Consider the following 71,076-nt stretch of genomic DNA (forward strand, 5'->3'; position numbering starts at 1 on the left):
GAACATTTCATATGAGATGTTATTTGAAACTTTGTGTTTATGCATAGTGTATGCGTGGGTAGGGCAGCCCACTCATCAATGTTAATGCTTCATTATATCTACTTCATATTGATTTCTATTATTTCATTGCCCATTTGATTAAATTCGCAAGACATTTATATATTTGTCATCAGTAATCGTATTCGACTTTATTGTTTTGTTTACATTTCAATACATTACAATGCTATATAGTTTATCATGCTTGAGTATCGAAGTAAAGTAGTTGGCCTAGATCAAACGATTATATGTTGGGGGATCGGGTTCGGTACTGTGATTAAATAGGCTTAAAGTGAAAATATTCTACAATGAACCGGAAATACATGTGGTATAATTGTGACCAGGTGTTGGGTCTATAAGTGTTTGGTGCATGGTTACAAGAAATTAGATATCATAAAGTGATTGTAATCGTCTATTTACAGGGAAGTATAGATAGCATAAATGTAGTCATATTTTTCACGGAAGAGAAAATTCCCCTACACGCTTTGCAGTAGCCTTTATACCCTCTTCATTTTATTACTGTGTGACGTTAAGTTTGTAGACCAAACCGATTGTTTCTTGAACGGAATCGAATATTTTTGAATTTATGACTAACCTTATCTTTTGCCTTGATACATATACATCAATCTAATAGGGTTTTTTATTTGTCAAATTGCATACGCAATTTGCCGACTGTTTATTTGAGGTTTTTCATGGAACCAAATCAAACTTGAAAAGAGAAAGACATTCCAAAATGATATTGCCCTATACGTCAGTGTACATAAACTTGAGTTGAGCTTCCGCTATGACATTGCAAATATGTACAGCGAGATATAACTCTGGATATATCAATGAATACATCCACCATGTTCACTCTGTAGCTGTAAAGAAATCAACGACAGTGATTATGATTGTATGTAATACAATTATCAGAATATATGCGAATTAAGGGAATCATCGCGTATTAAAGACAGGCATGTTCTTGACGTGCTTGAGCAAAATGGTTTACCGAGCTGTATTTTTACGTATACACACCCTACTTTTTATGAAAAATTCTGAGCATCCCAGGAAAAGATCGTTATCTAATTTCTAGATTTCTTTTCCCTCTTCCCTTTTTTACTACTTTTGAAAAGTTATAAGGAACGATAATTTGATTGTTTTCATTAGGCGTTAGAATATATAGTACCAACGTACATGCATTTCAACATGAGTTGAATTCTACCTCGGAATACGTAGAGTCTACCAAAACATTCTCTAAGAAGACTCCAATGCAGGTCATCCTACAAGAAAGGGGAAAAATCTTTTCCTGTCCATGATTGAGCCCAGACAATGAAAACCTATTCATCTTCGAATTTCATTATGGGATTATTGCATAATTCATACTCACTGATGTGAGAACTTTCCCCCTTTCAATCCGTTGGACTCCTTCAGAGCTCACCAGTGCATCACCACGGAGAAAATAGAGCATGCCTTTTACTTATTGTTCATTGATGGGTATCATGTGTACAATAACGCGCTCCATTATATGGTTTTATTCTGGATTTTCACTTTCGTATAAGATAAATGCCATCTTAATACATAGCACACAGCATCAAGTGTGTTTTAATGTTTTAGAATGTATTATATTGAACGGCAAACCCTTTTTTCTCTCTCATTTTTGCACAGATAAGATAACAATTGTTGAAATTTTATATTTGAATCCTATTTCCTTGATGAGAACATGGATTTGATTCTTAATGTTATGCCAATTTCTTTTGAAATTATTACACGCAAGAGGAAGGAGATTTAAAAGCGGTTTACAAACACGGAATTTTACCATTTACATCATTTTCGGCGATTGATGCATTTATTGCTACGTCTCTCTATTTTGAATATGTTATCCTTTGGTCCACTCTTACTCTTGTTAATTTATAATGGATGCATAATAGTTTACGTCATTAAGTAGCTCAATTATTTTTCATTACTATAGAAATACATACTTTGCTACCAAATTTGCTGATGGCATTTCAATAATTACTCAGTGTATGCTATAGAGTGCAAGTGCTGTGTATTTGTGCAAGAATTAACCTTGCATGGACTATAAATGTTTCTCGGAAGGCTCCTTAGATCAGTCGACCACCGCTCCACACACACCCACATTCCCACGCACACATATCCTCTTTCACACACACGCACACACCTCCTCCTTCATGCAAATCCCCAAAACACCATGACGGAAATACATATTCACGAAAGCATAGGCACACACCCTCCCACACACACACCGCCACCACCACGCCCTTCCCCTTTTCGCACATCTCCCATACACACCCACCCTTTCTTACTACACATGCACCTACACACAAACTCCCTCACCCTCATTCGAAAACACTTCCACTCTTGCATAGGCCTAAGCCCATATACCCACACACCCTATCACCCCACACACATCTCCAAAACACACAAACACGCTGTAAAAATTGCGGTGTTAAAACTGACAACAATTGGTGTTAATAGAGGACCACATCCTGAGGTTTTAAAATTACACCCTAGAGATTAAACGTAACACCAAAGAGTGTAAATGTAACAACAAAAGGTGTTGTAATAACACCTATAGGTGTAAAAATAACACCACCAATTTAACACCGGTGTAAAATAACTGGTGTGGTCCTCTATGTACACCGGTTAACACCACAGTTTTGCTGTGCACACTCGCACAATCGCCCACCCCCTTACACGCGCTCGCTCTCTCTCTTAACATGCTCGTACACTCTCCATCACACCCACACGCACACTCTCACAAACATGCCCACTCTCACCCTTCCACTTACACACATCTACACACACACACTCATAATCATATCAAAACAAGGTACAAGTATGTGAACGGATACTTTTAAAATGACTCTCCGTCGTAATCATGAATTACACTAAAGGGAGTTCATTTTACATGAAACAGGAAACATGATGGTATAAACCCAGATATAGACTAGATCTAAAGGACTTAAGCCTTTAGTATTCTCAGCAGGTTAATAGACTTAAATACTCTATGATGTTATTGAAATGATTGGGTGTTAATTCGTGTAAAAAAATGGGGGGGGGTATTTCATTTTTTCTACTATGATATGTGTTACAAAACTTTATCTTACCCAAACCCTATCAATATGTATATGTGTCTGATACTTTGTCATAAACATCAGGGGCCCGTTGCAGAAAGAGTTTCGATCAAACGCACTCCCCTCAAAATATCTTACGCAATTTGATTTTCAGCCAATGAAGCTCCCCCATTCGGGACTTGCGATTGATATTTTGACTTGCGTTTAAACGCAACTCTTTCTGCAACAGGCCCCAGGTGAAATAGCGTATAAAAAGCCTTGGACCTCGCGTTACAAATAATACGGTTGTTATGTACATTGAGAATAAATTAAGGAATGATATTAAAATGATGGCAATGAAGATATCAAGGATGAGTGATATAACTAATGATAAATCAACTAACTTAAGTGTTTTGGGTTTCGATAGACGATAAACTACTTTTGCATGACCATGTTGACTATGTTTGTAAAGAAAAGTATGTGCTGCTCTCGCCATGATGAAAAGAACAATAACATTCATGAACATAACCACGGCTAAATTAATTTATGACTGTATCTTCCAAAGTTAAATGGACTCTTGCTTGGTTTTAAAGTACGGGGTGTACGATTAATTACCTAAACGAATCAAATATTAACAGTTCAGAAACGGGCTGCAAGAATAATACTTAAAGCTCAGGTCCTTACCCCATCTGAACAATATTGTTCAAAGATCTACAATGGTTATCCTATACCCTAAGAGTAATGTATTTTAGATGTACGTTTGTATTCAAAAGTCTAATGTATAATTTATGTTCTGATTGTTTTAAATGTTAATGTAAATTCGTACACTGTAAACACTGTGGTGTTAAAACTGACACCAATTGCTGTTAATAGAGGACCACACCCTGAGGTGTTAAAATACCACCCTAGAGATTGAACATAGCACCAAAGAGTGTAAATGTAAAAACCATAGGTGTTGTAATAACACCTATAGGTGTAAAACTAACACCACCAATTTAACACCGGTGTAAAATAACTGGTGTGGTCCTCTATGTACACCGGTTAACACCACAGTTTTGCTGTGCACACTCGCACAATCGCCCACCCCCTTACACGCGCTCGCTCTCTCTCTTAACATGCTCGTACACTCTCCATCACACCCACACGCACACTCTCACAAACATGCCCACTCTCACCCTTCCACTTACACATATCTACACACACACACTCATAATCATATCAAAACAAGGTACAAGTATGTGAACGGATACTTTTAAAATGACTCTCCGTCGTAATCATGAATTACACTAAAGGGAGTTCATTTTACATGAAACAGGAAACATGATGGTATAAACCCAGATATAGACTAGATCTCTAAAGGACTTGAGCCTTTAGTATTCTCAGCAGGTTAATAAACTGAAATACTCTTTGATGTTATTGAAATGATTGGGTGTTACAAAACAAGGTACAAGTATGCGAATGGATACTTTTAAATTGACTCTCCGTCGTAATCATGAATTACACTAAAGGGAATTCACATGAAACAGGGAACATGATGGTATAAACCCAGATATAGACTAGATCTAAAGGACTTAAGCCTTAAGTATTCTCAGCAGGTTAATAAACTTAAATACTCTTTGATGTTATTGAAATGATTGGGTGTTAATTCGTGTAAAAAAAAATTGTGGGGGGGGTATTTAATTTTCTCTACTGTGATATGTGTTAAAAAAAAATTATTTTACCCAAACCCTATCAATATGTATGTGTCTGATACTCTGTCATAAACATCGGGGGCCCGTTGCAGAAAGAGTTGCGATCAAACGCACTCCCCTCAAAAAAATCTTACGCAATTTGATTTTCAGCCAATGAAGCACCCCATTCGGGACTTGCGATTGATATTTTGACTTGCGTTTAAACGCAACTCTTTCTGCAACAGGCCCCAGGTGAAATAACGTATAAAAAGCCTTGGACCTCGCGTTACAAATAATACGGTTGTTATGTACATTGAGAATAAATTAAGGAATGATATTAAAATGATGGCAATGAAGATATCAAGGATGAGTGATAATAACTAATGATAAATCAACTAACTGAAGTGTTTTGGGTTTCGATAGACGATAAACTACTTTTGCATGACCATGTTGACTATGTTTGTAAAGAAAAGTATGTGCTGCTCTCGCCATGATGAAAAGAACAATAACATTCATGAACATAACCAAGGCTAAATTAATTTATGACTGTATCTTCCAAAGTTAATTGACTCTTGTTTGGTTTTAAAGTACGGGGTGTACGATTAATTACCCAAACGAATCAAATATTAACAGTTCAGAAACGGGCTGCAAGAATAATACTTAAAGCTCAGGTCCTTACCCCATCTGAACAATATTGTTCAAAGATCTACAATGGTTATCCTATACCCTAAGAGTAATGTATTTTAGATGTACGTTTGTATTCAAAAGTATAATGTATAATTTATGTTCTGATTGTTTTAAATGTTAATGTAAATTCGTACACTGTAAACACTGTGGTGTTAAAACTGACACCAATTGCTGTTAATAGAGGACCACACCCTGAGGTGTTAAAATACCACCCTAGAGATTGAACATAACACAAAAGAGTGTAAATGTAAAAACCATAGGTGTTGTAATAACACCTATAGGTGTAAAACGTAACACCACCAATTTAACACCGGTGTAAAATAACTGGTGTGGACCTCTATGTACACCGGTTAACACCACAGTTTTTGCTGTGTATCCCGAAAACATAACGTAAATACCAGATCTGCCACCAATCTACCATGAATATTAGAAATGGTCATTCATTATTTGTGCGGGTGTGGGCGCGTCGTGGTCTAACAGTTCTGACTCTCGCCTCTGATACAGAGGGTCTTTGATTCGAATCCTAGCCATGTCGTGTTTTCCTTCAGCAAGAAATTTATCCACACTGCTGCACTCGACCCAGGTGAGATGAATGTGTACCCGGCAAGTGTAATTCCTTGCATGCACTTAGCGCCGGTGATGGTAGCTCGAGCTACCCGGAGTAATAATAACAGCTCTTTGAATCCTCTGGCAAAAAGCGCTTTATAAATCCAGCTATAATTATTATTATTATTATTATTTCCTCAAAATCAATGTTTAATTACTTACCACTTCATTTAAAAATCCCAACCACCCTCTCAGGTTTCACAAAGCATCTAAGGGTTTCTTGTGTTTCATTTTATTCAATGATTCCGAGTTGGTATTTTTTTCTATTTACATGTATGTATACACGATAATGTTTTATTTTGTATATGTTATCTTTTGTAAATACTCGTTTTGTTTTAATGCTCTTAGGACCTCTTTTAATAACAGCTTTTACTGAAAGGGTACCATATTGCAATATTGTATGAATGAATATGTAAATTAAAACAGTCTTGATGATGACGGCTGCGATTGATTAACTGTTGGTGCTAAAAAGAAACGTAAATATTTTTATACTAAATGAGATTAGGTTTGTGAGGATTCATCTCGTAATCATTACACATTAATCGCCAGTGTTGCAACCATTTATATTTTCATTAAAATTTGTATAATCACAGTCATCTCTGTCATTATCGTTATATCATAGGCATACCATCGTCATCATTATCATCATCATCATCATCGTAATCGTCGTCGTCACCACCCTCATATTTATCATCATCGTCATCAACATGTCCATCATCATTATCACCATCACCATAATCATCACAACCACCACTATCATCACTACCATCATCGTCATCATTATCATCATCATCACCACCATCATCATCATCATTATCACCTTCATCATCATCATCGGTCACTCTCACATGCCCTCTGTCGTCATAATCATTTACCTTTGTTATTCTTTTTATTTTAGAATCTGAAATACTGCGATTGAACATGTTGAAGGAAGAAATGTCTCTCCCAAAAAACGTCATCCCGGATATTCACTCGTTTCTTCACGTCGACGCCTCGTACAAAGCACTAACCTTAAGTATGTAACACTTTTTTTAAACCACTATCAAGATCTCTCACAAAATTTTGTATCGAAAAGGTTAAGAAAAATTTTGGTTTTGCCTTAAACATGTTAAAGGCCATGCATGTCTGGCCCGATATTATTTTTTTATTTATTACGCCTCTGCGATCGATTCCAGAGATTTTTTTAGGACATTTTTAATGTGATTATAAATAAAGGATTTGTTTCATTGGAATAATTTTTCATCAAACGGGTGTAAATATTAATTTCACATGAAGCGGGTGTAAATATTAATTTCCCATCAAACGGGTGTAAAAACTGGAACTCGCATGAAGAATTTACTCCCTTTCACGGTGTTTGCAGTCAGAATGAAATTTATCCCTCTAAAAATGTATCTGTGGCCCTTGTAGATGCAAAATCCGAATTGATATTGGTCGCCCTTGTAATCGTGGATAAATTATGTTTACTCTTACAATGATACTAAGGAATGCTCATACAAGAGGTTGCAATTTAACGTCAAAATTTCCCCTCCAACCGAAATATGTTTCTATAGATGGCCTGTTCTAACACCGTAAACTAAAAGTTTTAAATGTAAACTTTTCATAACTCATATACTATATGGTATAACTTGAATTATAATTCAAGACAGTGTAATCTTCTAGAAAGGAAAAAATAAAATGAAAGGCCTGCTGATCTTAAACATTATGAGCATGGAACCTGATTTTAAATGGAACCTCACCTCATAGTCTTAAATGTGGTATAGAAATTGCTTACTCGAACCGTCAGTTCCGCCTCAAAATTAATATTAAAATCCAAAGAAATATATTTGGCACAAAGCCACGATTATCCACAAAGGATGTGGAGTGAACAATTAAAAAACGATAATGAATTATCAATAAATGGATAAATGAATAAGGAATACAAACATACTTTGTCATTAAAGAGAAATGCCAGTAGTTGCAGTAAACACTAATTTCATGAGAAAGTCTGTAAAACCAGGCTTAATTGTCAGAATATCATCGAGGATCTAGATCTGGTACAGTTACATAAACTGAACTTTGTGAAATCCTGAAATCTACGCTGAAAAATGTTCACACTGAAGATAACCAACATAGATAGGCACACGTAAGACAGTGTATTATTATTGCTGGAATAAAGACCTGACGGAAGTGACCGAATCCGCGCTTATTTTGCTGATTTCTCAGCAATTACACAATATCTCCCAGAATCCTTTGGCACATATTTTTTATTCATACAAACAGACACTTAGGTGGTCATTATATTAGATTCTGTAAAAAGTCATTTTGAGATCGGTACCAAAACTGGAATTTATCTTTAATGATACTTAAGAAGAAAAAACAAATCTCTAGATGGATTACTTAACGAGCGGAAAACACCATTGATGCAACCGAATGACCGATATGATCGAAAATAAAATTATCACTATAATTAGATTGGTAATAGCTGTAGACAATTAGACATGCACTTCAATGTAAAGTGTTATTTTCTTTTCTCTCCATTTTGATTTGATCAGGTAATAAAAAATGTACTTTCCCAGCCAACATAAATTCAGGCGGTAAGAAAATACGATTATTCTATATGCACTTTAATGATTCTTCTCCTTCATAATTATGTCGTTCCCTCAACCCCTCTTCTCCCCTCTCTGGGTGATTTCAAGTTCAGTGTTGACCTTTTGGTGTTGGTGTTAGGTCAATTTTTACACGATTGCAATTCATAACACCAAACATAAAATGAAGATGGTCCCGAAAAGTCACTCACTATACATGTATAGCTAATAAGATGCCAATAGTGTGATCTGTATCACTTTTTACAAACTCTGAGTAAGTTTTGGAGATAGAGGAAGATGATCCATATTTCAACACCAACACCAAGGCCAACACCGGACGTGAAATCACCCTCTGTCTGGGTCTGCTTTTATCTGAATGTCTCCTCATGTCGAATCAGGTTTATTTTTCGTACACAGCAAAAACTGTGGTGTTAACCGTTGTATATAGAGGACCACACCAGTTATTTTACACTGGTGTTAAATTGGCGGTGTTAGTTTTACACCTATAGGTGTTATCACAACACCTATGGTTGTTACATTTACACTCTTTGCTCTTTGGTGTTATGTTCAATATCTAGGGTGATATTTTAACTCCTCAGGGTGTGGTCCTCTATTAACACCAATTGGTGTCAGTTTTAACACCACAGTTTTTATAGTGTACCACCTGCGTAATGTGTCTTCCCTTTAACATTTTCTACACAGTCATTCTCTACGTTATAGCATGATCAGTAGTCTGTAGGCACAGACTTTTTGTTTCACAATTTTCAAATTGCATAATCATGATAATACAGAGTCTGGAGTAGTGAGACTAGATTCACTATGTACACTGTGACTGGCTCTACCAAGGACACGGGCAGGGAGTTGGCGTCTAGTCTTCACTCTAGACACTGTATTGGTTAAAGTGTCAAATATTACTCTGTGCCTGCATGCAGACTAGTTAAAATGTGGGCGGATTGGTATGTGTTTGTGTGTGTGTGTGTGTATGCATACTGTGTATTTTTCCCATTCCTTTTGAAACGTTGGGAAACAACAGAAATATGGAAAACTTTTATAAATAATCTCAAAGCAAAAATCACTAAGTTTTATTGAATATATCTGAAATATGATAACTTCATTATTTTTTAATCCGATATTAATGAATGAAAATAATCATTGTATTGCTTTACTAATTTTATCATATTTACCATTTTTTTGTTTTGGTTTTGAACGATATTTTTAGTGCATTTTAATTATGACACCTGCCAAAAATAGTATACAATAACGTAAACATTATATGGAAAATAATTTATACGAATGATATGAATTTACGCAGAAGAGAACAATTATATAAATTAAGATCAAATTTAGATCATAATTTTCTCAGCATGGAATAATCTCTAAGCCTATAAGATTAATTTACACAATATGAATTTACCTATTCGAAACTCGAAACAAGTTTTATGTATGGCCTATAGAAAGGTCTATGATGTTCGAGATACTTTAACATGTTTAAGCACGTTCAGTAAACTTTGTCAAAAGCTCCTCCTTCACGCATCTCGTCTATGACAAATGAAAAGAGTTCCTATACCTTCCCTGACTTGATCTTCCCTGGAAATTTCATCTTAGTAATACCATGGACCTACTTCTCAGAGTTGTAGGGTACATGGTATTACTAAGATGTTCATAAAGCTGTTTGCTTAAATTTATGCATCAATTATGAAGAACCAATACAACGATTTTTTTTTTTAAATCTTTAATCATCAATCGCATTACTGAAATTCCCAATGCTTATATCTGGTTAATCATTTATACTTTTAAATCACAGGCTGTTTCATAAATCTGTCTGATATTATGCAGGAATTATGAAACACTGAATGTAGGCAGATATTTTGTTCAGATGATTAATAAGACTTGTGTCAAATGTGATATGAGATATGGAGACCTACTTTTTACCTCACGTAGGCACCGTGATTAAATAAATCACAATTCGAATGAATTCTAATTCTAATATTCGAAAATCACGTTATTTAGAGCATGGACCTACTACTTAGAAAGTAGTAGGTCATGGTTATACAGAAACAAAAACAATACAATTATTATAAATTTCACCCAACAAATTTAATTTTCATTATCTTAGGTTCGGACTACTCACCCAATATTACGGGATCCGAGTTCCTCCAAACAGAACGGGTGATCTTCAAAGAGCACAGATCGATAGCCCAAAGACTGACTCGCCAAGCTAATGTCCAGTTGAGACAGATTCTGGATGTGGAGAAGTCCATTGACCTTTAAAATAGAAACAGCGAGTTGGATGCGGAATCGGATCGACCAAATAGAATGGGAATGAAGATCGACTCGTACCTCTATTTCCCAGGGGGGCACTGGATCCCCCTAAACTGCACACCAAAATGGAAGGTAGGTGTCCTCCTTTGCACATGGTTGTGTTGGAATCATAAGCGTTAAATGTTGGTTTAAACGGATGAGACAATTTCTGATTTAATTAGCCAATTAACTTCGTAGGAGTCTTATTTATTGAAATGAAACTTGGCTTCATTGTAGGAAATCGAATATAAATACTCTGTCATTATAGTGCCACCGATTTTTCTTCCTGAGGTTTTTAAGACGTCATCATGCACCACTGATAATGAAAAGCACTTCCAATCACTAATGGTCGTCGATCGCAAGTATGACCTCGCGATCTATTTGCGATCACGGACTCCATAACAATGATACTTGTAACAAGTGACGATTCCGTATGATTGACATGTTACTGATCGCAAGATGCAATCTATCCTAAGTGGCAATAACCTATAAAAGGAGGTGTTATTGATCACCATGATTGGTAGTATATCCATCGCAATTAGCGATGACGTTTGTTAGCGCCTCTACAGATATCTCCACCGTTCTTAACAGTTCCTTTCAAAATGATATGTGACATGAATTCCTCCTCACCTTTATAATTTCTTACCCCCAAAAGTGATTCTGGCACATCTAATTGAATGAAATTGCTTTGAATTGTTATTATTATGAAATGTCATTTTGAATCGTGTTTTGATCGTCTTTTCTTGGAATTGTAATTATGTTTCATCAACAGGTTGCAATCATCATTCCTTATCGCAATCGAGCCTACAATCTCAATGTCTTTCTGAGGAACTTGGTACCCTTCTTGAGGAGTCAACAACTGGAGTTCGGAATATTTATTGCAGAGCAGGTAATACGAATGCCTACAATCAATTATATAATTCATTTAATGATGATACTAACGATGACGATGGTGATGGTAGTTGTGATGTCTATGACCATGATGACGACGATGGTGATGGAAATGAGTGGCATTAGCGTACCTAAGGGGGGGGGGCAGACAGCCCCCCCCCCCCCCCCGACGAGTCAAAACTGATCCCTGACGAGCCACAAGTGGCCCCCTCCTTTGAACTTGAAGACCTTTTGTTTTGCTTGTCATTTTTTTTTCTGATGCGAAATGTCCTTTACTTGTGGTAATGACGATCTTGATAATGGTGATGATGATGATAAATGACGATGATGATGATGATAATGGTACGTGGTGTTGATGATGATGATGATGATGATGGATACGATGGATGTATTGATGGTGCTGCTGATGATAGTGAGGATAATGCTTTTTAAAGCATTGTTCATTTACTTCTAAGGCATTCGTCTTGTATAGGCTTCATTAAAATCACACGGTTGGTGGAAGAAAATATGTGTTACATAATTATAACATTAATGATTACGACAATGCTTCCCATTTAATTTATTATTCATTAAAGGTCAACCGTTAGTTATGACTATTCTGCTTGATTCCAATTTAGGGACCGTCACAAGCAATGAATCGAGGTTTAATGAAGAATATCGGTTATCAAATGGCGCAGCTTAGTGGTACAAAGTGGGACTGTTACATATTCCACGACATTGACTATGTTCCTATGAATATTACCAACTACTACGGTTGCGACGACCATCCAAAACACTACGCTACCAGGCTTGAAGAATTCGCTTTTGGGTAAGATCCTATAAGGTTTCAGCGATTCTTTGTATCAATAAGTAGCTACCATTGTTAATATTTGTCCTCTTTACGATGTTGTGATATTTATATTTCATTTCAATAATAGATTTACGAACTAATATTTCAGAAGGCCATGTGATAAGGCCAATTTTCCGTGAGTCCTAAGCAATACGAGAAAAAATATGTAGAGTTTGAGGGTGTCAGCAGGGACGCTTAAAGCTAGATATTTTCACATCAAAAGGCCAGGCTATCACCCTCGTCAAACCCGAGTATCAATACATTCGTTGTAAATATTATTGGGTATTGCAGAGACTCTTGCCGAACACCTTCAAAATAATGTGAATGTTAAACCACCTTTAACAAAATACCTTTGGGATGAACAGTCATATAGTACAGTTAGAAAAGAAGGTTTTAATTCTCAATTCCAATTAATTCTCAATTAAGGGGTTCTAATAGTCAATTAAGTGAAAAACCAATGAAGAGGATTGAAATGCTACAATAAAAGTAAATTAGATGAAATGCATCATATGCAGTAAATAAAAAAAAAACGAATACATCATTCAGTGTCTACTGTAGATTTCATTTCATCTATGTTATTTACATAACTATTATTTGTCTTGTCACCATAGCAACCCCTACTTGACAGATTTTGGAGGCGTCGTGGGATTAACTGGGGAACAGTTTGATGAGATTAATGGCTACTCCAACATGTATTGGGGGTGGGGTGGCGAAGACAGTGATTTGTATAAGAGGGTCAAGTCTGTCGAGTTAAACATCACCAAATCAGAGGAGGGATACTATCGTGATTTATGGCACAAAAAGAAAACACAGAAGGAGAGATGTGTACATAGGTATGTAGCAGTTTCATTATTATAAGTAATATTATTATAAATATTATTATCATCATTATTAATTTAATTTATTTGTTTATTTGACCAAATTATGATACAACATAAATGAATTTAATACATGGTAAAAACAAAATACAGAATAGAGCAGTGCTATATGTTGATCAGGGGCCTTTGATATAAGCATAATGTTAATTATACAGTGCGTCCCAGAATAAACGAAACCGAGATTTAGCGATCATTTATCATAACTAATCATAAAAAGAATAGATAAATGACCTACCAATTTAAAGCTTAGAATCTCCTCTTTCATCTGATATTACCTAGCTTATTTCTTATTCACGCATGGGTGAGCAAAAACAATTTGAAGAAAGGATACCAAAAACTCATTTGGCGAGGGGGGTATCTGGGTTTCAAAAAGAAAACCACATTTCTGAAAAGTTCAATATCTCCTCTTTAATTTGGTACCTCAATTACAGAAAATGGTCAAGAAATAAACAAGTTCTGGTCATTTGAAATAAGGCTTGTATTTCCATAATTTCATGAGATAAACGTGTTTTCACCAGTTTCCCACAGAAGCTTTCGCATGATGAACAAAAGATTTAATGCATGGCTGATCGTCAACAAAACGGAGTGTTGAGTGAGTTTAAAAGCCAGCCTGGAGAACCTCTTCATTTTATGAAATTATTGAAATTCAAGCCTTATTTCAAATGACCAGAACTTTGTTATTTCTTGACCATTTTCTGTAATTTAGGTATCAAATTAAAGAGGAGATATTGAACTTTTCAAAAATGTGGTTTTCTTTTTGAAACCCAGATACCCCCCGCCAAATGAGTTTTTGATATCCTTTCTTCAAATTGTATTTGCTCACTCATGCGTGAATAAGAAATAATCTAAGTAATATCAGATGAAAGAAGAGATTCTAAGCTTTAAATTGGTAGGTCATTTGTCTATTTTATTTATGATTAAGTAATGATAAATGATCGCTAAATCTCGGTTTCGTTTTTTCTGGGACGCACTGTATAGCTGTTGCTAGGAGGAATGTCATCCCTAAATGTAGCACTGCGTAGGCCTACATACTAAATCTCAAATTTACAAAACATACCAATTGTAAAAAGAAATCTAAATCTGTGTTTATAATTTCTATAAAAGAATAATGAAAATGCTTAAACTGATTGGTGTTTTAAATTCGACTGGAGAATGATTGAAAAGTAATAATTACAAAGTTGGTCTAATGTTCATTTATGTGTAAATGGTATCGTGTTAGTTAATTCTTAATACGAAAATGGTCCCCATTTCAAAGCTGGCATGAAGCACGCGTTTTTTTTTCCTAATGGCCACCTTGTAGATGCTATATCTCCTTATAATTTCAGGGCCCCCATGTGGATGTCCAGAAAACTGTTAGATGTTGTTTGGCCATATTTTTCACATTTAGTAGAAAAAGAACACTTGCATGATCTTTATAAAAAAAATCACGTCGGACAAAAAATATAAGGATGGATTTGGGGGTAGAGGCACAGAGCATTATTTGAAATGTTGCATTGGGGAGCTACTTCCCCGGTCTAATGCAATGTTAGTATCTTGTGTTTAATATTGAAGCATATTGTTAGTAAAAAGAGTGTAGGTCTACAGGCCAAACTTAACTAACACAATGCGATAATAATGATAATGTGATGATTATTGTACATGGAACCCGGAGGAAGTCAAATATATTGATGTACACACGCGTAACAAAATAAAAAAAAACGCGTTTAAAGGGGTGGGTTTTCAGTTTTGAACGCGGGCCGCGGGTGCACTCGTTAAGTGTCTCAAAAACACTGATTTTTTAAGAAAAGGGGTATAGTTTTGAAAAACTAGTCAATGGTCAATAGCAAGGTCATATGTATTTAGGGTATTTTTTTCAAAAGTTTTTTTTATAAGACTAGCCAAACTTGTTTACGATACTTTTTTCCCCATAGCTTTTTCCCCGGGGTTATATTTTGGCGACAACTTGTTTAGGGGCCAAAGTGTGTAAATAAAGCACGCAAAAAAACTTGTTTAGGTGATTATTTTTAACACAGTGATAAACTCGTTTAGGGGGTGTTTGGAAATAATTTATCCACACGTATGTACAGCAATACATTTGACCGCCCCCCCCCCCCCTCCCCGGGGATTGGAAAGCATTGGGAATGATGTGTTTGGTATATATTAACACAATTGCCATTAAAAAAATTCCTGTCTAAATCCTCTCTAAGCAGTATAAGTACTTACTGAATGGTGAGAAGAGTAATATTTTAGTTCGCCTAATTCCCACTTATCTCTTTCTGGTATCATCTCTATTACAGACACTGTCTTTATGATAACGCAGTTGACAGGATGGGAATCGACGGCCTTTCGAAAATCCGTTATGAAAATTCCGCAAACATCTCTTTCGCCACACTATACACACAAATAAGCGTTGATGTGCAACAAAGCGGCTGGAACCATAACTTCACAAAATGTCGCCTATTCGTCGGGAAAAGAAGCAATCACCTGTTGGCTATCGCATTCATCGTGTGCTATTCGGCTATCATGATTGTAATTTTCGCCTGCGCCATTTTTGGTTTGGCTTTGCGAGATATGAACAGTGAAGAAGACGATAATGAACAATTGATAAACGTAGAAAAGAAAAAATGGACAGGAGCAAAGAACACCGATAAATTGCACCACTATTATTTTGATGACTTCAGGTTGAAAAATGTATGATTTGAACAAAGTTATGACAATATCAGAGATTATGCATTGTTACCATGATACCTTGAAATGAAGCCCATATAATCTGTTGTGCCTAGAATACTTTTTAACTATACTTGTTCAGTATACACTTCTTTGGAAGTTTATATATTTTTACCTTACAACCGGGGACGTCCGTGGTCCAGCGCTAACAATCAGTCCCTCATCTCATTTCAGACCGTTTCATATCAGACTCACGATTGTTAAAAAGTTCCCATTAATAAACTCATGTTGTGTGTGTGGGTGTGTGTGGCGCGATAGGAACACTGTAAAAGTACGGTGTTAAAACTGACACCAATTGGTGTTAACAGTAGACCACACCCTGAGGTGTTAAAATTACACCTTAGAGATTAAACGTAACACCAAAGAGTGTAAATGTAACAACAAAATATGTTGTAATAACACATATACGTGTAAAAATAACACCACCAATTTAGCACCGGTGTAAAATAACTTGTGTGGTCCTCTATGTGCACCGGTTAACACCACAGTTTTTGCTGTGAAGCGTCTCCGGTCCCGGTTGTCGAAATTAAGTCCGGTTAGTGGATTAAATTCACCGGTCTTTATACTCTGATCTTAAGATCAGGTGATTAAGGAGATGATGATCCAGGCTGGAGATATTTCTATCTCAATAAATAGAGTAAAATTCACAAAGCGAAATGCTGAAAATTTGATCAAAATCGGAAAACAAATAACGAAGTTATTGAATTCGAAAGCGAAATGCTGAAACTTTGATCAAAATCGGATAACAAATAACGAAATTATTGAATTTTTAAGATTTGCATTGTTCCGGTGAAACAGTTCTATGCATGTCTCATGATATTCTTAAGGTGGGCTGATGATGTCATATCCCCACGTGTTCATTTGTATTTTATTACATGAAATTAGATTTATTTAGAATTTCTCTACCAAGCACTAAACAATTGGATTGACAACTGATTAAGTGCCTTAGTTATTTATTGCCGCAACTTATTTAATCATAACGGAGACGCATCATTTAAACATGTATGAAAAATGAAACATTTCATTTGATAACATAAAAAAGGGAAGTGGGGATGTGACATCGTCAGCCCGCCAAATGAATATTCATGACAATGTGCATATAACTGTTTTGAAAATATTTATAAATTTTTAAATTAAATAACTTCGTTATTTTTATCCGATTTTGATGAAATTTTCAGCGTTTTGCTCTGGGAATTTTCCTCTATTCATATATAGATACAAATATTTTCAGTCCGGACCATCCCTTTAAAATTCAAACATTTTGAGTGCATGAGGTCGCAAACACAAGTCCCCACTTTGACGATTAATGATAAGTGAGTTCCCCCCGATTTTCAGCACTACAAGACGATGTTTGTGTGGGTGAGTGTGTGTGTGTGTGTGTGGGTTTGTATACATGGAGATGCCGTGTGGAGGGAACTGATCAATGACACTGGGGAAGTAGTGAAAGAAATGAAAGAAATACAATTAATTCTTAGAGAGTTTTACGGAAAGTTGTATTCAGGAAATTTAAATATAGAGGCTGACTTAATAGCTAATAGTGTATTTTGTAAAGACTTACCGCACCTAAGTGTTGAAAGTATGAATACTTGTGACGGAAAAATTACCAAAGAAGAATGTTATAAAGCGCTACAAAGTATGAAACTTAACAAATCTCCTGGAAACGACGGGTTTACTGTAGAATTTTATCTTACATTTTGGCCGCTTTTAGGAGGGTTACTGGTAGATGTCTTAAACGAAGCATTTGAAAAGGGTTGTTTATCAACCTCTCAAAAACAAGGTGTTATAACATTAATTGAAAAAGATGGCAAAAATCCTTTATATGCTAAAAACTATAGACCAATTACATTGTTAAACACTGACTATAAGATAATCGCAAAAATAATGGCAAAACGAATAAAGGACGTTTTGAATGACATTATTTCTCCTGATCAAGTTGGCTATATAAATGACAGACACATTGGTGAAGCTATACGTTTGATAGATGATGTAATTTTTCACTGTAACAATTACTGTGAGGAAGAGATTTTCCTTATAGCAGTCGATTTCCAAAAGGCTTTTGACTCTGTCTCATATAACTTTCTTTTTAAAGTATTAGAAATTTTTGGGTTTGGACAGTATTTTTGTTCTTGGGTTAAAACCATGTATAACGGAACTAGTAGTTGTGTTATGAATGGAGGTTTCTCCACTGGTTATTTTGATATTAAGAAAGGGTTAAGGCAGGGTGACCCACTTTCACCGTATCTGTTTTTGGTAGTTATAGAAACCATGGCTCATGCGCTTAGGAATGATAGTGTTATTAAAGGAGTGGAATTTGGTGATTCTGAAGTTCGACAAATTTTATAAGCCGATGACATGACTTTGTTTGTTAGGAATGAAACATCAATTAAAAGAATACAGGACATATTCCAAGCTTTCCATGACTTAAGCGGTTTGAAGGTTAACATAGAAAAAACTAATATAATGAGGATAGGAAAAAACAGGAATGACCTGGGAACACTACCATTTGGCAATATTGTAACGGAAATGAAAATTTTAGGCGTATATTTTTCCTTGGATGTAAAGAGGATGGAAAACCTGAATTATAAGGAGATTTTGAGTAAAATAAAAAGGATTCTGGGATGGTGGAAACAGAGAGACGTGACAATAATGGGGAAAGTACATTTGCTTAAGACATATGCCTTGTCAAAACTGAATTATGTTTCGTCATCATTAGTTGTTCCAAAGTGGGTAGTAACAGAGATCAAGAAAATTTGTTTTGAATTTGTATGGAACGGAAAAGACAGAATTAAAAGAGACATTTGTTACCAGGACTACGGAAATGGCGGCTTAAGGATGATAGATTTTGATTTATTTGTGAAAACTCAAAGAGTAATGTGGTTAAAACGGTTGCTTTATGGGGAAAGAAATATGGGCTGGAAGCGTTATTTTGACTATAGCTTTAGAAAAGTGGGAGGTAGGTTTATTTCACTCTGTAATTACGATGTTAAATTATTAAATTTAAAAGCACCAGTGTTTTATTTTGATATGTTAAGGGCTTGGCAAGATATGGAGGAAAATCGGAATTTTAGTGCAGGAAAAGCTAATCCAATTTTTTTCAATAATAAAGATTATATTTTGAGAGGTAAAATGATTTTTGATGAAGACTTGTTTAAGAAAAATATTTATCTAGTAGGTCACATTCTCGAGGAAGAGCAGGTGAGAACAATCGATTATTTTCATAATTTAGGTTTGAGTGCTGAAAATATCATGGAAATTTGGAAGTTAACTGATGTAATTTTGAAAAGCGGAAAATATAATGGGAATTTCCACCATTTATGCTCGAATGACGTACACAAGTACAATATCTCTTTGAAGATGTTTGGAAAGATAATTTTACTGAAAGATGTACCTTCTAGAAAGGTTTATGAAAATTTTGTAATAAATTTACAACATCTCTATACTTTACAAATAAGGGATGGCCACAATAATTTTGATGTCTCAAAAAAAGAAATCTCAGGAATATTTATAAGACCTAGAATCACAATAATCTTACCAAAAGTAAGAGAATTTCAATATAAATTACTTCATGGTGCAATATACACCAACGAACATTTGTTCAAATTTGGTTTTCTAGATACTAATATCTGTTCATTCTGTAAACATAACCCGGAATCTTATGAACATTTATTCTGGCTTTGTAATGATGTTAAAGCTTTATGGCAGAGGGTCATTGAAAAACTTAGTTTGATAAAGCTTCAAAATGCAGAGTGGAAAGATATACATGTGGGAATTAATGGATCCGATCTTGAAGTGAAATTTTGTAACACGGTAATCTTTTTAATGAAATATATCATTTTTAGATCAAGGTCAGAAGGTAGAGTTCCTACTCAAGAAGAGAGTATTCAGAGAGTCGTAGAATATCGAAATGAAGAAAAAGCAATAGCTATTAAAAGGAACAAGTTAGACAAGCATTTATTAAAATGGGAGAGAATGTACCGAAATGGCAGGACTGAGGGCGATATCCAGGTGTGATTTGGGAGAAAGTGACTGTGTAGGTGTGTGTGAGGGTGTATGTGTGTATGTGAGGGTGTGTGTATGTGTGTTTTGGGGGAGGGATAATGAAGTTTTCCTTTGGGATGGGTGATTCTTTGGGATGTTTTTTTTTTATTTATTTTTTTTTTTTTTACTTGTCGATTTCTTTTTTGATTTGCTTTGTCTTTGATGAGTGCAAGCCAAGTAATCTCATATAGTTTTAAATCATTGTTGAATATTTGATACGTGAAAGGAAAAGTGTTAGGCATATTATATGTATTTTTTTTAAGGGGATCCTAGTGTCAGTATATCTATTTGTTAATTGGTTTGTTTTGGATTTGGGTCTACTTTGTTTTGTTCTTTCTTTGTATTCCATGTATAAATAGCCCTCCACAAATGTGCAAGGGAAGACTTTGATTGGGGCGGGGGGGGGGAGGAGTGGTGTTTCAAACATTTTTATAACTGATTTCATTGTTTCTCCTTTAAGTTATATATGATTTATGCTGGTATTAAGTTAGTGAAAAATGTCCAAATATGAAATGTAAAATATTATGTGTTTTGAAATGTTAATTTGAAATGTTATATATTTTTGTTCATGGAATCAGAATAAAACAACATGAAAAAAAAAAGAGGTGCCGTGGCCGAGTGGTCTAAGGCGCCTGGCTATACATGGAAAGTCCGGGGTTCGATCCCCGGCCGCGGCACCTATGCCCGTGAGCAAGGCATTTAATCTACAATGCTCTTTTATCCTGCTTTCAAATAAATGGAAATGTTGTATGCATTGTTGGTACTAGGTGTGCACTTGTTAAAAAAAAAAAATACATACTATGTGTATTTATGAATCTCTCTTTTTTTACTATTTAATTTAGTCGGTGCATTACTTTAGCTTTTAGAGTTGTAATGAATTCCAAATGTGAACAAATAAAACTTTCAAAAACAGTGACACTATTTTGAGTTATGACACTATTTTAGATTTTGACATATTTAGATATATTACGATAGAATATGGTAGATTATGTTTAGAATTACGAATTCGTAATGATAGAAATGCCAATGACTGTGACTTTCTTACCTGCCCAGTAGATACGCTCGTGTTGTATTATATACTGAAAGCGAAACCATACGATGGCATAAGTTTATAGGTCACAATGATGACTGTATGTGATGGTTTGATTTATTAGTCATTTAAATAATGCAATATAGACGGTCATCTTAAGCTCTTACTTAACCTGATTAGTTTAGTTGGCCAATTAAGTCTTTTGTTAAATTATAGGTCGGAAAATTGAGTAAGGAAACTTTCAGTAGAGGCTTGATTTTCAGCATTATCTCTGGTCAGGATTTCAGTAATTCCTGACACCACGATCGATAAGCAAATGTTTGCAAACATTGATCCAACATGTGACAAGATTAGATATCAATTTTATAATGTATATTTTTTAATATGATGAAAATTGTCTTATGAACAGAAAATAACGTTGTTGCTATTCGTTTCTAACCACAGATTTAGGTAATAGAGAAGTCATACTCGAGTTGGAAATACTATATTAGAAAAGTTATTAGGCCTATACTAACACATTAGAGGCATCACTAATTTCCATTTTAATTGTATATACATTCAGGCAGTGTCACATGTCTATATGAATCTAAAAATGTGTTTTTATAGCAGTCGTTTAACATTGGTGTCTATCTTGCCTCTATGTAAATGTATGTAATGGATGTAAATTTATGTCAGGTGATGACGTCACCCGTTTTAATAAATATTTCTATGAAAGGCACGGATTCACTATTATTTGATATTATTCTACATGATGAAAGCTACATCGCATCGTCCAAAATGCCATTTCTTACATCGTGAAGCCTCTGTCTAACGAGCACATTGATATAGTGCTATCTTGGATATGGATCCCAATAAAATGATTGTCCAATATACAGTGCGTCCCAGAATAAACGAAACCGAGATTTAGCGATCATTTATCATAACTTATTCATAATAGAATAGACAAATGACCCACCAATTTAAAGCTGAGAATCTCCTCTTTCATCTGATATTACTTCTTATTCACGCATGAGTGAGAAAAAACAATTTGAAGAAGGGATACCAAAAACTCGTTTGGAGGGGGGTATCTGGGTTTCAAAAAGAAAACCACATTTTAAAAAGTTCAATATCTGCTCTTTAATTTGGTACCTCAATTACAGAAAATGGTCAAGCAATAAAAAAGTTCTGGTCATTTAAAATAAGGCTTGTATTTCCATAATTTCATGAGATAAATGTGTTTTAACCGGTTTCCAAAAGAAGCTTTCGCATGGTGAACAATAGATTTAATGCATGGCTGATCGTCAACAAAACGGAGTGTCGAGTGAGTTTGAAAGCCAGCCTGGAGAACCTCTTCATTTTATGAAATTATTGAAATTCAAGCCTTATTTTAAATGACCATAACTTTGTTATTTCTCGACCATTTTCTGTAATTTAGGTATCAAATTAAAGAAGAACATCAAATCCAAAACATCAAATATAAAACACATAATACACATAATTTTGCTTGTGCGTTAGAATAATAACAACCCACAGGTGTATATTTGCAACCGTCCAAACGCACTTGGCTTTGTTTCAGGCGTGGCCTGTTCCAAAGATACGTCGTGCATGCAATTATTGCTAATTCCCTCGATCATCATGTGTATTATCTGTTTACTGGGTTGCTGAGATCAAAAGTTTGTGTACACATTGGGCCATGAGGAATGTATAATGAACGATTACAGAGCCTAATGACGTCACAGCCCATTTGCATATATCAGGGGCGGAAATCTCTCCCAAAAGGTAGGGGGGCAAGGGTCTGGAAAATTTGACAAGCAAAAAAAAGGCTATTACCTAAAATTTAAGGTCATTTCGACGAAAATATATTTGACAAGCAAAAAAAAAAGAGGTCATCTCGTTCCAAAACGCACTTTTTATTCCCATTTTGAGTTATATATTTCTTAGCATCACCAAAGACCCAAAATAGTAGGGGGGACATTTGATATTGTGTCCCCCCTACTATTTTGAGTAGGGGGGACACGTCCCCCCTGGGATTTCCGCCCATGGCATATATTAACATGATTAATGAAAACTTGCAACATGTTTAGGAATTGAAGATTTATGCGTGTAGTTTCGTAAAATTCTACAAAGCCTTTCTACTTCTCTGATAATTTTCCCTTGAGTAAAATATAAAAAAAATATCGATTAGAAGTAAATTTCAAACGTGATATATTCAAATATGTGAATGAAATAGTTCCTGCATGATCCAGGACTTCTTGATAAAGCAGTCTAAACCCAATATCATGATGGATATGTATTTTGTCAAATGTTATAAATATTTATATTTCTTATCAATTTTGCTAAGGATAAAAAGGGCCACTAGTTGCCTTCAAATATTTATATTTCCTTGTGAAATAATATTTGTACCAAGTTTCACACTTATACATTTACCGTCTTACTCAAAAGATATAGTTATTGGGACCAGCATATACAGCATGTTTAGCCTTATTTTCTAATGAGCTTTTTAGAGGACCCCCCCCCCCCCCCCCGGTTACTGTCTTCCTCGGAGCATAGTAGGTCCATGCTCGGAGGACCTGAGAGCAGCTAAACGTCACATGATAAACTACGGTATTTTGCTCGTATCCTTTTTTTAAGAACTTCACAATATTAAATGTGGAAACATGATGTTGACGTTTAAAGAGGCTTTTCAATATTTCTGTTATTATCAACTGTAACCATAGTTTTTGTGATCATGCCTTAATACGGACTTTTTTCTCAACGACGTGAAAATGTGTTGTCAAGTAATATCCGTCAAACGACAAAGATCTTGCAACTGAGAAAATGAAGAATACGTGTTTGTCTAAAATTGGTGAACCTTAAGAGCTGTATCGTGACAAGTTTCAGAGCGGACGAAAACTTGCAATTATGTCGTTCGGGCGAATCAAAGACTAATAAACGGCACTGCAAAAACTCTGGTGCTGATTTAACACCAGCCCGGAGTCCACACCAGAGAATGTTAAACAACACTGGTTTGGTGTTGGTCTAACACCAGATTGGTGTTTATACAACACCAATTAATTAGTAATAAAACAGCATCGGTTTGATTCCAAACTGGCGTTGTTTCAATACTTCTCTGGTGTGGACATATAGATTCCGGGCTGGTGTTAAATCAACCCGGAGATTTTGCAGTGTGTTGTTTATTAGATTCACCGATTTTCCACAAAGCCTTAATTCTTCGTTGTACATTTCACAATACATTTGCTATGTTCTTGAATCCTCCATAATCGCTATACTCTAAAAACAAATCAGTCAAAAATGACTAGTTAATAGGGACAGCTGGGTGCAACTGTTATTCTCGTCATATTTGACTATTTTCTAGTCATATTGTACTAGAAAAGAGTTATTTCTGACTAGAATATATGTCAGAAATGTGAATATCAGTGATTGCCATATCAGTTGCTCCCAGCTGACTACTGGTCTAGTCAATTTTGACTGATTTCTTTAAAGGTCAAGTCCACCCCAGAAAAGGGTTGATTTGAATAAATAGAGAAAAATCAAACATGACTTAACGCTGAAAACTTCATCAAAATCGGATTTAAAATAAGAAAGTTATGACATTTTAAACTTCCGCTTATTTTTCACAAAAGAGTTCTATGCTCAACTCGGAGATATGCAAATGAGAGAGTCGATGATGTCACTCACTATTTCTTTTTTTTTTGTTGTTGTTTGAATCTTACAATATTTCAATTTTTACGAATTTGACAATTTGGACCCGCTTGCTTGAACCACAAAATGTTAAAATAATGAAAGTCCATGTGGTCAGGGAGGAATGAAACTTTGTTTCACATGACAGTGACGAGAAAATAAAAATATTTCATATAATAGAATACAAAAGAAATAGTGAGTGATGTCATCATTTGCATACCTACCAGGATGTGCACATAACTGTTTTGTGAAATTAAGCGAAACTTTAAAATGTCATAACTTTCTTATTTTACATCCGATTTTGATGAAATTTTCAGTGTTTTGCTTGTTGGATTTTTCTCCTTTTATTCAAATCAATTTTTGTTGGGGTGGACTTGTCCTTTTAAGAATTTCTCTTGAACGTTTGAATGTCGAATTGTATCGTGTAAGTGTAGTTTACGTTCATCGATGCAACTGAAAAAGGGCAGCTTTTGATATGTTTCACTGAATTTCACCTTGCTTAAATAAATGAATGCAATACGATGTGAATATACATTGTTAGTTAGCGATTACTACTTGTCTTTTTTATTATACGTAATAAAATATTCTGAAAATGTTAAAATTTTATGTGTGATTAATAGTATCATGTGTTGCCTGTTTTCTTTGCAAGTCAACACTGTTCTAGATGACTGGCGTAAATCATTGCGTCACATCTTTTGTTCAGGAGGGGGTCATAAAAACATTTTCATTTTTTGGAGAAAATGGGTAGGGCTTGAGTGACATCCCGAAAAGGTAATTTAGTACGGGAAAAAGCAGTTGGTCGCGGGGGCGGGGAGCTTAGGGCTGGCCTGGGCAACTGAGGTCAGCGTGTGGAGCTTTTCATCAACATTTTTTTTCCCGACAAGTTGTCAGATTTGAAAACTTTCCTTGAATGAGATTGGCAGAGAAGCAATGTTACTTTAATTGTTCCCTTTGGTAAATGTCGGATAAAACAGGACCTGTCGGATAAAACTTCCGACAAGTCCTTTCATGAAATAGGCTCCCTACAGGTATACAATTATATACTACCAATGCACGTAAAAATGGTTGTTTTCGCGAATGCAAAAAAGAGGGGGCATTAAAGCCTCGGCCTTCTTTTAACATCCAGCATGGAAATAAGTTTTAAGGGGAAGTTCCCCCTAACAAAAAAATATTTTGTAAAAATACCAGAAAAAATATTGAAAACTATTTGTGAAGGTTTCAAGAAAATCCATCAAAGATTTTTTTTTAAGTTCTTAGAATTCTTAATGTTTTATTTGTGATGTCATGCATATGCCAGAAAGTCCCCTATAATCGTGTTTTTAAAAAAATCAATGAAATGTTATTTTCAAAATTTCTCATCAACTATTGAAAAAAAAGTCACCATGACCCATCAAAAAAATGCATTTTATTTTACATGACATCTGCTCGTGTATGACGTCGATCGCAATTAAAAACTTTAAAATCTAATTAATTAATCTTTGATCATGTTGATGGATTTTTACGAACCTTCATCATCTTTTTTCTTCAAATACTTTTCATCAGGGTGAACTTTCCCTATGGTATGTTAAAAAGTATCAGGAAAAAAAATCAAAATTATCGATGTTTTATCATTATTCTAATAATTCTTTTTTTTTCATGAATCGGGGAGACGAACAAATTCTCTTTTTAGGATGTGGATCCGGTAGGCAGAAAAGAGATTCGAAATGAAGAAGGAAAAAAGAAAAAGAAGAAAAAAAATAAGAGGAAAAAGAGAAGGGAATGGAACGAGGGGAGGGGAATAATGAGAAAAAACTCTCAGGTCATTAAAATTATGTTTCGCTCGCGCTAGCATTTCATGTTGAATGAAATACTAATCTGCTCAAGATGATTATGAGGCTTAAATATGTCATTTTTTGTTATGTGCACAATTTATTCTGCTCGCGATTAGAGTTTTCATTATTTTTTTAGCGAGATACGTAAGCATCACATGAGGTGAAAGGAGCACTAAAACGTTTTCAAAGGGCTATTTTTTGTTTTGGGAAAAAGTAACTTTTTAGTAGCTTCGAAAATTCTGGGGACTGTGCCCCGCCTCAGGATCGCAACCCTAATGATGACTCACTCAGGCTGTTAAAGGCAATCGGGGAAAATGCAATCACAGTGGAAATACATTATTTTAAAGAAACAGCTGTTCTTTGATTGCTAATTCTCTGTGATTATGAGGAATTATTGCAACATGCAACAACATGAATCTGACAATGTGGGAATAATGTTTATTTCTATTGATCCAGGCATACAACCTGATTACGATTAAAGTGATTGGTTAACATTGGTTTGACTTTTAAAAAATCTGAGCTAGAAGGTCACACTTGTCCTCTATGTCTGTGATATGTTCCAAAAATGAAGCCCAGAAAAAATTGTGTTCGAAAATAATTATTTAGTGCTTCAAAAATTGAAATATAAAGTGACCGGAAACACCATCTTAATTTCATCCTATACACTTATGTGTACTATTTAGGTGTCTATAAGACGCCTATTTACAAAATCGGGGTTTGCCCCTTAGTTTTAGCTTTTCATTCTCAATAATGGTTGTTTTCAGGGTTTATTAGTTCTAATACATGCACTTGTACACATGTTTCATCTTGGTTTGAGAATTTTTTAAATCGGCTGCCCACAAAGTTAAATAATACCTTTAAAGTAAAGAAAACGTATGGTTAGAAGGCCCGGTTAATAGGACGGGGAACATTTTTTGAGACAACTAGGTGAAGTTCTTCTTGCCGATAATTTATTTGTGTCTTAGAGTGACCGATGAACACGTACTCTAAAAATATTGGGTAATATTGGTTTCAATTGGTTCCAGTTGAAACCAATTGGAGGCAACTGGTTTCAACTGGAACCAGTTTAAACCAATTGGTTTCCAACTGGATCCAATTGGAACTTCCAGTTGGAATGAACTTAATTATTTACAAATTAATTAGCATTTTCACTAGCTATTGCTCAAGCCAACAGATTTTCACGTGTATATTTATATGGAAGATCTTTAAATATATGTAATTTTATTTGATGTACTTTGGACTTTTGGTAACAAGCAGTTAGTGGTGTACTGATTATCTTTGAATCTGTTCTAATTATAATCTATAACATTTATGAACATGGTTTTCACTGCTAAGTAGGCCCTATTCTAAACAATTATCTGAAAAAAGTGTGGCACTTTAAATTGAAAAAAAAAAAGAATGTAAACATAGTAAATTATGATGAATATCATAAAACATTAATCTGTGCACACTGGCGGAAAATATGCAATTTTAACTGGTTTCAATTGGATATAGTTGGGTAACTGGAAAGTTTCCAACTGGAAACCGATTTCCAGTTACCCAATTGGATCCAGTTAGGATTTCCAATTGGAAACTTTCCAGTTACCCAACTGGATCCAATTGAAACCAGTTAATTTGCATATTTTATGCCAGTGTGCACAGATTAATGTTTTATGAGGTATATCATAACTTACAATGTATCTATTTATTTTTTTTTAATTTTAAGTACCATACTTTTTTCAGATAAGTGTTTAGAATACTGAGCAGTGAAAGCCATGTTCATAAATGTTATAGATTATAATTAATACAGATTCAAAGATAATTAGTACACCATTAACTGTTACCAAATTACATCAAATAAAAATACATATATTTGAAGATCTACCATATAAGTATATGAAAGTCTGTATGTTATCAATGCCCTTTACATTGGTATTAATAGACAAATAACACTGCTTCTGTGTTGGCATGAGCAATAGTTCGTGCAAATGCTAACTAATTTGTAACTAATTAAGTTCATTCCAACTGGAAGTTCAAATTTGATCCAGTTGGAAACCAATTGGTTTCAACTGGTTCACAGTTGAAACCAGTTGCCTCCAATTGCTTTCAATAGGGAAATTGGAACAACTGGAACCAATTGAAACCAATTGGCAACTGGTTTTCAATTGGAACCAGTAGTTCCAATTTCCCTATTTAAACCAGTTGCCCCCCTATTGAAACCAGTTAGCCAACTGGTTTCAATTGGTTTTGCTCTAATTGGTTTTAACTGGATTTTGGTCCTGGGCGAGAATAAGCTATGGGCATAACTACAATATCTGCTTTGAAAAGCACACAATTTTTTTGTAAAGCTCGGTCGCTGCTTCCTTGTGTGACTCCTCGAGCTGTTTTCATGTTCCGCTCTCATTTTTCGGAATTTTAAAAAAGTTGTCTTCAGGTAACAAACCAGCACCCATTGATAGTTCAGTGCCCCTGCGCTGGCCGGCCCTAGCCCGTTCAGAAAATTTGAAGAACGCCCTCTACGCTTCTTGCATCTCGCTCCAAATTCCAATATTGTCGCAAGAATCTATGCAAGAAGCAAGATCAAAAGCTCCAGTCATGCCAGTCCGAGATTAAAGTCATCCTTGTTTGTTTCTAAACACCAGCTAAATGGCTGGAAGATTGAAAGGAAGCTTAACGGAAAAGGTAAATACCGAAACAGCAGAATGAGTAGCGTAACAGGTCAAAGTGGAAGGGCCAAGGCAAGGGCTTGGCAAGGGATCACTTTTTCTAAATTGATCACGGTTCACGGTCCCACTAACTGAAAAATAAATTAGTTTATTGTCTGTAGGTGTAGCATGTAGCTAAGCTAAGCCTAAGCCTAAAGCACTCCTAGAGTACCAATGAGATCCAAACATTACATGTATGGACCTCATAGGCGACATCAGTACTATTTTTGGGTTAGAAAAGTTTGAGCACAGGATATTTCTGTATTTATATCACTAGTACAAATGAACTACAACAAGTTATATTGTTTTTTTTTCTTTAATGCTTGATTTTCGAGTGTAAAAGCTAAACTTCCTAAAGCATTGTTAGTAGGGTTACCAAAAGGTCGGCCGATCCAATGAGCAAAAAGCCTATGGGCAAATGAAAATCCAATTGCAAGTGCGTAAATCGTGCGCATTGCCACCCATCGTCTGTTCTCGATGGCAAAAATGAGCATTGAAATGCTTTTCCTCAGCAAATTAGTTCATCTTAGTAGGGTGTCTGAAGCCACACTGAAAAGTGTCAGCATAAAACAGGCTGATTTAGGGGAAAATGTGGCACATATTTTTCGGGAAGTTCAGGCTATTAGAAAAATGTGATCTGAATTGATAATTAACTTGTGTTTGGCATGTATGGAAAGAGAAAATTCAGGGGCTTCTTTTGACAGTAAGGACAAGTTTATATGATCATTCTAACTAAGGATTTAGAGATAAATTGCAAACCCTTATTTTTGTGTGTGTTGAGATTGCCATTTCCCCATGCGTTTTCTATGGGAAAATGAAATTTCTGTTTTGCACAATTTTTTCACTTTGTCGCAATTTTTCATTGTGATCTGGTTTCCAAATCTTTATAAAAATCATACCATCAGAAAGAGCATAAAAAATCCTATTTGACTCTTTATGGACAAGTTTTTGGCATAAACAATAAATTTATAACAGCCCTTGGAAGCTAAAAATTTGGATTTGTGTGTGTCCATTTCTTAACTACACAGTCTATGGCAGAGAAATGCTGAAAAATTACCTAATTTCATTCTTCTTTTTTGCAGCCAATAATTGGATTTGTTTCAAAAATGTTACATTTCTGTAAGTCTGAAGGTCATTTCTTTTCAAATTCACAAAGAAAATGTGATATTTTCTTGAAATAAGAGAAATAATTTTTTTCTCCAGACACCCTAATCTTAGTTACAAATTTTAGGCTCGTTGTTGTCTATATTAAATTTGACTAATGTGGGACGAAGTGTCTTACCTTCATGTGGTATCGAAAGTGACGTTTGGAGGTTAAATCCACGAGAAATCCACGATTATCGTCGCGTGTATTCGCTATGGAGAAAAATGCGTGCGATCGCATGCATTATTGCAAGCTCGAGATGGCGCTGTTGAACATGGTCTAGAAATTCATAAAAAATAAACGAAAATCCTTTGAGTAGGCTCACAATAAAATCATAAAAAATATGGTTTATGACTAAAACGGTAGTTCTCTTGCCCACACATATCATACTTGTTGTTGCGTAAGAAATCCTTTTTTCATTACAAAAATATAGCAATAAATGTTTTAAAAATTATGTTTTACACATGGAATAATTTGGAAACATCTATATTAGAAGAAAAATGCTTTTTTTGAATGAATTCAAATTAAAATGAAGTTTATACATGCCTGCACTTTTTCCTACTACTCAAAAAACTAAATGGGCCGTCAATCAACGTTGGTTACCTCGGCAAGTAGGCGTGGTCTATCGTGAAGTTCGTTGGTGACTTGTAGACTTGACTCAGCCGCCGAATTTAATTCATTCTCCGCGCACGTCCAACTGCAACTTGTGCACTTATCATCACTGCTAGTGTTTGCCGCACTGAGGACAGATGAAACAATTCAGATAGAGTTGCGCGTGTACAATGAGTGAAACAGCGCGATCGTTTCATGATCGAATGAATTAGTGTGCCTGTCGAGATAAAATTCATCTGCCATGTTATTTTCTTCCATGTTTTATACAACTGCAATTGATTTGTTATATTATTTTCTTTGATATTTTCCTGTATATGTATGTATGAATGTTATTTGAAGTGAATTTATTATGCTGGTGTCCTTGCCATTGAGGACATATGAAGATGAAACAATACTGATAGAGTTGTGGGTATACAAAGAGTGGAACAGCGCGATTGTTTTATGGTCGAATGAACAGTGTGCCTGTCGAGATAGAATTTAGCTGTCATGTTATTTTCTCTGATGTTTTATACAACTGCAATTCATTTTTCATATTATTTTCTGTGCTGTTTTCCTGTTTATGTTTGAATTTTATTTTAAGTGAATTAATGATATAAAGATTAATCGAAAACAAAGCAAATAATTATCGGTTTCATTGTATTGGTGATGAACAAGTTAAGGTATAAAAAATGATGCTTGTTTTTTTTTTATTTAAAGGACTTTAAGTTAATTGGAATTGAAAAGGACGTTTAGTGTTTCCTATTAAGTGCACTTTTTTTCTTTTTTTTTCATTTCACATTCTCGGGATGCGAACCTCCACTATTAATAAACAAAAATATTTAAAAAATAAAGACTCGCAAAAATTTTAGTACTATAGTGCAACGGTGATTTGTTGATTTTTTTGTTTCATTTACTCAGAGGTACGACAGACAAATACCCAGTGTAGATCAAACTTTTGCTAATGGGGGGTGGCTACAATTTTTCTCCCCGATCGGCGCCGTTAAAAAACCGATTTTTTTTCTTTAACAAAACAGCATGATATACCTTTCTTTTTATTTTTCGCACCGCCAGTAGGAGGGGGTGCCGCCGCCCATAATTGGGTCCGGCACCTGGATCTGCCTATGGAATGGATGAGGAATAAGGAAAGGGGAGAAAAATAAAGGTGCCCCCTCCCGTAATATATCAAATATTTGTTAGTGGATTTTGTCGTTCATTCTCAAGTGAGGACTTATTTTTCAACTTTTGATGATTTTTTTCCTAGCAAATTTCACCTATTAAAGGGGGGGGGGTCTAGTATACTAGGTCTTGTTTATTTTTTTGTATTGAATGCCTCAACTTTTGAAAATCCTGGATCAGCCCCTGTCAAGGTGTATATAGATGAAAATAAACTTGAATAGGGCTCCATCACATTAATGATTTTCAAACTTAGCCATTTCCTATTTTCCCCGTTTAACATGCACTGTGAGGTGAATAATTCAAATGCTTTCACAATCGCTACCAAAGAAGGGATCAGGGGGCCGGTCACCCCCCACCCCGTTGGCCAAAAAATTAAGAAAGGAAGAAGAAACAGAAGGAAAAGAGAGGGGAAAAGGAAGAGGGGAATGGGAGGGAGAAAAGTGAATAAAATTAGGGAGGGGATAGACTTTGATGATTTAAAAAAAAAACATGCAAAATTGACATTTTCGCTCGCGCTTCGCACTCGCATTGCTCATTTTCGATGAGTACATATTGCTCAATAGCTGATATATATCAGCTTGACATTTCAAGCTTTGCAGTCAAAATACAAAACATATACTCTACAGTCAGCTATAGAACATTGAACTTTCATTATTATTTTTTTTATTTATACCTCGGTCACATTTGCTTGTACGGCGGCCGTGCGGAAAGTCGAAACAGCCATTTCATTCTTTTTTATTGAAACCACCAATATTTAGCTGGCACACACAAAAAATGTTTAATACAACTGTTTTCTACTCGCCTTAGAAAAAAATGTGACCGAGGTATCACGAATCAATAAAAAAGTGCTTTGTAAAATATTTGTCTTATGATCTGAGTATCAACATTTTTAGCTCACGCTGTACCCTAGAGCATTATTTCATTTGTGGACTACCTACACTCTTCATGAAGGCCCTATTTCATAAATTTCTCAAAATCTTATATCAGTTAGCATTGAGCGTGCGTGCTTGAATAGGTAAGTCGTTAGGCATTAATAGATCAGATATTAATTTTAATGGTTAAATTGTCCATTTTGTTTCATCTCGCGCTTAGCAAGAGGAATAGAAAAATATTTATCACTTTCAGGTCCGATCCTTTGTCAAATCTATATCAGCTCTTTATTAAGTGCGATCCAAATACACCTCACAAAGTACTTGATCTGAAATCTATCCTTTTTTCAGATCGGAATATCAAATATTTTAAGGACGCGCTTCGTGCTCGCTTGGATTTTCGTATATTAAATATATATTCAGAATGCCTAGATTGTAGGCATAAATCGGAAACACGCGCGCGCATGTTTATCCAGATACTCAACTTGTTAGTATTTCAATAATTATTATCCAGTTTCAGAAAAACAAAATTATGTTAGCGCTTTGTGCTCGCATTTTTAATGTAGGAGGAACCCTATTACTCATCCTTTTCATGATGTACAACACATGAATCGAGTGTCCCATTTTTTAGGTCTAAATCTCGATTTTTTTTCTGCTCGGGCTTGGCGCTCGCATTAATTGTTTTATAGCGACGATCCTGTTCATGGTCACAATAACTGATTTAAATTTTCCATTTTTTATTTAGAAGAGTCCAAAAAAAAAATCGCCGGGCTCGCCCTTCGCGCTTGCATTATTTTATTGTTGAAGTAACGTCTCCATTAAGTGAAATAGTCCTTAACAGGTACCTTTTTGATCAGTTCGAAACGTATACAAAAATCCCCGGGCAAAAAATTCCTTTCCTTGCATGATGTAAAAAGACACGAATAGACATGTCTCGTTTTTAGGTCTAAAACTTCAAATTTTGTGATCGCGCTTCGCATCAGTTGCTGAGTTGCGTACCTATCCTGTTTAAGTTACAAAAAGTGCCTATATATGATGTCAATTCTGCTTGCGCTTTGCGTTCTTAGTAATTGTTTAGTTGCATAAACATTTTTTTTTCATGATAAACATTGCCCAGAAATTTCAAAGTTTGTGGATCAAAAAATAATTATTTCAATGAATTAGCTCGCGCTTTGCGCTGGCACTAAATAAAAAGGGTTATATATCTATGTTGATTTATAAGACAAAAGCTAAAAAGTAACATTTCTTCAAAGAAACAAATATAAATCATCTTCGCGCGGCCGCTTGGGGAAAAATACGGGTGAAAAAAGAATTCGCCCCCCCCCCTTGACGAAAGCTGAATCAACCCCTTCATCCTATTTGTTTCTCTCCTTTCATCCATCTCTCCATTCTTCAAGGAGCCGCGGAATAGTTTTGAAAAAGGGGCTAAACATGAAATTTTGAATTTTGTGTGTGTGTGTTTCTACCAATGAAATTATTAATGAAATATAATGCGGTACAAAAATCAATGTCATTCTTCTTTCTGTTTTAAACTACTTGAAAAAAAAACTGGGAGGGGGTGGCAATACCGCCACTGCTAGTAATATGATTACCAGGTATACCATCCGTCACTATTTTTTTTAGATAATCATGAGGATTGCCCGAGGAGATATCTTTTAAAGGGGTTGCTGGCTTTGAAAAAAAAGCCAAGGGAAAGAAATTATCTCTCTAAAGATAAGTTGATTTTGATCGAATATCATACTAAACTGATTTCCAGGTTCAGGGGCGGCGATCCTGGGGATAGGTGGGAGCTCAATGCCCCCACTTTAAAAAATCACTAAAAAGTGCCCCTTTTCTGTTTCCCCACTTTCAACTTTGCTCCACTCCCCCTGTCGTACGTGTACAAAAAAAACGCACCACCAGCTAAAAAAAAAAAAAAATCTTGGGGGTCACAACCCGAGCACCCCACTTCCAAGGACCATATACAAGGACTCTAATTTATTAATTTTAAAGAAAGCGTGAGTGAGACATCATTTGTTGAAAAAAAATAGAGACCTATTAATGACTGCATGTGGTCCTACCGGTACGCTAGATCTGCACACAAAACTACTTTCATGTGACACGCAAAAGGGATAGATCTTAGTGGAAAAGTAGGATAAAACAAACAGGTTTTAGAAACGCCTTCGTTGGCGTTCAATTATATGGGTGGTATGATACAAATTCTGCTAGCTTATTCGTACTAATATTTCTGGCCATTGTACTTAGATCTGTATTTTAATGTGGAAACATTTTTTTTTATGATACAAATCGAGCGAGGCAAGCACAGTGATATGGGGCAGAGTTCCAAGTCTCCATGCCCCAGACAGTGGTGTAGCTAGGATTTTTTTCCAGGGTCCTTGCTTTTTCAGGGGGTGTGTATGTGTCCACAAGAGATCCTAATTTCGCCAATAGGGGATGGGGCCCGAAATTATCTTCACCTATATCAGTCACTTGTTAGTTTTATTCTTATAAAACAACATAAACATAAAATAATCTCATAAAAGTGCGAGCGCGAAGCGCGAGCGATTTTTTTTTATACTTTAATGTATTTTTCCTGAAATTTAATTTTCTGGGCAATGTTATGTGTGATCCTCAACAAGATTCGTATGTACCCCCAAGCTTGAACATAAATTTTTATCAACTGTTCTAGCCTTATCGAAAAGAGACCTGTTAAGGACTGCTTACAGTTACCCATGAAGACGGTATATATTTCAATAATGCGAGCTCGAAGCGCGAGCAAATTTTTTGACATTCCGACCTAAAAAAACGTGATCATTCTGAGCACTTTTTGTATTAATTAATGGGATAGCCGATAGGTATTTAACTAAACAATTGATGCGAGCGCGAAGCGCGAGAGAAAGATAACTGAGATTTTAGACCTAAAAGCGGGACACTCTATTCATATTTTGTAAGTCATAAATAGGATATAGTCAATTGGGTATCATGAATAATGCGATCGTGAAGCGTGAGCAGACAATTATTGATATTCTGATGTAAAACTGAATAATTTAAGTACATTTTAAATAAAGAACGTGCACGCTATCGCGCATGTTTTATATTCAGACCTAAATTCTGGGCATTCTGAATTGTTGAATGGAATGAACATTATGAAATACCCGTAGACAATATGAACTTGGCAAATCAAACAATGTGACAATGCTGATAATGTAGACCATAAAACGGACATTTTACAGAGCAATTAAATTTGTAAATGAAAAAAAATAATGAAAGCTCGATGTCCGAGCTAAAATATGTGTTGCATATTGACTTCAAAACTTGCTCCACATCAGCCTATTGAGAAAGATATGAATCCCATCGAACAGGCAATTATGGCGCAAAGCGCCAGCAAAAATTTTATATAGTAACATGAAAAGATTTTTTAAAGATTGCAAGTCTTCCCCTCACATTATTTCATTCACTCGTCTTTATCCTTATTTTCCTCTTCTTTTTTCTTCTGTCTTTCTACTTCTTTTCCTTTTTATTTCTTCTTTCTCCCTTTTTTCTTTACTTTTTTTTCTCTTCCAATTTTTTCTGGGGGGGACCTGGGGAGGGGGCCCCAAATCTCAGGGGGGCAGATGCCCCCGGCCCACCGTTGCTACGCCAATGGCCCCAGACTGAATATATTTTTACATCAACTTACTCTAAAAACAAGTGTTTATGTTTTATTTTGTATCATTCATTTTTTAAGTATAAGGTAAAATTATAAGTCTCGGAGTGTCAGTTAATGCTGCAAAAGAAGTATAAAGCCTACTCTTTTGCAGCACTATCCAGCTACCGCGGCGAGGACGCCCTCCGAGAAGGTAGCCATATCAAAACTATAAAAAAAAAATTCCCCTTAGATTACTGGTGGATCCAAGGGGCATAATTATCGAGAGCCAAAATTGTAATTTGTTAATAGGCCCTATTTTTTGCTTGTCAATTTTTAGGGACGAAAGGACTTTCCATTTTTGGTAAAAACATTTTTTAAGGCATATCAAATTTGTATCGGGAAAATGTGCCCTCCATAGGCCTTATCCCCCTAAATTTCAAGTGGGGAACATTGGCAGCGGAAAGCAAAATTTTGGAAGGGGGGGCACCAAACTTTAGTGACAAGCCCTATCCCCCCAAAAAAAGTTTATCAGCACAAATTTTAGGGGAAACCACATGATTTTTTAGGGGGGTCCACTGGAATTTAGGGGGCACGCACGAAAAAAAAATTGACAAGCAAAAAAGAAAAGGTTATCAACAAAAAAAATTAGGGGGGCGATCGTCCCCCACCTCAAAATTAGAGGGGGGGCACGACCCCCCCCCCCCCCCGCTGCCTATGGGGGGACGTTACTTTTTTGGGGCAAATTTTTTTTTCGCCCCCCCCCCCCTTTGATAACCTTTTTTTGTCAAAAATTTTGGTGCCCCCCCTAAATTTTTTTGACTGCCGTAGATAATAATGCTCCCCCCTTTGGAAAATCCTGGACCCTCCCTTGTCTAGATATAGATGTTTAAAGAATTAATAATTTTGAAAGTCAGAGTGCCCTCGCCCCCCCCCCATGCTTTAGTTATCATAGCATAAAACTTATGCCATGTCTAATCCTTATATCAGCGAGATGTCAGAGCATACTATCCGTCACCAAACGACTGCATTTGAGCCGTTCATTTCTTCTTTTCTCTTCTTTTTATTTTTGGGTTGTTTTTTAATCATTGTTTATTTGGATAAGCTCGGATCCGAGACTAACTGGGACGATGAACGTACTTTCGTTATTTGGGTAACAATAGGCCGAGGCGAGAAAGGACACGCCCACAATCCCTCGTTCAGTGCCGAGCTTTGTGCATGCGTGTCGACGAAATTTCAACTACAAATTTGTACACAAAAACTGTCACAATTCGGACCTAATTTAGCCTCAGATTAACAGATAATTAGATCTCTTTGATATACCAAAAGTCATTCACTTGGGGTTTTTGAGTATGCTGATTCAGGTGAGGTACTTTTCAATGCTTTTTAACATAGATTTAAAAACTTAGATTTTCCTTTTGGTAACCCTATTGTTAGCAACAACAAAAAATGAAAGAAAATAAGGAAAACTTACATTTTGATGACTTTTTCCTGATTTTCTTGGCAGTTGCCCTTCACTGCTGACTTGCGATCGAAGCTGATATGCAGATCACGTGATACGCGTTCTCTTCAGTGTGTGTATTTTAGTTTTGTCAGACGTGTATCAATCAGGTATGATTATTTACGTCTGGGACCGACCTTTAACGTCACCATCCGAAAGACGTAACCAGGGCTCGAACCTCTGCATCAATTTTGTAAGTTCCCCACAGCTTGGATTACAGGCGCACGCCACAACGCCCAGTTGTGATCGGATGGTTATTCTTTTCGCCAGATGTTGATAATTATATATTTCATAACGCAGCGTTCATCGCAAATTTAGGTGAAAGAGATTAAAGTTAAACAGCGCAAGCTTTAATTTTTTTCAAAAAAAATGTTTAATTGATTGCACAAGTTTTGCCTCGGACATGTAGGATCATTTGGTCCCATATTGGCGTAACTACGGGGGGGGGGGGGGGGGGATGTCCCTACCACTACCGTCCACAAGCCAGCAATTATCTTTTTTCTCTCTTTTTTAACCAAAATGCTCCCCCCCCCCAGAAAAAAGGAACCAGGGTTAAAGAGAAAGAAAATTATGATAGAGGAACACAAAATACTTTATTTTTCAGCTTTTACTGCATCGACTTATAATCAAATATTAAATGGGGCTTAGAACATTTTTTTTAAAGTCAATTAATAAAAATATTCCTCCTCGGGATTTGAGCTTTCATGAAATATCAATCTTTTTCATGATTACCGAAAATACTTAAAATGTCAAAAAAAAAATTATCGGTGTATGAAGCTTTAGCTGATACCTTGCGCCCGCCTTAATTATTTTAATGTTGAGATACAACTATGCTTTTAATGAATTCCTAAAAACATTAATTCTCAGATCATTTGTCGCAATCGAATGATTCGATTGGTAAGCTAATGAATAATTGTTATGATTCATGAATTGTTTAAAATGTGTCTCTCTATCAGTTTTGAATATTTAAAAAAATGTCAGCTCGTGCTTTTTGCTTGCAATATTTTGATTAGTAAGAGAGGGGGGGGGTCCCTCAGCTACTTGTCCTCACTTATTCCATATTTTTTTATTATGCTCGTGTTGTGAGTATTTCAAAGTCTTCTTTTTCTCACCTTTTTATTGTATCGGAGCTTCCCTCTAATTCTTTGCTACGATTTATAGCCCTTCTTACTTGTTTCAATTCTTTTATGTTCTCATTTCATTGAAAACATAATTATTAAACTCACGTAGAAGACTTTACAACAAAATTTTGATATTGTTTTTTCTTGTTTGTTTGGCTTTCTTTTTTCTTCTCCTCAGTCCTTCTTTTTCTTCTTAGTTTCCCTTTCCTTATTTTCTCTTATTTCATTTCATGAGGCATACGCCAACTTATATACAACAACAAACATATTTAGAGGCCGATATCCAGTGAGGGGGCGTGGTGGTGTGCCCCTCTAAAAAAGGAGGAAAATAGGAAGGAAAAAAAGAAGGGAAGGGGAAAAAATAAGAAAAAAAGAAAGACGATGATGGCAATGATGATGATGATGAAAATTATCTTGGTGAAGATGATCAGATAGTGGTGGTGATGGTGGCAGTGATGATGATGATAATGATGGGTGTAGTGGTGATGAAGATGAGAATGAAGTTGGTGATGATGATGACTAGATATATAATTTTGTTATTTTGTCTTTAAAAAAATAAGTAGTGGAAAGGCGAATTCATTTAAAGTTTATTATGAAAATAGCAGAAAAAAATAATTTGAAAAATTGGTATGTGTATGGAAAATCCATCTCCCACCAAAAAAGAAAAAAAAAGCAAGATTTTGTTTTATTATTTGTGACGGCGTAGGCCTATGCGAGCAGCTATGGGATATACAGGCGCGGATTCAGGAGGGGGCCGAGCCGGCCCCGGCCCCCCTATTTTTTGACAACCTACTCTTTATCTTGATAGAAACTACAAAAACAGAAAGAAAAGTAAAAAGGAGGTATTATACCCATTATGTGTAATTTACAGCCTCTAAACGACCCCGAAAGAAAACAAGAAAAAGGTGAGGGGAAGAATTGTAAAATAGACTTTATATAAAAATTTTCCCTTGCGCTTCGCGCTTGCATTGCCTGTGTAATGAATCCCATTCAAGAGGATTAAATGACACTTCATATCCAGTTCTAAAATTTGCAAACAATATTTTAGATGGCACATCAAGCTTTTATTATTTTGTTTGATTTATACAAACTGTTATATCAAAATTTTCAGCTCGCTCTGCAGGCTCGCATTGTTTGATTTGTGAGATATCTATCTTCTTTGCAAATTCTTTCCAAAATTTGTCAAAATGCTCCTTTATGTCCTTTCATGTCAGTATATAAAAAGATAAGCTCATGCTTCGCGCTCAATTATTGTTTGAGACACACAGCTTGTTCTTTATTTTAATAAAAACGTGCTTGTACTGTCCAAATTTCAGGTCGGAATATCAATTTTTTTTAGCTCACGCTTCGCACTTTCATTATTTAATTGGTGATACTTGTATCCTCTTTATTAATCACTAAAAACAGTCCTAATTGAGTCACTTTTCATGTTCCTATAATAAATTTTCGGCTCGCGCTTCGCACTCGCATTGTTTAGTCGGATACTTTTTTTTGTTCATGATTATAAAAACTGCTCAGAATCTTCAATTCTAAGGACATAAAATATCAAAGAATGTAGCTCGCGCTTCACGCTAAAATTATATATTAAGACCACATGAGATACCTTATCGTGTTAAAACTAACATATACTAAAATCTTCAGTCTTTAGTTAGGACTACCCCGTGAAAAACCAATAAAAAAAAAGTTATAGCGGCCAAGCGAGAAAAATGTTGATGAAAGTATTTTTCGCGCCCCCCCCCCCCTGTTGGCAAAAGCTGGATCCGCCCCTGATATAATTATGGTAAAAAAGTAAATGAAATGTCAAGAAATACATGACAATGACTTTTATTGTACATCAGTATATCAATAGATAACTTCATACTCGTTCCAAAAAAGAAAAAGTGCAGTTTTAGAGCGTTAGAGCGCGATTTACATGTATACCTACAACCGCTAAATCCTGTCACTGTCGGTATGCATGAAGCAGTGATTCCATCAGCTTAATAATTTTTGCAACAGGCGCCAGTCCAACAAACAGACAGGCATTTGCCCAAACGGACAAGATCTCAACCTCTGCTCATTTCTTTTTGCACGGGCATATAAAATCTCGACCTAACCCATCACATTTCTCCCTATTTTCTCCTCCCTTTTATTTTCCATTAATTTTTCTTTCGTTCACTTTTTCTGTCCTCTTTTCCTTTAATTTTTTCCCATCACATTTCTCCCTATTTTCTCCTCCCTTTTATTTTCCATTAATTTTTCTTTCGTTCACTTTTTTTCTGTCCTCTTTTCCCTTCTATTTTTGTTCTCGTCTCACCGCTTTTCCTCATCCCCCAGCCCCCGATGCCCGTGCAGATTCACAAACAATATCAAGAGTATGTCTACTTGGCAAGGGGGGGAAATCTCTCCCCAAAGGTAGGGGGACCAGGGGCTGGGAAAATTTGACAAACAAAAAAAAAGGTTTATCACCCCCAAAAGAAGGTCATCTTGACCAAAAGAAATTTGACAAGCAAACAAGCAAAAAAAGGGGGCATCCCAAAAGTAAGATCGTCTCTTCCAAAATACATGTTTTATTTCGATTTTTAATGAAAAGACCAAAAATAGTAGGGGGACATTTCATAATGTGCCCCCTACTAATTTGGGTGAGGGGGACATGTCTCCCTGCCCTGAGATTTGTGCCAATGTGGGTGGGGGTGTTGCGCCTCCCTATCGGAATCATTATGAAAGAGTGTACACTCACTGTGATTTCGATCTCATACCTATAAAAAAAATAGAACAGCTACGCCTTGAACACAGGCCAAAATGCCTAACGATTTCTCCGCGGCATTAACAACTCTCGTAAGGGGCGCTCCATTTAGAAATAAAGTTGCATGTATAGCTGTCTACGGCGACAAAATTTAACGCAGAATTGTAGCCAGAAGCATGGGAAATTGGCAGAAAATTCAAGAAAAGAACCGGTGAGTACCGATTTAACAGTAATTATGTATTTAGTAACATTTATTGAATTATAAGAATATATATTTTTTACGGAAAGAAAGCTTAGTTCTAAGCTAGGGCGGCACAAATGCGTGTGAGTGGAGTCCCAGTTTCTTAACACGGGTAAGTATTGCGATGTCGCCTAGAGTGGTCTATCGTGAGAATCCTGACATCGAGGCACAAACTGGACCCTCAAAAAAAGGGAAAGTTGGTACTCTGTTGCGTTCGTTCGCAGTATCGATCAGCAATTTCGTTTTCAATTTTAAAGAAGGAGAACAAAAAATATTCAGATGATACGTGTATCATAGGACTGATCAGAGTTAATAATGAAACGGTATACTCTGTATCGAAGACAGAAGAGTTTTTGTCAGACATCATTGGAACTTAATACCCAAAAAACAAAAGAAATGATTTTTTACTTTCATAAGACTAGGGGAGTATATCCACATCCACATGTGTTCATGATGATGGTATTGAACAGGTGTCCGGATATAATTATCTTGGAACGGTAGTAGACAACAAACTCAAGTGGGATGAAAACACAAGACAAATTTATGCTAAGGGCCACCAACGCCTATATTTCCTTCAGAAGCTTAATAGATCTTTTCATATGAGAAGTCAGACCCTAGACTAGTTCTCTTCTATCAGTGTGATCCAATCTGTGCTATGTTTTTGCTCGATTGTCTGGTTTAGTGGCCTAACAGAGAAAAACGAGACCAAATTGGCAAGGATAGTTTCACAATCGAGCAAGATCACTGGATTTCTTTAACAAAGCTGGAAGAAATTGTGCAATCAGCAATATGTTCCAAATTCACTGCCATGGTGAGCTAGTCTTTAACAGATCTGGTTGCATTAGACTTTCAAGGGTGAGAACAGAAAGGTTCAGAACGTCCTTTTTACCTAGTCTTGAGGACTCCATGATGATGTCTTAAAAAAAAATTGACATATACTTCTTCATTATTGGAGTCTTGAACCCTGTCCATATATGCATAAGAGACTGACCAAAACAAAGATGGATTTCCCTAGGAAATCCATCTTTTTTATTAAAAATCATGTAATTGGTTGTGATTTTAATTATCTCTACACCTTCCTAAGGGTCATTCCATGCCAATTCACCCAATGAATGTGCAATTTTGCACCTGACCGTCTCAGAATTCGTTGTAATTTGGTATACATAAAATTCACCATGGCCCAAGCACAAAACAAAAAAAATTAGTCCAATCGGTCCGTTGGTTCTCGCGCTACGGCCCGCCCTTTTCTCCTTGTTTTGACAAAAATGGGCGTGACCTTCAACTTTCAATGGCCACTGCGTTGCTACTTCAGAGAGGAATCCAAAACATGCATCGAATAATGTATTGGAGCAATTTATAAGGTCATGACCTTTGACCTTAACTTTGACCTTGAGTTTGACCCCCGGACAAATAATTTTTTAACTTGATTTTCGTGTATGTTAATTATTGGTATGATATTGACAAAATATGTTAAAATCAATGATGATATTTTATTTCTTCACCTTTAAAAACTCTTCCAAAGATACCATGAAATTTCACTCTAGTCCCACACACTGATATTCATGTTAGTAAAGTGTTCACCAGTTACATGATTTCTTCCAATCTTAAGTTACAGCATGCAAACACATGAAAAGAAATTAAGCTTAATCAGTTTACAAATAAAAGATTAAACCTTTATGCTCATGAATAGGTATCTGTTTAGGCATTTTATGATTCAGCAATATATATCATATTTTGATGATAAAAGTGAAGACTTTACTACCATGAATATATATGATATATATTGACGAACATCAAAATGAATTCTGAGATGGTCGGGTGCAACCACTGGGTGAATCCAGATGGAATGACCCCTAAGCCTAATGCGTAGGAAGGTTTAAAAAAATTAAAATGTAAAAAAATAACGGTTTCTCACCGGACCAATGTCATGTAGATCCCTCGATCGAAATGTACACAACGCAAGTACAATAGGGTTGACTCTTTAACCACTTGCGTATGACGTACATGTACATCCGGATAGCGATGCTGTCTTGAAGAACAATTTATAGATACCAATTATTATTTCACAAATAATAAAATTTATAATGTGATCATAAATGATTACTGTAATACTGCATAGTTGTGCTATATGCTGTGCATCGCATTGCTTTCATTGTTGTACGCATTGTATATTTTGAGCACTCGCCCTAAACTGTTGTTGATGTTCTCATATTCACTAGCAAATTTTGTACAGTAGCCTATGGGATATTCGTCAGATTTTTAGGGATACGCTCTGGTACTGCACAGGCAATTGATGCAGACCAAAATATGTGTTTTCAATGCATCGCTAAAACACTATATATAGATGATAATTAATTTTATCTCTTTATTTCATAAAACAGGTGGACGAGATTAAGAGAATGCAAGCCAATTGGCTGAGGGAACGATCTCTGAACATAGATGGTATGGACAGCATTGATGAAACACCTCAAGGGGGAGCAGGAAGGAAGAGCCGAGACAATGCCAGAAAGTCTGCACCAACAAATAATAAAACTGGTAATTATTGCAATTTCCTGGATTGGTGTACCATACAGTACTACAACATATTTCATTGTTGCCTACACAACATAAGAATCAGCAGGATATATGTTTGCATTAGGTATTGATTGTTGTACAGTTCAGGTCAAAATATTGTAATTTTCAGTTTGTTGCAGAAAATCAAAGTGGTGTTTAGTACTATATTTTAATAATTTTCTCATTTAGAAAATATGGAAATATTGTCATTATTTGGAGGCGGTTGAGAGATTTTTTTATTTTAAGATAGTAATGAAGTCTGGAGAAGGTAACAGCTCAGATAAAAAAAATATATTGCCTCAATTCCTTTTCAGGATCAGAAACTATGTCATGGAGTACAGGTAATCATAAAAAGAATTCTCATCAACCTCCAACAAATTCATCCACCAAGAAGAACACAATGAGAACAAGATCAGCTTCCCCTTCCAGGAGTTCATCAAAGCCTTCAAAGAACAGTATCTCTCTGTCGGCATCAAGTACCAAAAGACACGGATCCAGACCTTCAAGTGCGAAGAGCACTACTAGTGAAGGGTCACGTCCTCCCTCCGGGAGAAACGTTCCATCTTCGAGATCAGAGAAATCGACAAGGACGGACCATGAGAGGAGAGTCAATGATGACCGAGCGTATTCAGGTTCAAGAGACAGAAAGAAGGGTGAACCAGGGATGTATGCTAATCCCAACTGGAATGACAGAGGATCTCATGGCGATGATGGGACAATGTCCAGTCGACTGCAAGGGGATGTAGACAATTATGACGGTGCAAGGACAAATGTGATGCATGCCTCAGAGCATGCTCAACAAACAGTTGACGACAAATGCTTGGTGGGGGATGCCTACAGCAGGGTTGATGGCAGCGAGTCGGAAAGGAGAACGAGACCAAAGCCTGCGTTGGATCCTGATGCCTTTGACAGGCTGGCTGATCAGATTGCTAGTAGGGTGAAGGCAGAGATAAAGGATGAGAGACAGGAGTTGATGAACCGATCGGGATATCCTCAAGGTGTCCTGGATGAACCAGATGATGATACAGGATACATTGAAGGACATCACTGCGGTAAATGCAAGCAGCTAATGGTAGGTCATTGAACTCATTTTTTGTTGCATTATCAGGGGCTGGCACCTCTCATCTCAAAATTTGAAGAAAAAAATAAGTTTTAATATCCCACTGATGACGATTGACAGCAGTCTTGGGAGAGAGAAAAATGAAATCAGGCAGTAAATGCTATTTCCTGTTTGTTCAAGGGCTCAATTTCTTGTCATATTCTGTAATTAAAAATGCATATATTTAAGGCGGTTTGGCATTAGAAGTGGTAGGACATGGAATATGTATTCATTTCTAAAATGATAAGGGGTTGTTAGAAATGCTTTTTCAAAAATTCAAAAAGAATTCTTATCAGTTCACCTCATTTGAGGTACATATCGAAGAAAATATACTGGTTTTCATAGCTTTGTATTAAACAACCTGCATACATGTGGCACGTACCTAAACACTGGACTTAGGACTCAGCTATTGCTTGTTATTTCGATTTGAATTATATGTCTATTCTGATACTTGAAGCATGTTTGTTATCTTTTTTTAGAATAATGTTTTGCATTTGTCGTTGACATTCCAACCAGGTACCACCGGATCATTCTGCAACCCTTCTCGTTCCCTGTGGTCACACCCTGTGTGAAGCCTGTGCTGAAGATAGAATCAAATGTCCAACCTGTAGAACAAGAGGTAAAGTATGATAGGCCTATATGAGACGATTGTTGTGGAACCTGTAGCCAAATTAAACAAAAGACTTTGTTGAATGTATCTGAGGTTTAATGATAATAATAAGATCAATATAAAAATGATAATCCTTTATTGTATAGCCTACTGTACATGTATATTACATTATGTATCTCCTCTATGCACTTCCATAGGGACTTTTGTTATTTATGTTCACAAAGCATGAATTATTAGTCGTTACTCCAATATCAATAAAATCATATGGCGAATGTTCATTTGCTCGTGCAGCCCCTGTTTTATAGAACAAACTCCCAAATTCCCTGAAAAAAACAATTGATTCAGTTAACAAATTCAAAACAGCTCATAAAACATACTTAAATTGTATCTAGCCTCAACAAAATGAACTCACCAACACTTCTCTTCCTCTCCTTTGTTTTCTCAAGCCTATAGAGACTTATTTGTTATGTGTTATGTGCTATACACAAACTTACCATTATTATTATTAGTAGTAGTATTATTGACCTGGCTTTAGCCTAGCAAGAGAGTGTTTGAATTCCAAACAGTTTATCGAACAGGAAATGGGCCCGTCTTACTAAGAGTTGCGATTGATCCGATTAATCACATCTAAAATATATGTTTCTTCAAATTTTTTTTGAAATGATGCATGTCCATATATTCACTGTTTTCTTGACAATTCAGTATGGTTCTCTTTGTTTTCAAAGGACATTGAGCAAGTTTCCTAAAAAAAATTAAAATTATGGCATTGATGGATTTCCATATACTTGAGATTGATCACATCAGTCGTAACTCTTTGTAAGACGGGGCAGATGTCCTATATAAGCCTTGCATTTCTACATAAGATTTTTAGTATGTGAAAAGTCTGTGTTGATCAATGTGTGTGTTTCAGAACTGTAACACAGTTTCCCCTTTGCATTTTCTTTTCCATGAAGTGTCTTTTCCTCTACTTTGAATGGGAGATTTTTCTCAAGTTTGAATGGATTCACTCTTTTTTCTCCAAATTTAGTCACTTCGACATCCCCGAATTCAACTCTCCAAGAACTCATATCTTCCTCTAGACCAAACTCGGGGGCACGCCCTCTGAACACTCTGTCCAATCACAGAACTCCTGATGTCAATCAAAATCATGTCTCGATGCATTCAACCAATCACAACCCAGAGAGTCACAGACCTCCACAATATATGCCTTCTAGGTATGCAAATGATGGACAAGTCATGGACAAGCCATTGGGGAGAGACCACAGTGTTAGTGACGCACTTATTGGTTGTGATAGCAATTCTAGTGATTCTAGGATGAGGGAAAGTAAGAATGCAGGAAGCGAGAAGGCCGATGTTGCCCGGAGCAGGAGGAAAATGAGTCCGGAAGAAGAAGCAAGGAAAATGGAGGATGAATACCAATCACTCGGTATCAGGTGTGAAGCGTTGGAGAGCGAGGAGGCAGATGTGCTGGAGAGGGTCGAGAAACAAAACACAGATATTGCAAAACACAAGGTGAATTTCCTCTAACATGTAGGTCAGGGGTTGGGAGATGTTTCGCAAAGAGTGAAAGGGGAAGACTACACTGTCCTCAAGTTGATTTTTTTTGTAAATGTAAACGAATACCAGTTTTAAAGAACATGCTTGAAGAAGATTTGACAAAAATCTATTAATAAATAACAAAGTGAATTTCCTTGTTTTAATCATAATAATATAGGTATATTTACTTAGGGAAGCCACTTCAGTTCTGAAAACTGTTCTCCCAACGGGCCCTGCTATTATAATTACCCCGGCTTAAGCTGGGCTGCCTAGGCGCTCAAGCATTCAAGGAATTTCTTCCTACCAGGTACCCATTCACCTCACCTGGGTTGAGTGCAGCACAATGTGGAGGAATTTCTTTTCAAGATAAGATCATATTAGATCAGGGGTTGGGAAGTGTTTTGCAATGAGCTAAAGGGGAAGACTTTTGTCTAGGTGATATTTATAAATATACAAAAATATACCAGTAAAGAACATGTTTGAAGAAGATTTGACAGAAATCTGTTAATGAATAACTCAGTTTTATCTTTTAATTTAGATTTTGTGACATGACGTCATAAGAGCATGACATTGAATTTTATTTTCCAGCAACAAATGGGCAACATCGCACAGAAGCAGCAGCATTTGAGGGAGGAGATCAAGGGTCTGGAGAAGAGACTAGCTGACCTGGAAGGTCATCGTCAGGAATACAAGAGGCAGGTGGAGGATGCAGAGGACCGAAAGAAAGAGGAACTGGACCAGCTGGCGATGGTTCGCACCATGCTGAGGGATATGCAGAGGAATCGGGAGAGGGTAAGTTTTCATGAATAGAATACAGGGCCAGGAAGGGAGGGGGGGAGAATGATACAAGCATTGTAAAAGTGGAAATTTTCGCGGCAAGATCAGTGAGCGCGAAAATATGAGCATCTAAATTTAATGCAATATTTAGCAACAAGACTTCATAATTTGAGATTTAGAGGGCGACATTTAATGGAGCAAGCTTGAGCTCCAAAATCATGTCGCAGATCGCAGATCAGTCTCTAAAATATGATTTTGCTTGAAATATAAAGCTCCTTTTGCCGTTTGATTGGTGAGTGTTTAGATTCATTTAGTTTCTAAGAAGACGTCTTGTAGATCGCCCTGGTTATTTGATTGATCCCATGCACTTTGAATAGCCCTAGGCTCCCCGGTTTTAGAAATAATGGTTCTAATAATGGCCTCTTATATAGGGCTCATGTCATGAGAAGAATTGTGAGAGAGTAAGTAATCGTGAAAAAGAAAAAGGGTCAGAAGAGGGGAATGTTATCTAAAAGCTTTTTTTTTGTAATGACCATTGATAGCCAACGGCTACAGATCATTATCTGGCACGTTTCTTGAGAGGAAATTACAGTGAGTAAAATACAGGGCCAGAGAGGGATTTGTCCTAGAGGTATCAAAAATAATATCGATAATGGCTTTGATACCTCAAATATCCACAGATACATGTATGAAAATGCGGAAAGGTCCATTTATGTGCACTTTATAAAAAAAACTATTCCTTCTTGAACAGATATTTCTTAGGTTCCATAGAATGCACCATTATTGATCAACAGCAATAGGCTGACATTGTAATGATTTCAGTTTATGCACAACTTTGAGACAACTTGTTCTATAAGCCTGCAGTGCTTTTTGTAGCCACAATTCTTGGAATCCAGTTCATACATTTCTCTGTTGCTATGTCAAATAATCCTCGAGTAGTAATTTAGTTTTGATTTATGCAAGTTATAGATTTGTTCTGTAATTTAAACATTTATCTGCACCTGCTCACATGGTATCTACGAATTAAGAAATGTAATATATATTCTCATTTTTATCTTTTTTCAGGTCAAGATGTCAGCAAGGAAACTTAACATTTCTCTTGATTGAGCTGGGATTTTTACAATCGTTGGAGTGCTGGTAACACTGAAATATTTTGAATTCCGTCCATATTTATTCATTGCTTCGTGTCGGCATTTTATGTTGTAATTCATGCAATACATTTTTCATGTTTTGCATCACTTAAAGGGTATTGTGTGAAATGCAAGACAGATGCATTTTATTTTATTTCATTTTTTATTAGCACACCTAGTTACCAATAATGCGTAAAGCATTTCCATTTATTTGAATGCAAGATAAAAGAGCATTGCAGATTAAATGCCTTGCTCACGGGCATAGGTGCCGGGGATCGAACTCCGGACTTTCCATGTATAGCCAGGCACCTTAGACCACTCGGCCAAGGCACCTCTACATTTTATACATGTGATGAAAAAATAAGTGAGCCCTCTGGCTCGGCCATATTTTTGGTCAAAGCAGGGCAGAGGATCATGAAAAAAAACAAAATAATGTACGGAAAGGCTTACCAATTAGAGAATATATTTTTTGGTAATTATTCATAACTCTGAGGGAATAGTTGGTTTGAACCATGGCTGCATGCATAATTTTTTTAAATAAATTTTTGAAAAAACTTGAAAGCAAGGAAGTGATGCGACCAAGCTTTTCATTTGGACGCTTTTGCCTTTTTTAAAGTGGAATTGAAGGAAAATTTTCAGTAAAAATATGTAAGTTTTCAGAATTACAGCCATGGTTTGAACTGTTGGTTATCATCTTGTTTCGGATAACAAAAAATTCAGATAGGGTAGTCATGCAAGTTTTGGGAGTGGATTTGATGTATAGTGTTTTTAATTGAATTACTGCAGGTTTCATGGAAAATCCTTTATTTTTACCCTGAATAGTAATATACACATTTATAAATAATAATAATAAGGCATTTAGGAACGCTATACATAGTACACTATATCATAGCGTTTACACTGTACATCAATTTACAAATACTTAAAAAGCTACATCTATCCTGGATACAAGTACGTTTTCAACTGTTTCTTAAATCTATGAAGAGAAGTTTCAGATCTTAATGTCATGGGAAGCTTGTTCCATTCTTTTGCCGCAGCAACAGTAAAACTACGTTCACCAGCCTTACTCGGGTTGTCTGATAGGTTAGTCGAAGATGATCTCCACTAGACCGCAAACCTTCTCGTTTAGGATAATGAACCTGAAGTGCCCCCTTGATATACATTGGTACATGATCATGAAATGATTTATATACATACAAAAGAATCTTAAATAATATTCTTTGTTTAACTGGTAGCCAGTGTAATGCCCTTATTAATGGAATAGCATCATGTCTACGGTCAACTTTGTGAATAATACGTGCTGCCCAGTTTTGCAGACTCTGTAGTCGCCTTACATGAATTTGGGGAACTTCTGCAAGGAGTGCATTACAATAATCGATCCGAGATAGAACATGACTACGTACCGCATGATGACATGCATCTACTGTTATGTACTTTCGTATGCGACATATATTTCTTAATTGAAACCTAACAGATTTACATAAAAAATCAATTTGCTGTGTCATAGACATGTTACTATCCAAATATACACCAAGACTCTTAATTGAAGTGGATGGTAAGACTTGGGATGTACCAATATCAATAGAAATATTATCTAACCCACGAAGGTTATATGGTGAACCTACTACCAGAAATTCAGTTTTTGCTTCATTCAGCTTTAGTCTGTTACGATTCATCCATGTGCTGATGTCTGCAACACATACCGAAAGGGTTCTCAATGCAGTCTCCAAGCCATGTGCTGCCCTGGGGTCAAAAGATACATAAAGTTGCGTATCATCAGCATATAGATGATAAGACACATTATGAGTTTTGGCAATGTCTGCGATAGGTAGGGTGTATACAGTGTAACCTATCGGTCCAAACACAGAACCTTGGGGAAGGCCGATTGAATTAACAGAAACTAGTGAATGCTTTCCATTTATTTCCACACATGTAGACCAATCATCCAAATAGGTCTGGAACCAGTTTAAAGCTGTGCCCTGGACTCTTATCCGTTTCGAAAGCCGGGTTATCAAAATCTGACGATCTATCGTGTCAAACGCTGCTGATAAGTCTAACGACAGAAGCAAAGTTACTTGACCCTTGTCCATAGCAGACATAATGTCATTCTTCACCTTGATAAGAGCGCTCTCTGTACTATGGTGAGATCTATAGGCAGACTGATGAGGATCCCACAAACTATTTTCCGACATATGATCCGTGAGCCTACGACAAGCAATCTTCTCCAATACCTTCCCAATAAAACTGAGGTTGGATACTGGCCGGTAGTTGGACAGGCAATTCTTGTCATGGCTTGGTTTCTTGAGTAGTGGCCGAATAACTGCTGACCTCAATGAACTTGGAAAGTCGCCAGACTGAAGGGACGAATTTATGATATTCGTCAAAATAGGAAGAAGGTGTGGTAAGTTATCATAAATAAGTTAAGAATGTTATATTTCTTCCCAAGATCCTTTTTATCATCTGTCAAAATATTGCAGTTCTTGGGATAAGGTTGGCATCCGTGATGCAATTTGAAGATTAGCATTTAAAAGATAACATAAAATTTTTCCTAAATGCAAGTACATATCTCTCGTAATAGGCCTATAATGCCCTTTTTACACACGCTAAAATTTCCTCAACCCCGTACTATAGGTGGGGCTAAATTTCCATTTAGTGCCACCTATAGTATGGGGTTAAGCTAAGCCCACTTTGTTTTTACACAGCATTTTTGCAAAGTGGGCTAACCCCACCTTTAGTACGGGATTATTTGGCCCTGCAAAAAAGCAGGGTTAACCCAGCAATCGCGGTGCTAAGAGCGATAGTACAGGGTTAGATCGCTAGAGTAAAACAAAAGTGGGCTTAGCACTCCCATTCATGCCCCACAACAGTGCTGGCCCTGTTGTTCAATCAGAGGTAAGCATAATGAACATTCATGAACACTGCGATGAGGAAAAGCGCGCGCCATAAGTCAGCAAGTTAGAATTCGTGTTTTTAATACTTTCCTCATTGACATCCATCGTGTTATTAAACTAGTCTATTTTGAGGTAACATGTATTTAGTTTTCAAAATAGCGTGTACGGTTTAATACAATTGAAATTGAAACTTCTATTTTAAATTCTAGCGGGGGTACATATGGAACTCTTTCTATTACAATTGATATATGAACATGATTTTATGATGAAATATGAATGCACTTTCGTTTTTATTATTTTGGGAGCCTTGATCCTGACCATGCATGTTAAACTCCAACACATGTGTCTATCTTGAAAAACGCTATCATGATATCACATGCACAGCACATCACAGATGTTGGAGTCACCGAACCTCGTGTCTATTGTATTTTATGTCTTTTCAATTTCCCTGCCCCCACTGGATCGATCTGCTGTTTTATCAAAGTATATGTCTTGCGAATGAAAGGGCGCAACTGTGTTGACAGAAATTCAAACGTGGTTCTCAGCATTCTAAAATGACTCGACCAGTCTTCTTCCATGAAAGTTTCCATCACTATCACCCGCCACAAGAAATTACTTTTGGGCAAACTCCAAATCCTATTATTTAAAACTGGGTCGGCCGAAGAGGTTGACAACATCGCCATCCACAGGTCTATATCCATTCTTTCGCCGTCTTCAATGTTGGATCTCCTTCCATGAAAGTTTCCATCACTATCATCCGCCACCAGAAATTACTTTTGGGCAAACTCCAAATCCTATTATTTAAAACTGGGTCGGCCGAGTAGGTTGACAACATTGCCATCCACAGGTCTATATCAATTCTTTCGCCGTCTTCAATGTTGGATCTCCTTCCATGAAAATTTCCATCACTATCATCCGCCTCCAGAAATTACTTTTGGGCAAACTCCAAATCCTATTATTTAAAACTGGGTCGGCCGAAGAGGTTGACAACATCGCCATCCACAGGTCTATATCCATTCTTTCGCCGTCTTCAATGTTGGATCTCCTTCCATGAAAGTTTCCATCACTATCATCCGCCACCAGAAATTACTTTTGGGCAAACTCCAAATCCTATTATTTAAAACTGGGTCGGCCGAGTAGGTTGACAACATTGCCATCCACAGGTCTATATCCATTCTTTCGCCGTCTTCAATGTTGGATCTCCTCCTCCGACGGAACATATTCCTTCTTGTAATACAGTTTGCTCTCCGTTTCTCCCTATTTTTCTTCATTAAGAAATAGACTTGCAAAATGAGCAAAATGGCACTCATGTTTTTCATCAACTGAATCAAGCAAATAACGTAATTAGGTCTGTCGTATAGCCGGTAAACAATTCCGAGTATATCATATCATATTACACTATATGCAATTTTACACTTCTCTTCTGTAGGTCATATGCCAATCCAGGTCCATAATCAAGTTATCAGCCCATATTTGTCAATGTCACAGTTTTTAATCCTCTTTCTTCTTCATTGGACAATGGTCCATGACTTGTGATCATCCACCTTTCTATCAACATGCTGCTCCCGTATCTGAGCACCTCCCACTGAGCGTATCAGTCGGAGGAGATCTATTGACGTCTTCCGACTGAGAGCACATCCACATTTATATCAACATGCTGCTCCCGTGTCTGAGCACCTCCCACTGAGCGTATCAGTCGGAGGAGATCTATTGACGTCTTCCGACTGAGTGTACATCCACTGTTGCCTCGCACTCCTATGACACTGTCAATACTTTACCAAAGAATTGTCTCAAGAGTAGAAGTTGGCCATGAAAATAATTCTAGGACAGCGTCGTTCGTGAGGTTCTCCCATCCTATCTTCTCCCTATCGTATTCCCCACACAACACGGCCTGCACATCTTCCTCGTAAATTCCCAAATGATTACAATATGGCCCTACTTCTGACAGTGTTTTTTCATTACCCTTCCCCTGATTACATTTTTTTCGCTCTTTCTCTTCAAATTACCAAGATGCACGTGATGATATGTATTGTTTTAAAACATATTTACAAACGCCAGAAGACAGTGCTGCCGTGACTCATCGCGAGGTCTTTGCTGCTTGACATCATAATAATACAAAAAATGTTTGATATCTCGATAGCGGATACAGAGATCATCTTTATGGGGCCTGTCATTGTAACAGGAGGTTGCAAATGTACTTGTATCTGACATGGTATTACGGATTATATAACTTGGAGTACTGGAAAGTCAATTTTTTTTGTAAGATCAAACACACGGAATCGGATTAATCTATACAAAATTCGAGAGACCAAACCTATTTTATTGACTTGCAGTGCACATCCGCTGTTGCCTCGCACTCCCACAATAGAGTCGTGGTCGACGATGACGCTGTCAACACATTACCAAAGAATTGTCCCAAGAGTAGAAGTTGGCCATGAAAATAATTCTAGGACAGCGTCGTTCGTGAGGTTCTCCAATTTTATCTTCTCCCTATCATATTCCCCACACAACACGGCCTGCACATCTCCCTCGTAAATACCCAAACGATTGCAATATGGCCCTACTTCTGACAGTGTTTCGAAATCAGTAGTTGTTTCATTGCCCTTCATTTTTTTTGCTCTTTCTCTTCAAATTACCAAGATGCATGTGACGATATGTATTCTTTTGAAAGATATTTACAAACGTCCAGCAACATGGAGAAATGTTGCATATCTAACACTTTCTGGTTTCTATGTCAGCTCGGAAGCTATCTCGTTGAATTCAGAGACTCTTGACCAGTCTTTCCAGTTTCTAGACACATTCCCCTCAAATGAAAGGGGTCCTGTTTTTTTTCCAACATGTCGTCTCCTCGTAATCAAAACTAGGATGACTTCAAATTCAAATTTGATTCAGTATGGCAGGTTGACTCTACATGTAGCTGTGATCACTTCTGACACCATGTGATGTTGCTACCGGATAAAATAAGGAGGCTAAAATACATGTCAGACTTGAGGTACAGATGAGGAGAGATCTTTACATGTTGCAAAGGTTTCTGACAATAGTTGGTTGAATCATCATGGTTTCATATAGTTGGGCATAATCATTTGTAGTTAGGCAATGATACATGTACATGTATTGGACTTTGGAGATAAACTTCAGATTAGGCACCGGTGAGTAGTTCTTTAGGTAATCAGGGTCTAGCCTTGCCTTCTTCAGAAGTGGTCGAACAAGTGCCTTCTTGAAAGAGTTAGGGAAAATACCTGTTTCAAGTGACTTATTCACAATGAGTGTTATGTTTGGCAGAATCAGCCGAAAATCTTGAACATGTCCATGTTATATCTAATGACATTAATCCTTGCAAACAAACCATGATCCGAATACTTTGCGTTTACGCATGACTTTTATTTCACAGTTATAGCCAGGCTAAATCATGTATCAATCTATTGCTATTAAGCACCCCCGCCTGGTACCATTATCAAAATGAAATACAAACATCAAATACAAAATCATATCTTTACAAATTAATTTATGAATACATTGAAAACTCCTATAATTATCACTTAACATTTTCTCTCTTTTTCCTTTAAACTCAACGTACTCAAATCTTTTTTTTCTAGTGTCAAATATTCACAACATTAAGAGATTTTCCAAATACACAAAATCAATCATTAATCATCTAGTCGAATTGAAGCCATTAGCAAGGATTTTTCACCCCCCCCCACACACACCTGGCCTCATTTTCCAAATATTTCATATCCTTTAACATTAAGGCATTTCGTAATTTTTTCTTTATCTGGATAACGCAGCATTCTTGCTTTGATTGGATGAGGTCTTGTGGAGCCAGGCGTCGATGGACTCGCTGAAACTCCATTCCTTAAATCTCTTCCTCATTCATCTTCAATTCTTCATAATATCACAATCAACATACTAGGTCTCCTCTCTTGAGCTCCATAATCTTCTTATTCATCTTCAATTCTTCCTTCATAAAATCACAATCAACATACTAGGTCTCCTAACTAAAATAAGGTCCCCTCTCTTGAGCTCCATAATCTTCTTATTGTGATAAAAGTTACCTTAGTTTGTTTTGCAATATTTAGAAGGAATCTTTTATTTTCTTCAAATTTACTGGTAAGGCTGCAATTTTTGCCACTTCAAGCTCTGAAAAAACGTTTTTCCAACAAATGCTTACTGAATGTAGTATAGAGTTTTGAGCAATAGAAACAGCATTGGTGTTTGTAATAGTTTCTCTTCTGTCCTTTCTTTTGTTCTGGTGGATAATAAACACAGTCTGTTTCGTTATCTGACGAGTCCTCTTCTGACAATTATTTTTCTGAGAATTTTTCATCCTGTGACGCCTCCAGGGTAAATGGAAATTTGCCATGGCCAAGTCTATTAATATTCATAACTTCGTTATTTCATGTCCTTTTTTCATTTGTTTAAATCATATTATTTTCAGCCAAGAGTACCTCTTTGATATTTCACAAGCAATATGTTACCTCACTCTTCACGATCTCACAGGTTGCATGCACCATGGCTAATTTGGCTTCCTTGGATAAAGTGAAGATTACACGTAGTGGCTTCAAAAAATTTTTCCCAGTAGGTGGGTCTTCATCAGCTCGAGCTTGAAGAATAGCGCGCTAATGTGGGATCAGAGAAATAAGCCTGAAGTCAGTGGGAGTGTGCGATCCCGTCTTCACCAGCTCGAGCTTCACCTTGCTTCAGCTCGCTCGAGTTTAAGCCCGAAACTGGCGCATGCGCGCTTCAAAGGAACAAGCGCACGGTTTTAAAATTTTACCGCGCCAACATTCGGACCGTCTGCGTACGTACGTGTTGCAATTGAAGCACAGGCCAGCGATCGATCGCGGCTGGTACGTATAGTATGCATATGCTAATTGTTATTGTCTTTCTCTTTTTTGTACTCCGATTTCAGATTTTTTAGTTTTGACTTCACCTGCTTCGGTGTTTTTTCCACGCCAGCAGCCTTCAGCTTGTCGCTGATCGCGTCATACACTTTCTTCGAGCGTGTTGACGTGGAAGCAACTTGCGAAAAAATTGCATCTTCTCTCCAGAAACTGATCAACAGGGAAGTTTCCTCTTCACTCCACCAGTGTGACATATTAAACTGGTGGTGACTCGACTTATGAAACTCACGAATTTACGAAAATATTAACGGCAAAGGTAAACAATTAAGTGCAAAAAGGTCAATACAAATTTTGTCAATAGTTAACGCGAACTCGATAATGAACAGCTGATTCAAACGTACGTAAATAAACACAGTACATGCATACAGCAGTTGTACCGCGCTCTACGTACGTACACAGTACGTGTGCGTACACGTGTGTTTTGTTGTTGTAAGAGCCGGAAATTGATTGTTGCAGTGCATGGTGGGATCGATAAACCCGAAATTTGAGCTCGAGCTGATGAAGACGCGAAAAGAATAGCGCGCTATTTTGCGAATTAGCTCGCTATTCTGAAAATAAGTCCAAGATTTTGTCGGTTTATTTTCCGATCAGAATAGCGCGCTATTTCCGTCTTCATTACAAAATTAGCTCGCTATTCTCTGATCGGGCTAATTCACTGGATCAGGAATAGTGCGCTATTCTTCAAGCTCGAGCTGATGAAGACCCACCTAGAGAGGAGTTTGGAGGATCTTATCATGATTTGCCTGCAGTTTTACTTCTTCTCCATCATTATTACCATTGTCATCATTGACATCGTTCTTGTCATTGTCATCCTTTTGTACTTTATCTTTTCCTGGTGTGGCAAAAGTTGCTGCTCTCTTTTCAGTGGGAGTCACACTTGGAGAAACAAAAGTCCTTTTCTTTCGTTAATTTTTTTCTGAACACCTCATTTTTTTTGGTTTGACGCATTCATTTTGATTTACAAGATCCACAAATAGAACAATGATGATGTCCCAATGAAAAGCCTTCCACACAGTTCTCGGACTAGTTACAGAAGATAATCTGTAACTAGCACACTGTGGTGTGCCCAAAATACTCATTACAGATTACACATTGCTTCTGGCTTTCCGCCATTCGTAGTTTCTAATTTTTGGAGACTCTTCATCTGAGCTTCAATTTCAGCAGATCTCAAAAGACCCCACGGAGCTATTAAACTATCAATTAACTGAGTTTCATCGGTCTCCATGATAAATGATGTACACCATCGTGTTCTCCTTATTTTCTCCTTTATTTTGATATATGATTCTCCATTTTTACGATTTTCAATATATTTCTACTTTAAATGCTGAATAATATTTGTTAACAGTCCCACCACTTCTCGAATGCACCAGATGAGATGCCATGCTATCTGATAGTTTCCGAAGCTTGCTGGAAACTGCTCCCGATGCCTCTACTTCATCTGAAACCGCCTTGCGAAGACATAAACCTTCGATTATTTTGTCCTTCGCACCTGCGACAGCTCCTGACGTATCATTGGATTCGTTGAGACAATGCTCGGCCTCTTTCAGTTTCCTATGAATTTTCACATTCACTTCATGCTGCTCTTCGTTGCCTTTACGCTGAAACTTTTAAAATTCTCGGTGTGCATTTCTTCTATCTTTGCAACTTGTGCATCACTTAGTGCTTTCTGGTTTACATTTATAGACTGGTGAAAATTGCTCAACCTATTAGATATCAAACCGTCCAAGTCTGTTAGCAATTTATTTTGCGACTGGCTCAATTTTAAATCAATAAGCTCAGAAACTTTTGCCGGATCCATGTTCGAAGATAGACGTAATGTAGCTGGAGACTCTTTAAAAGACGTGCTAGTGTGCGGTCCTTGGAAGGCTAGAATGTCTTCCCCAACAACACCACGCCCTTATCTCGCATCCCCTCTTTTCATATTCAAATGAAACACCTTCGGCGCAACAGAATTGAATAATTCCGTCACACATGCTGGAGAACAATTAGTGTTCACCACTTATTGCCGTATAAACAACATTTGCCAGCTATACGATGTAACGCTGGCAAATACATTTACTGCCAGGTGGCGGGATTGGACCCATACGGGCATCTATTTCCGCTTGCCAGGTAGCCTCTAGGGGGGTAGAGGGGGCGGGGTATCCATCTCCACCTCGAAGGTTGACTCTGCGTGGAGTTCTAGCTCATCCATCTGAAAAGAGAAAAGGAAATGGGTTACCCACAGCTACAAAAAGGATAGAAATACTAGTCAATGGACGTTACTTCCGCATGGGTAACACCAACGCATGCACCATGGAACCACTCATCACATCCATCACACTGAATCATGAAGGATCCATCATTCGAGGTTCTACAGTAGCGATATCTTTCCTTCCTCCAGTCAGGGCTTGAGGGCTTGGCCTTGTCAAGGCACCTTTTGAGTTGATCATGGTTTACAGTCAGGGCCTTGTTCCGATAGATCTCCCAGTACACATAAGGGGTATATCGCTTCATGATTATATAGCCGGACCCTTCCAGGGAGATTGCAGCTTCTTACACTTTCCTTTGGGGTCGCGTTGGTGAGAAGGTATAATCGTTCCCCTTCCTTAAATTGCCGCAAGTATATCTTTGTCATAATCGCGCTTCAACCGTCGCTGTGTATTCCGGAGGGTGGCTCTCGCAGCATCGTGCGCCTCTCGGATGCTCTGAGATAACTGAGATGAATATTCATCCAGAGGTCGGTCAGAGATGAATGGGGGAAGTCAGTGGAAAAACCAGCTCTGCTGGTTGATTAGTCTCACGCCCCAGCATCAATTGATGTTGATAATAATGCAACTTGGAGTTAGTTTCCAGTTCTGAATTTCTCAGGAAAATTTCTATAAAAAAATGGTATTAACTTCTACATGTATACCATTATATTTATTCAGTGTCAAATTTTTGGGCTGCAAATGAGAGCCGCTACCTTTTAACACATGAAAAAAATTTTGTTCACCTTTCCCACTACACTAGAATCTCTTTGCTGATGCCTGCATCATCACCGAAAAGGCATTCTTCTTCTGTACAGGCTCAGGTGTGCACGATTCTGCAACAACTTCTGCCTGCTTGCAATGAAACTGCATGAAACGCATTGAACCAGTGTTGTTGATATCAAACATCAGCACCAGTGGCTTGCTGTATAACGCACTGTCAATGCGTCACCACGCATTCATCCCTGGTACACTCGGGCCTGTTGGCGATACGGCACCTTCAACATAATCTACAGTACATCGTTCATTCCCTGTGGTATCAGTGTGTTCTGTATAGATGTCCAAAGATGTATTTTTTTTATAATCATAAAGTTTCATATGGCAAGTGGTTTTACTAGTATTTTGGCAGTGATAAACCACGAACATCAGCGCTTCCGTAGTGGCTTCCGCCATCTGTAAAGATCTCTCCATATTATTGTTTTGGGGAATTTTCCCGGCTTACTTCAGGGCTGCCACTCAAAATTTTGATTTCCCCCTTCGCCGTATGCGTATTTTTCCCTACGGGCACCACTTTTCCCCTACTCCTAAATGTAATTAACCATATTTTCCCATACGAACCTATGTTTTCTCCTACAAAATCGACTTTTTCCCTACGAAGGTATGTTTTTCCCTAAAAATATAACCTTAGAAATGCAAAATATTGATCACAATTTCTTCAGTGGAGATGGACAAAATGGGCGAATATAATCGGATTTCCTTGGAAAGGTTTGGTAAATTTTCTATGGGGCCTATCCTCAACTAGTGATGAGCACCCCCAGAGGAAGGCCACCTGCACAACTATGCTTCAGCAGCAAAAAGACACTACAGCCGTACCTGTCCATGTTCGATGAGGCATCGATGAATACCAGCTCTGAGGCATGTTTCCCTTCTTCATGGACCCTCTTCATTAGCGGAGTGCATATAGCCATCACAACTTTGTTGTCGCTTGTTAAATCAAGCGCCATGCACTCCGAGCCCGCTTGAGTGTTGTAATGAGAGATGTACATTCTAAGGCTATGCAGCATCCCCTCACCAGTTGACTCCCCAAACTCTTCTTGAAATACCTTGCGGTACAATCTGGAAAGAACAAAATATAGTAATCAATTAGTCTAGATGCGAAAATCCAAATCCTTTATGATTATTCTGATCTTTTATTTTGCAGAATGATTGAGGCTATAAAAATGCTTATTCATTATTATTATTATTGTTTTCATTACTATTATATTATGGTTATTATTATTATCATTATTAGTAGTGATACAATTAAATAAAATCAGTATTTGGCAACAAAAAAGGTACGTTGCTTTCACAAGTACAAAATTTGAATATTTAAGCCAAAGTTTCCAAATGCGGAAACTGTGGGCATAATCCATTCAAAAATTTCTAAATGGTAAAACATAGGCAGAAGTCAGTCAAAGCTCATACAAGTATGTTTTTTTCAAGCCAGTGTTCGAGCAGATTCATTCTTGAAACGTATCCTGCATTTTCTCACAAAATCCGTTTATGTCTCACCTGCGAAGCAGAGTGAGACTATAGGCGCCGCTTTTCCGACGGCGGCGGCGTCAACATCAAATCTTAACCTGAGGTTAAGTTTTTGAAATGACGTCATAACTTAGAAAGTATATGGACCTAGTTAATAAAACTTGGCCATAAGGTTAATCAAGTATTACTGAACATCCTATTAGAGTTTCATGTCACATGACCAAGGTCAAAGGTCATTTAGGGTCAATGAACTTAGACCATGTTGGAGGAATCAACGACGTCTCCTGCATTTTCTCACAAAATCCGTTTTTGTCTCACCTGCGAAGCAGAGTGAGACTATAGGCGCCGCTTTTCCGACGGCGGCGGCGTCAACATCAAATCTTAACCTGAGGTTAAGTTTTTGAAATGTCATCATAACTAGGTCCATAAATATATGGACCTAGTTCATGAAACTTGTACATAAGGTTAATAAAGTATCTCTGAACATCCTGCATGAGTTTCACGTCACATGACCAAGGTCAAAGGTCATTTAGGGTCAATGAACTTTGGCCGAATTGGGGATATCTGTTGAATTCCCATCATAACTTTGAAAGTTTATGGATCTGATTCATGAAACTTGGACATAATAGTAATCAAGCATCACTGAACATTTTGTGCAAGTTTCAGGTCTCATGATTAAGGTCAAAGGTCATTTAGGGTTAATGAACTTTGGCCGAATCGGGGGTATCTGTTGAATTACCATCATAACTTTGAAAGTTTATTGGTCTAGTTCATTAAACTTGGACATTAGAGTAATCAAGTATCACTGAACATCCTGTGCGCGTTTCAGGTCACATGACCAAGGTCAAAGGTCAATGAACTTTCTCCGAATTGGGTGTATCTGTTGAATTACCATCATAACTTTGAAAGTTTATAGATCTGATTCATGAAACTTGTACATAAGAGTAATCAAGTATCACTGAACATCCTGTGTGAGTTTCAGGTCACATGATCAAGGTCAAAGGTCATGTAAGGTCAATGAACTTTGGCCATGTTGGGGTTTTTTGTTGAATAACCATCATATCTCTGTAAGTTTATTGGTCTAGTTCATAAAAAGTAGACATAAGAGTAACCATGTTTCACTGAACATCTTGTGCGAGTTAGAGTAGTATTCAAAGTCAGCACTGCTGCTATATTGAACCGCGTGATGCAGGTGAGACGGCCAGAGGCATTCCACTTGTTCTGCATTTCGCATACATTCGTAATTCCGAAGCTTCGTAATTCCGAAGGTTCGGTTATTCCGAAGGTTCGTATTTCCGAAGGTTCGTAAATCCGAAGGTTCCTAATTCCGAAGGTTCGTCAATCCGAAAACGAAATAAGGTTCGTAATTCCGAAGGTTCGTTTATCCGAAAACGAAATAAGGTTCGTAATTCCGAAGGTTCGTTAATCCGAAAACAAAATAAGGTTCGTAATTCCGAAGGTTCGTTAATCCGAAAACGAAATAAGGTTCGTAATTCCGAAGGTTCGTTAATCCGAAAACGAAATAAGGTTCGTTAATCCGAAAACGAAATAAGGTTCGTTAATCCGAAAACGAAATAAGGTTCGTTAATCCGAAAATTAAATAAGGTTCGTTAATCCGAAAATTAAATAAGGTTCGTATTTCCGAAAATGAAAATAATTCATTTTGGTAACAAAAACGATGTTGTCATTACAAGATTAAACGATATTATGCAATGATAGTAATAACGATCGATGATACATGCGTGTGTTGGGGCCAAAGCATGTATTTCATTAAGAATATAGGCGCCCTGATCAAGCATAGGCTAATTTCGATTTTATCTGAGCAATTGCTGCCTAGGCAAATGGTTTAATTAAAGATGCAGGGGATCAAGTGTGTTGGAAGCGTGCGAGCAACCTCTAGATAATAGGATTTGTATTGGAGGGGATGTCATTTTTAATAACAGCTTCTGCTGGTAATAAAAATAAAAATAATACGAGAAATGATCCTTGTGAGATGTTGAAAGCGCGAATCGCAAGCTCAAACTAGTAGACATTTCATGTAACAAGATGCGAAGTGAGCATTCGGAGCATTTTTTTTTTTTTGTAATCGTGAGAAAGATGTGTATCTTTCTAAAAGAATTAATGCGAGGGCGAGCTGTAATTTGTTTATATACTGACCTGGGGCCCGTTGCATGAAACTTTTTACCTGAGAAACTCAGGTTGTTTTTACAGGAGTTTTTGCCCTGTGCTAAAGTCAATGGCGGAAATCAGACTAACCTTAGTTTTCAGTTTTTACCAGAGTTTTCTCAGGTAAAAAGTTTTATGCAACAGGCTTCAGAGAGTAATCTTTTAAGGACTGGATTTAGTGACTCATGAATAGAATATATGTCTCACGAACTAAATAATGAGAGCGCGAACAGCAGGCTTAAAATTTGTGATATTCCAACCTGAAAACTGGACATTTCATACTTCTTTTTTGTAACCAGGAATAGAATGAGTTCCTCAATAAACAATACTTGATGCGAGCGAGAAACGTGAGCCAAATTTTTCCGATTTTCCAACCTCAAAACTGGACATTCTAAGCGTTCTTGTAAAAAAAAATAATAATAGCTGGGAGAATAGTTTTCAGAACTGAAGTGGCTTCCCTGGGCAAATAATATCTATATCAATATTAACATTCTGGGCCCACATTAAATTTCCAAAAGTTTGAGCACGTGATTCGCTCGCAACATCTCACAAGGATGCCCTTTTAACAGTAATTGACCAAAAAGGTGAATTTTACATCTTCAGATTTGACTTTTTCCCCCAAACTGCTTGCTCTCTACGCTCGCAGAAATGAAACGTAAATATATAACTTTAGTGATCACTTAAGAAATTGTGCTCAATTTAGTTACAACAAGACAACCTCTTCACACAGATGATAATCTAATGGTGAAAATATCCGTTGCACCAAATTGCCCCTATTGGCCCCTTTTTTTGCTTTGCCCCCCCCCCCCCCCGAAAGAAAAAACGTTCCGCCGCCATTGGTTAAAACACGCATCGTCTTCATGGCTAACTGCAAAAAGTTCTTAAAATGTCCCCTTAGATCAGGTCAGAGCTTATATATTTAAAAATTCTGTTCGCGCTTCTTGCTAGCAGTTATTATCTAAATTTAGTTACATAGGCATCTCGCTTTGAAGATCACAAACACATTGCCCATCATATTAAAAAAATATATAGCTTGCGCTCGCATTATTTAAAAAAGGTTTATCATGTTATTACATATTTACTTTATTTTATAAGGATAAAGCTAATTATTGACTGTTAGGACTACTCTTTCAAAGAAACAAACAAAAATCAACTTTAAACTGCCGATCAAGGAAAATATGGCTTAAAAAATTGCCCCCCCCCCCCTCTATTTGACGAAAGTTGGATCCGCCGGGAGGGAGGCAGGGGGCATCAAAAATGAAATAAAAAACAGGGGAATTAATATTTTCCAAAATGGGAAAGTTCCTTTTTCGAAAATAAATATGCCGTTTTTCATGTTTTTTTTTTTTTCGAAATAAAACTCTTTTAAGATATACAAGTTAAGTTAAGTTTTCAGTCTGGAATATTTAAAATTTTAAGCTTGCGCTTCGCACTCTCATTCGATTGGTGAAATATGCATCCTATAAAGAGGTCATTAAATGATTTCTTTAACAGGTTCCTTTTCTGGTTAGTATGTTTAAGCTCGCGTTTTGCGCTCGAGTTAATTCTTTAGTTAGATGCACATCTTTTTAATGACAGCAGAAATCTGCTCGGATTTTTAAAAACTAATTTTCATTTTTTATTGAATTAACCTAAAGTTTTAGCTTGTGATTCACGCTCGCAACACCTCGCAATAATGCCATTTTAAGAATAATTGACCACAAAAACGTTATACAACTTCACCTTTGAATTTGTTTTACCAAGCCGCTCGCTCATTATACTCTCTCCCGAAAAATAAAGCCTAAATATACATTTTGCCATAATAAGAAGTCACTTCAAAAAAAGTTTTTCTCTACTTAATCACTATCAAACACACAATGACTTCAAGCAGATGATAATCTTAAGGTGAAAATATCACCAAAGTGCCCATTTTGACGTATGAGTTTCATTTTTCGGCTTTACCCCCAACGAAAATTCGTTCGGCCGCCCTTGCCTTCCCATCCTCATAATAATTGAACGGCAACAGTGTCCCCCGCCCCCCTCCCCTTGCCTCTGCCTCTGCTTTCCCGGTTTCATTTTTCGGATTAACGAACCTTATTTTGTTTTCGGATTAACGAACCTTATTTTGTTTTCGGATTAACGAACCTTATTTCGTTTTCGGATTAACGAACCTTCGGAAAAACGAACCTTATTTCGTTTTCGGATCAACGAACCTTCGGAACAACGAACCTTTTTTCGTTTTCGGATTAACGAACCTTCGGAACAACGAACCTTATTTCGTTTTCGGATTAACGAACCTTCGGAACAACGAACCTTATTTCGTTTTCGGATTATCGAACCTTCGGAATAACGAATCGTCGGAATTACGCCACAAATGTTCGGATTAACGAACCTTTTTTCGTTTTCGGATTAACGAACATCGAGGTATAGGCAATTTACGTGTTTCGGAATTACGAACCTTCGGAATAAAGAACCTTCGGAATTACGAAGCTTCGGAATTACGAAGTGTAACCCTGTATTTTACTGTCGGTTGGCAACATAACAAGTTTTCTGGGGGCCTTATTATAATGGAAAGATAATTATAGTCATTACACACCACTATGTTAACAACAAAGCTCTGCAATATATGACATGATAGGATATCCTATCATGTCAACAGTTTACTGTTGAATTAAAATCCTAATACATTCAAGCAGGGATAGGTGGTCTAATTTGCATCATAGTCAAGCTGTGCAATTCATTATTTTTTTTCTTATTATTTCACTCTAGTGTACATGGTATGATCAATTTACAATCAAATTCAAATTTATGTTAATTTGCATAATATGCAAATTATAGTATACTGCTTTTCCCATGCTTGAAAATTTTAGGACTTTTAATAAGTGACGAGATCATAACAAGTACATTGTAATATTCCTGTGGAGTTTCTATTGTTGCTATATCGATGTGCCAAAACCTTTCCTGAATAAAAAAATTATTTAATAATGTAGACTCAGGGTAGGGGTGGGAGCTATTTTGGCCCCCCTTCAGATCTCCTCAACAAATTTAATGACCCACTCAAAAATTGTTACAGGCGTAAAACACATCAAGACTAGTAAGAATTAAAAGAAAAAAAATCATCATTTTTTGAATACATGTAATTAAATTTTTAAATACATACATTTTTTTATGATTATAGGGGAAAAAATTAGATTTTCGTCTGAATTCATAGGAATTTCATGAATATTTCGTTAATTTCTTCAGGTTTTTTCTAGAAATAATTTCAAATTATGTAATTCATCATTCATATGAATTCATGTCATTTACTAATTTGCATATATTGTGCAAATATTCTTTTGTTTTTCTTTGTTTTTATTCTTATGTATTTTAGGGATTTGTTTGTTGTTGTTTTTTGAAGAATTCAGGTCTGAACTTTATGAAATAAACTAATAGCATAGACAGATCCAATTCTGATTCATTAACACCGGTGGGCGAACTGCACATCAGGACATATAGCCCTATCAGCTGCCTTCAACAGGTAGTTGGCCCCATGCTTCAACTGGAGCTCGTATTTCACCATGTCTATGGCCTGAGTAGGGCCATATTTCCTTTTGAAGAGGGAGATCAGTTCTTCTTTTGCCTCCTCCGAGACATCCCGGAACTTCAGGGCGTCTGCACACAACTATGTATGATATTCTGATCTCAGCTGGGTACAATGGGAGGTGGTGATCTTTGGCCTACATGACGTATGATGTATTGCATGCACTGCACTGACTACTGTTTACATTGCCTGCCCAAGATCTTTGTTTGAATGCGCTGCATGCAATATTAATATGATCGACACGTTAGGACTTGTACTTTTGTAGCGCACGCATATTAAAACGCACGCTGAAAGTACTTCGTCTAGTCGCCTTCTCGTATGCTGATAAGGCGCCTTGGCAGGTTTGAACCCATCGACGTTATATTAACTCTCGCCTTCTCACCTTCTTATACCCGAGAAGACAAAAAGACAGGATTTGAAATCCCGCTTTCTCTTCTTCTCTTACCCGAGAAGTCTGGAAGACGAGATTTGGAATCTTGCTTTCTCAGTTTCTCGCCAGTCGGGAAGACGAGATTCCAAATGTCGCCTTCTCATCTTCTCGTGCCCGAGAATTCGGGAAGACGAGATTCTGAATGTCACCTTATCCCCTTCTCATACCCGGGAAGACGAGAATTCGAATGTCGCCTTCTCCCCTTCTCATACCCGAGAAGACGAGATTCCAAATCTCGCCTTCTCGTACCTGAGAAGTCTGGAAGACGAGATTCGGAATGTCGTCTTCTCCCCTTTCTTGTACCCGAGAAGTCGGGAAGACGAGAATTGGATTATCGCCTTCTCCCCTTCTCGTACCCGAGAAGTCGGGATAACATGATTTGGAATTTCACCTTCTCGCCTTCTTGGACCAAAAAAGGCTTAGAAGACGAGATGCCGGATCACGCCTTCTCGGACCCAAAAAGTCGAGAAGACGAGGAATTATCTTGTCATCTCGGTGGCACTCTTAAGCTTCCGTACTTTTATGTCTTAGACCAAGGCACCATGGCAAGTTTGTACAAGTCACCATCTCGCCTTCTCTTCTGAGACAGGGCGCCTTGACGAGTTTGTACAAGTCACCATCTCGCCTTCTCGTCTTAGGCAGGGCCCTTGACGAGTTTGTACAAGTCACTATCTCTCCTTCTCGTCTTAGATAGGGCCCCTTGACGAGTTTGTACAAGTCACCTTCTCGTCTTAGACAGGGCCCCTTGACGAGTTTGTACAAGTCACCATCTTGCCTTCTCGTCTTAGACAGGGCCCCTTGACCAGTTTGTACAAGTCACCTCGTCTTAGACAGGGCCCCTTGACGAGTTTGTACAAGTCACCATCTTGCCTTCTCGTCTTAGACAGGGCCCCTTGACGAGTTTGTACAAGTCACCATCTCGCCTTCTCGTCTTAGACAGGGCGCCTTGACGAGTTTGTACAAGTCACCATTTCGCCTTCTCGTCTTAGACAAGGTGCCTTGGCGAGTTTGTCCAAGTCGCCATCTCGCTTTCTCTTCTTAGACAGGGCGCCTTGGCGACTTTGTACAAGTCGCCTTTGATGTCTTTGACAAAGGAGTCTTGGCGAGTTTGTACAGGTCGCCATCTTGCCTTCTCTTCTTAGACCCTGCGCCTTGGCGACTTTGTACAAGAATGAGGATAAGTTCTCAAAAAGAAATTATAAATGAATATGATTCACCACTATAAAGTATTTACACCAGACTGTAGATATTCTCTTCTTAGCAAAATGAAACAGGAATCAGGACTTATGTATATGCTTTACAATTCCTTAAATTACCCTGTAAACTCTTAACATTTCCTGATTCCATCATTCCCTTGTTCACGATTCCTTGCTGGTTTCTTATTTGCATTTCCATACACTTCTGCTGTTCTTTGTTCATGATTCCTTACAGTTGTGGGATTTCTTGTTCACAATTTCTTTATCGACAGTTCCTTGAAATTAGAATGCAATATTTTTATCATGTTCTCCTGAGATATGCCAATTAGGCCTACATTGTTACGGCTGCTACACTTTTCAACTGTTATTCCACTAGTAAGAGGCGACCTTTTCCATTAACGAAGGGATTTTGATGGTAAAAATTATTTCTCATGAAGACTAAGTTGCCATCACTTACATCCAAACTTTCGATACACTTCCAACCAGTAGGATATTTTCAATTGGATTTATAAAGAAGGCAGAGGTATCAATACAACCACTACATTTTATACAATCAATCAACTCTTTGTGCATGGTGATTTTCCATTGACTTGCGGTTGCACTCAGTTGTATGATTTTATCTATTATGTTACAGGATTGTTGTTGAAAGGGGGGGGGAGAGTAGGGAGACAAAAAAAATTGACAGAACTTTGTGAGATGACATTTGTTATCCTGTTAATTAGAGATTTCTTGACAAGTTTTTGTCATGTATTTGCAAGCAAACTGAAGCAATTTCAGGAGCTTGAAACCATTATTAAAATGATGGTAATTTGTCATAAATGTGATTGTCAAATCATCCTAATCATTCAGTTGTCAATATTGGAGTTTTATTGATTTATATGATTTGTTAACTTATTAGACTTGTTCATTTTTCCTCATCCATTATGTAATATGTATGATGTACATGTATTTTTTTTTGGCCTCTATTAGAGGATTTATTAACATCAAAATCAGGGGTTACACAATAAATCACATTCAAATCAAAGGTTACACAGTCATAAACCATGAAACATATAAGTATTATTACAATAATTACAAAGTCATATCTACGTTACATAGGTTTTCTTACATGAATCGTAACAAGCTCTTGGGCAGTTCATCTTCTTCTTTGGTCTTTTTACTAGCAATGTACATTTCTATCCGTTTTTTTATTTCTTTTATAAATACATGTTTCAAAACAATTTTTTTTCAATTCCTGATTTGTTCCTATCCAAAATAACTTTATATATTGACCAAAATGCAATAGTTACAAAGATATTTGTTTTACTATCACTTTCAACTTTAAGTAATTGTTTGATGTTTACTTCCAC

General features: G+C 36.9%; 1 protein-coding gene and 1 pseudogene across 1 annotated transcript; both read left to right on the forward strand.

The window, feature by feature from the left end:
• The window catches only part of LOC121426278, a 17,481-nt pseudogene extending 1,261 nt beyond the window's left edge, over positions 1-16,220 (forward strand).
• A 13,117-nt stretch (positions 16,221-29,337) lies between these two features.
• LOC121426404 lies at positions 29,338-50,309 on the forward strand. Its single transcript, XM_041622697.1, has 7 exons — positions 29,338-29,421; positions 44,795-44,948; positions 45,281-46,038; positions 46,582-46,684; positions 47,703-48,187; positions 48,800-49,003; positions 50,054-50,309. Exons 1-7 carry the CDS (start codon positions 29,386-29,388, stop codon positions 50,093-50,095), a joined length of 1,782 nt encoding a protein of 593 aa, XP_041478631.1. The 5' UTR covers positions 29,338-29,385; the 3' UTR covers positions 50,096-50,309.
• Positions 50,310-71,076: the final 20,767 nt, after the last annotated feature.

This window comes from Lytechinus variegatus, chromosome 13 (assembly GCF_018143015.1).
Source record: "Lytechinus variegatus isolate NC3 chromosome 13, Lvar_3.0, whole genome shotgun sequence".
NCBI lineage: Eukaryota > Metazoa > Echinodermata > Echinoidea > Temnopleuroida > Toxopneustidae > Lytechinus > Lytechinus variegatus.

What these genes read in the sequence shown, in the direction of transcription:
- LOC121426404 (XM_041622697.1), top strand. Translation starts at nt 29,386, where the DNA reads ATGGCTGGAAGATTGAAAGGAAGCTTAACGGAAAAG. An exon ending in TCCAACCTGTAGAACAAGAG is followed by an intron (nt 46,685 to 47,702) that starts GTAAAGTATGAT and finishes CTCCAAATTTAG; the next exon opens with TCACTTCGACATCCCCGAAT. An exon ending in CAGATATTGCAAAACACAAG is followed by an intron (nt 48,188 to 48,799) that starts GTGAATTTCCTC and finishes TTTATTTTCCAG; the next exon opens with CAACAAATGGGCAACATCGC.